We start from the raw sequence: 72,089 nt of genomic DNA, 5'->3' as shown, positions 1-72,089 counted from the left end.
CTGGCTATGCTCTCGGAGTGTAACTCCCATGATTTAGTTAATCGTTATGAAACGAATAACTGTATGTAGAAGAGAGTGCCTGCGTCTGGCTATGCTCTCGGAGTGTAACTCCCATGATTTAGTTAATCGTTATGAAACGAATAACTGTATGTTGAAGAGAGTGCCTGCGTCTGGCTATGCTCTCGGAGTGTAACTCCCATGATTTAGTTAATCGTTATGAAACGAATAACTGTATGTTGAAGAGAGTGCCTGCGTCTGGCTATGCTCTCGGAGTGTAACTCCCATGATTTAGTTAATCGTTATGAAACGAATAACGATTATGTTGAAGAGAGTGCCTGCGTCTGGCTATGCTCTCGGAGTGTAACTCCCATGATTTAGTTAATCGTTATGAAACGAATAACTGTATGTTGAAGAGAGTGCCTGCGTCTGGCTATGCTCTCGGAGTGTAACTCCCATGATTTAGTTAATCGTTATGAAACGAATAACGATTATGTTGAAGAGAGTGCCTGCGTCTGGCTATGCTCTCGGAGTGTAACTCCCATGATTTAGTTAATCGTTATGAAACGAATAACTGTATGTAGAAGAGAGTGCCTACGTCTGGCTATGTATGCTCTCGGAGTGTAACTCCCATGATTTAGTTAATCGTTATGAAACGAATAACTGTATGTTGAAGAGAGTGCCTGCGTCTGGCTATGCTCTCGGAGTGTAACTCCCATGATTTAGTTAATCGTTATGAAACGAATAACTGTATGTTGAAGAGAGTGCCTGCGTCTGGCTATGCTCTCGGAGTTTAACTCCCATGATTTAGTTAATCGTTATGAAACGAATAACTGTATGTAGAAGAGAGTGCCTGCGTCTGGCTATGCTCTCGGAGTGTAACTCCCATGATTTAGTTAATCGTTACGAAACGAATAACTGTATGTTGAAGAGAGTGCCTGCGTCTGGCTATGCTCTCGGAGTGTAACTCCCATGATTTAGTTAATCGTTATGAAACGAATAATTGTATGTAGAAGAGAGTGCCTACGTCTGGCTATGTATGCTCTCGGAGTGTAACTCCCATGATTTAGTTAATCGTTATGAAACGAATAACTGTATGTTGAAGAGAGTGCCTGCGTCTGGCTATGCTCTCGGAGTGTAACTCCCATGATTTAGTTAATCGTTATGAAACGAATAACTGTATGTTGAAGAGAGTGCCTGCGTCTGGCTATGCTCTCGGAGTGTAACTCCCATGATTTAGTTAATCGTTATGAAACGAATAACTGTATGTAGAAGAGAGTGCCTACGTCTGGCTATGTATGCTCTCGGAGTGTAACTCCCATGATTTAGTTAATCGTTATGAAACGAATAACTGTATGTTGAAGAGAGTGCCTGCGTCTGGCTATGCTCTCGGAGTGTAACTCCCATGATTTAGTTAATCGTTATGAAACGAATAACTGTATGTAGAAGAGAGTGCCTACGTCTGGCTATGTATGCTCTCGGAGTGTAACTCCCATGATTTAGTTAATCGTTATGAAACGAATAACTGTATGTTGAAGAGAGTGCCTGCGTCTGGCTATGCTCTCGGAGTGTAACTCCCATGATTTAGTTAATCGTTATGAAACGAATAACTGTATGTAGAAGAGAGTGCCTACGTCTGGCTATGTATGCTCTCGGAGTGTAACTCCCATGATTTAGTTAATCGTTATGAAACGAATAACTGTATGTTGAAGAGAGTGCCTGCGTCTGGCTATGCTCTCGGAGTGTAACTCCCATGATTTAGTTAATCGTTATGAAACGAATAACTGTATGTTGAATAGAGTGCCTGCGTCTGGCTATGCTCTCGGAGTGTAACTCCCATGATTTAGTTAATCGTTATGAAACGAATAACTGTATGTAGAAGAGAGTGCCTACGTCTGGCTATGTATGCTATCGGGGTGTAACTCCCATGATTTAGTTAATCGTTATGAAACGAATAACTGTATGTAGAAGAGAGTGCCTACGTCTGGCTATGTATGCTCTCGGAGTGTAACTCCCATGATTTAGTTAATCGTTATGAAACGAATAACTGTATGTTGAAGAGAGTGCCTGCGTCTGGCTATGCTCTCGGAGTGTAACTCCCATGATTTAGTTAATCGTTATGAAACGAATAACTGTATGGAGAAGAGAGTGCCTACGTCTGGCTATGTATGCTCTCGGAGTGTAACTCCCATGATTTAGTTAATCGTTATGAAACGAATAACTGTATGTAGAAGAGAGTGCCTACGTCTGGCTATGCTCTCGGAGTGTAACTCCCATGATTTAGTTAATCGTTATGAAACGAATAACTGTATGTTGAAGAGAGTGCCTGCGTCTGGCTATGCTCTCGGAGTGTAACTCCCATGATTTAGTTAATCGTTATGAAACGAATAACTGTATGTAGAAGAGAGTGCCTGCGTCTGGCTATGCTCTCGGAGTGTAACTCCCATGATTTAGTTAATCGTTATGAAACGAATAACTGTATGTAGAAGAGAGTGCCTGCGTCTGGCTATGCTCTCGGAGTGTAACTCCCATGATTTAGTTAATCGTTATGAAACGAATAACTGTATGTTGAAGAGAGTGCCTGCGTCTGGCTATGCTCTCGGAGTGTAACTCCCATGATTTAGTTAATCGTTATGAAACGAATAACTGTATGTTGAAGAGAGTGCCTGCGTCTGGCTATGCTCTCGGAGTGTAACTCCCATGATTTAGTTAATCGTTATGAAACGAATAACTGTATGTTGAAGAGAGTGCCTGCGTCTGGCTTTGCTCTCGGAGTGTAACTCCCATGATTTAGTTAATCGTTATGAAACGAATAACTGTATGTAGAAGAGAGTGCCTACGTCTGGCTATGCTCTCGGAGTGTAACTCCCATGATTTAGTTAATCGTTATGAAACGAATAACTATATGTAGAAGAGAGTGTCTACGTCTGGCTATGTATGCTCTCGGGGTGTAACTCCCATGATTTAGTTAATCGTTATGAAACGAATAACTGTATGTTGAAGAGAGTGCCTGCGTCTGGCTATGCTCTCGGAGTGTAACTCCCATGATTTAGTTAATCGTTATGAAACGAATAACTGTATGTAGAAGAGAGTGCCTACGTCTGGCTATGTATGCTCTCGGAGTGTAACTCCCATGATTTAGTTAATCGTTATGAAACGAATAACTGTATGTTGAAGAGAGTGCCTGCGTCTGGCTATGCTCTCGGAGTGTAACTCCCATGATTTAGTTAATCGTTATGAAACGAATAACTGTATGTTGAAGAGAGTGCCTGCGTCTGGCTATGCTCTCGGAGTGTAACTCCCATGATTTAGTTAATCGTTATGAAACGAATAACTGTATGTAGAAGAGAGTGCCTGCGTCTGGCTATGCTCTCGGAGTATAACTCCCATGATTTAGTTAATCGTTATGAAACGAATAACTGTATGTAGAAGAGAGTGCCTGCGTCTGGCTATGCTCTCGGAGTGTAACTCCCATGATTTAGTTAATCGTTATGAAACGAATAACTGTATGTTGAAGAGAGTGCCTGCGTCTGGCTATGCTCTCGGAGTGTAACTCCCATGATTTAGTTAATCGTTATGAAACGAATAACTGTATGTTGAAGAGAGTGCCTGCGTCTGGCTATGCTCTCGGAGTGTAACTCCCATGATTTAGTTAATCGTTATGAAACGAATAACTGTATGTAGAAGAGAGTGCCTGCGTCTGGCTATGCTCTCGGAGTATAACTCCCATGATTTAGTTAATCGTTATGAAACGAATAACTGTATGTAGAAGAGAGTGCCTGCGTCTGGCTATGCTCTCGGAGTGTAACTCCCATGATTTAGTTAATCGTTATGAAACGAATAACTGTATGTTGAAGAGAGTGCCTGCGTCTGGCTATGCTCTCGGAGTGTAACTCCCATGATTTAGTTAATCGTTATGAAACGAATAACTGTATGTTGAAGAGAGTGCCTGCGTCTGGCTATGCTCTCGGAGTGTAACTCCCATGATTTAGTTAATCGTTATGAAACGAATAACTGTATGTTGAAGAGAGTGCCTGCGTCTGGCTATGCTCTCGGAGTGTAACTCCCATGATTTAGTTAATCGTTATGAAACGAATAACTGTATGTAGAAGAGAGTGCCTACGTCTGGCTATGCTCTCATAGTGTAACTCCCATGATTTAGTTAATCGTTATGAAACGAATAACTGTATGTAGAAGAGAGTGTCTGCGTCTGGCTATGTATGCTCTCGGAGTGTAACTCCCATGATTTAGTTAATCGTTATGAAACGAATAACTGTATGTTGAAGAGAGTGCCTGCGTCTGGCTATGCTCTCGGAGTGTAACTCCCATGATTTAGTTAATCGTTATGAAACGAATAACTGTATGTTGAAGAGAGTGCCTGCGTCTGGCTATGCTCTCGGAGTGCAACTCCCATGATTTAGTTAATCGTTATGAAACGAATAACTGTATGTAGAAGAGAGTGCCTACGTCTGGCTATGTATGCTCTCGGAGTGTAACTCCCATGATTTAGTTAATCGTTATGAAACGAATAACTGTATGTTGAAGAGAGTGCCTACGTCTGGCTATGTATGCTCTCGGAGTGTAACTCCCATGATTTAGTTAATCGTTATGAAACGAATAACTGTATGTTGAAGAGAGTGTCTGTGTCTGGCTATGCTCTCGGAGTGTAACTCCCATGATTTAGTTAATCGTTATGAAACGAATAACTGTATGTTGAAGAGAGTGCCTGCGTCTGGCTATGCTCTCGGAGTGTATCTCCCATGATTTAGTTAATCGTTATGAAACGAATAACTGTATGTAGAAGAGAGTGCCTACGTCTGGCTATGCTCTCGGAGTGTAACTCCCATGATTTAGTTAATCGTTATGAAACGAATAACTGTATGTTGAAGAGAGTGCCTGCGTCTGGCTATGCTCTCGGAGTGTAACTCCCATGATTTAGTTAATCGTTATGAAACGAATAACGATTATGTTGAAGAGAGTGCCTGCGTCTGGCTATGCTCTCGGAGTGTAACTCCCATGATTTAGTTAATCGTTATGAAACGAATAACTGTATGTAGAAGAGAGTGCCTACGTCTGGCTATGTATGCTCTCGGAGTGTAACTCCCATGATTTAGTTAATCGTTATGAAACGAATAACTGTATGTTGAAGAGAGTGCCTGCATCTGGCTATGCTCTCGGAGTGTAACTCCCATGATTTAGTTAATCGTTATGAAACGAATAACTGTATGTTGAAGAGAGTGCCTGCATCTGGCTATGCTCTCGGAGTTTAACTCCCATGATTTAGTTAATCGTTATGAAACGAATAACTGTATGTAGAAGAGAGTGCCTGCGTCTGGCTATGCTCTCGGAGTGTAACTCCCATGATTTAGTTAATCGTTACGAAACGAATAACTGTATGTTGAAGAGAGTGCCTGCGTCTGGCTATGCTCTCGGAGTGTAACTCCCATGATTTAGTTAATCGTTATGAAACGAATAATTGTATGTAGAAGAGAGTGCCTACGTCTGGCTATGTATGCTCTCGGAGTGTAACTCCCATGATTTAGTTAATCGTTATGAAACGAATAACTGTATGTTGAAGAGAGTGCCTGCGTCTGGCTATGCTCTCGGAGTGTAACTCCCATGATTTAGTTAATCGTTATGAAACGAATAACTGTATGTTGAAGAGAGTGCCTGCATCTGGCTATGCTCTCGGAGTGTAACTCCCATGATTTAGTTAATCGTTATGAAACGAATAACTGTATGTTGAAGAGAGTGCCTGCGTCTGGCTATGCTCTCGGAGTGTAACTCCCATGATTTAGTTAATCGTTATGAAACGAATAACTGTATGTAGAAGAGAGTGCCTGCGTCTGGCTATGCTCTCGGAGTGTAACTCCCATGATTTAGTTAATCGTTATGAAACGAATAACTGTATGTAGAAGAGAGTGCCTGCGTCTGGCTATGCTCTCGGAGTGTAATTCCCATGATTTAGTTAATCGTTATGAAACGAATAACTGTATGTTGAAGAGAGTGCCTGCGTCTGGCTATGCTCTCGGAGTGTAACTCCCATGATTTAGTTAATCGTTATGAAACGAATAACTGTATGTAGAAGAGAGTGCCTGCGTCTGGCTATGCTCTCGGAGTATAACTCCCATGATTTAGTTAATCGTTATGAAACGAATAACTGTATGTAGAAGAGAGTGCCTGCGTCTGGCTATGCTCTCGGAGTGTAACTCCCATGATTTAGTTAATCGTTATGAAACGAATAACTGTATGTTGAAGAGAGTGCCTGCGTCTGGCTATGCTCTCGGAGTGTAACTCCCATGATTTAGTTAATCGTTATGAAACGAATAACTGTATGTTGAAGAGAGTGCCTGCGTCTGGCTATGCTCTCGGAGTGTAACTCCCATGATTTAGTTAATCGTTATGAAACGAATAACTGTATGTTGAAGAGAGTGCCTGCGTCTGGCTATGCTCTCGGAGTGTAACTCCCATGATTTAGTTAATCGTTATGAAACGAATAACTGTATGTAGAAGAGAGTGCCTACGTCTGGCTATGCTCTCATAGTGTAACTCCCATGATTTAGTTAATCGTTATGAAACGAATAACTGTATGTATAAGAGAGTGTCTGCGTCTGGCTATGTATGCTCTCGGAGTGTAACTCCCATGATTTAGTTAATCGTTATGAAACGAATAACTGTATGTTGAAGAGAGTGCCTGCGTCTGGCTATGCTCTCGGAGTGTAACTCCCATGATTTAGTTAATCGTTATGAAACGAATAACTGTATGTTGAAGAGAGTGCCTGCGTCTGGCTATGCTCTCGGAGTGCAACTCCCATGATTTAGTTAATCGTTATGAAACGAATAACTGTATGTAGAAGAGAGTGCCTACGTCTGGCTATGTATGCTCTCGGAGTGTAACTCCCATGATTTAGTTAATCGTTATGAAACGAATAACTGTATGTTGAAGAGAGTGCCTACGTCTGGCTATGTATGCTCTCGGAGTGTAACTCCCATGATTTAGTTAATCGTTATGAAACGAATAACTGTATGTTGAAGAGAGTGTCTGTGTCTGGCTATGCTCTCGGAGTGTAACTCCCATGATTTAGTTAATCGTTATGAAACGAATAACTGTATGTTGAAGAGAGTGCCTGCGTCTGGCTATGCTCTCGGAGTGTATCTCCCATGATTTAGTTAATCGTTATGAAACGAATAACTGTATGTAGAAGAGAGTGCCTACGTCTGGCTATGCTCTCGGAGTGTAACTCCCATGATTTAGTTAATCGTTATGAAACGAATAACTGTATGTTGAAGAGAGTGCCTGCGTCTGGCTATGCTCTCGGAGTGTAACTCCCATGATTTAGTTAATCGTTATGAAACGAATAACGATTATGTTGAAGAGAGTGCCTGCGTCTGGCTATGCTCTCGGAGTGTAACTCCCATGATTTAGTTAATCGTTATGAAACGAATAACTGTATGTAGAAGAGAGTGCCTGCGTCTGGCTATGCTCTCGGAGTGTAACTCCCATGATTTAGTTAATCGTTACGAAACGAATAACTGTATGTTGAAGAGAGTGCCTGCGTCTGGCTATGCTCTCGGAGTGTAACTCCCATGATTTAGTTAATCGTTATGAAACGAATAACTGTATGTAGAAGAGAGTGCCTACGTCTGGCTATGCTCTCGGAGTGTAACTCCCATGATTTAGTTAATCGTTATGAAACGAATAACTGTATGTTGAAGAGAGTGTCTGCGTCTGGCTATGCTCTCGGAGTGTAACTCCCATGATTTAGTTAATCGTTATGAAACGAATAACTGTATGTAGAAGAGAGTGCCTACGTCTGGCTATGTATGCTCTCGGAGTGTAACTCCCATGATTTAGTTAATCGTTATGAAACGAATAACTGTATGTTGAAGAGAGTGCCTGCGTCTGGCTATGCTCTCGGAGTGTAACTCCCATGATTTAGTTAATCGTTATGAAACGAATAACTGTATGTTGAAGAGAGTGCCTGCGTCTGGCTATGCTCTCGGAGTGCAACTCCCATGATTTAGTTAATCGTTATGAAACGAATAACTGTATGTAGAAGAGAGTGCCTACGTCTGGCTATGTATGCTCTCGGAGTGTAACTCCCATGATTTAGTTAATCGTTATGAAACGAATAACTGTATGTTGAAGAGAGTGCCTACGTCTGGCTATGTATGCTCTCGGAGTGTAACTCCCATGATTTAGTTAATCGTTATGAAACGAATAACTGTATGTAGAAGAGAGTGCCTGCGTCTGGCTATGCTCTCGGAGTGTAACTCCCATGATTTAGTTAATCGTTATGAAACGAATAACTGTATGTAGAAGAGAGTGCCTGCGTGTGGCTATGCTCTCGGAGTGTAACTCCCATGATTTAGTTAATCGTTATGAAACGAATAACTGTATGTAGAAGAGAGTGCCTACGTCTGGCTATGTATGCTCTCGGAGTGTAACTCCCATGATTTAGTTAATCGTTATGAAACGAATAACTGTATGTTGAAGAGAGTGCCTGCGTCTGGCTATGCTCTCGGAGTGTAACTCCCATGATTTAGTTAATCGTTATGAAATGAATAACTGTATGTTGAAGAGAGTGCCTGCGTCTGGCTATGCTCTCGGAGTGTAACTCCCATGATTTAGTTAATCGTTATGAAACGAATAACTGTATGTTGAAGAGAGTGCCTGCATCTGGCTATGCTCTCGGAGTGTAACTCCCATGATTTAGTTAATCGTTATGAAACGAATAACTGTATGTTGAAGAGAGTGCCTGCGTCTGGCTATGCTCTCGGAGTGTAACTCCCATGATTTAGTTAATCGTTATGAAACGAATAACTGTATGTAGAAGAGAGTGCCTGCGTCTGGCTATGCTCTCGGAGTGTAACTCCCATGATTTAGTTAATCATTATGAAACGAATAACTGTATGTTGAAGAGAGTGCCTGCGTCTGGCTATGCTCTCGGAGTGTAACTCCCATGATTTAGTTAATCGTTATGAAACGAATAACTGTATGTTGAAGAGAGTGCCTGCATCTGGCTATGCTCTCGGAGTGTAACTCCCATGATTTAGTTAATCGTTATGAAACGAATAACTGTATGTTGAAGAGAGTGCCTGCGTCTGGCTATGCTCTCGGAGTGTAACTCCCATGATTTAGTTAATCGTTATGAAACGAATAATTGTATGTAGAAGAGAGTGCCTACGTCTGGCTATGTATGCTCTCGGAGTGTAACTCCCATGATTTAGTTAATCGTTATGAAACGAATAACTGTATGTTGAAGAGAGTGCCTGCGTCTGGCTATGCTCTCGGAGTGTAACTCCCATGATTTAGTTAATCGTTATGAAACGAATAACTGTATGTTGAAGAGAGTGCCTGCGTCTGGCTATGCTCTCGGAGTGTAACTCCCATGATTTAGTTAATCGTTATGAAACGAATAACTGTATGTTGAAGAGAGTGCCTGCGTCTGGCTATGCTCTCGGAGTGTAACTCCCATGATTTAGTTAATCGTTATGAAACGAATAACTGTATGTTGAAGAGAGTGCCTGCGTCTGGCTATGCTCTCGGAGTGTAACTCCCATGATTTAGTTAATCGTTATGAAACGAATAACTGTATGTTGAAGAGAGTGCCTGCGTCTGGCTATGCTCTCGGAGTGTAACTCCCATGATTTAGTTAATCGTTATGAAACGAATAACTGTATGTAGAAGAGAGTGCCTGCGTCTGGCTATGCTCTCGGAGTGTAACTCCCATGATTTAGTTAATCGTTATGAAACGAATAACTGTATGTTGAAGAGAGTGCCTGCGTCTGGCTATGCTCTCGGAGTGTAACTCCCATGATTTAGTTAATCGTTATGAAACGAATAACTGTATGTTGAAGAGAGTGCCTGCGTCTGGCTATGCTCTCGGAGTGTAACTCCCATGATTTAGTTAATCGTTATGAAACGAATAACTGTATGTTGAAGAGAGTGCCTGCGTCTGGCTATGCTCTCGGAGTGCAACTCCCATGATTTAGTTAATCGTTATGAAACGAATAACTGTATGTAGAAGAGAGTGCCTACGTCTGGCTATGTATGCTCTCGGAGTGTAACTCCCATGATTTAGTTAATCGTTATGAAACGAATAACTGTATGTTGAAGAGAGTGCCTACGTCTGGCTATGTATGCTCTCGGAGTGTAACTCCCATGATTTAGTTAATCGTTATGAAACGAATAACTGTATGTAGAAGAGAGTGCCTGCGTCTGGCTATGCTCTCGGAGTGTAACTCCCATGATTTAGTTAATCGTTATGAAACGAATAACTGTATGTAGAAGAGAGTGCCTGCGTGTGGCTATGCTCTCGGAGTGTAACTCCCATGATTTAGTTAATCGTTATGAAACGAATAACTGTATGTAGAAGAGAGTGCCTACGTCTGGCTATGTATGCTCTCGGAGTGTAACTCCCATGATTTAGTTAATCGTTATGAAACGAATAACTGTATGTTGAAGAGAGTGCCTGCGTCTGGCTATGCTCTCGGAGTGTAACTCCCATGATTTAGTTAATCGTTATGAAACGAATAACTGTATGTTGAAGAGAGTGCCTGCGTCTGGCTATGCTCTCGGAGTGTAACTCCCATGATTTAGTTAATCGTTATGAAACGAATAACTGTATGTTGAAGAGAGTGCCTGCGTCTGGCTATGCTCTCGGAGTGTAACTCCCATGATTTAGTTAATCGTTATGAAACGAATAACTGTATGTTGAAGAGAGTGCCTGCGTCTGGCTATGCTCTCGGAGTGTAACTCCCATGATTTAGTTAATCGTTATGAAACGAATAACTGTATGTTGAAGAGAGTGCCTGCGTCTGGCTATGCTCTCGGAGTGTAACTCCCATGATTTAGTTAATCGTTATGAAACGAATAACTGTATGTAGAAGAGAGTGCCTGCGTCTGGCTATGCTCTCGGAGTGTAACTCCCATGATTTAGTTAATCGTTATGAAACGAATAACTGTATGTTGAAGAGAGTGCCTGCGTCTGGCTATGCTCTCGGAGTGTAACTCCCATGATTTAGTTAATCGTTATGAAACGAATAACTGTATGTTGAAGAGAGTGCCTGCGTCTGGCTATGCTCTCGGAGTGTAACTCCCATGATTTAGTTAATCGTTATGAAACGAATAACTGTATGTTGAAGAGAGTGCCTGCGTCTGGCTATGCTCTCGGAGTGCAACTCCCATGATTTAGTTAATCGTTATGAAACGAATAACTGTATGTAGAAGAGAGTGCCTACGTCTGGCTATGTATGCTCTCGGAGTGTAACTCCCATGATTTAGTTAATCGTTATGAAACGAATAACTGTATGTTGAAGAGAGTGCCTACGTCTGGCTATGTATGCTCTCGGAGTGTAACTCCCATGATTTAGTTAATCGTTATGAAACGAATAACTGTATGTAGAAGAGAGTGCCTGCGTCTGGCTATGCTCTCGGAGTGTAACTCCCATGATTTAGTTAATCGTTATGAAACGAATAACTGTATGTAGAAGAGAGTGCCTGCGTGTGGCTATGCTCTCGGAGTGTAACTCCCATGATTTAGTTAATCGTTATGAAACGAAAAACTGTATGTAGAAGAGAGTGCCTACGTCTGGCTATGTATGCTCTCGGAGTGTAACTCCCATGATTTAGTTAATCGTTATGAAACGAATAACTGTATGTAGAAGAGAGTGCCTGCGTCTGGCTATGCTCTCGGAGTGTAACTCCCATGATTTAGTTAATCGTTATGAAACGAATAACTGTATGTTGAAGAGAGTGCCTGCGTCTGGCTATGCTCTCGGAGTGTAACTCCCATGATTTAGTTAATCGTTATGAAACGAATAACTGTATGTTGAAGAGAGTGCCTGCGTCTGGCTATGCTCTCGGAGTGTAACTCCCATGATTTAGTTAATCGTTATGAAACGAATAACTGTATGTTGAAGAGAGTGCCTGCGTCTGGCTATGCTCTCGGAGTGTAACTCCCATGATTTAGTTAATCGTTATGAAACGAATAACTGTATGTAGAAGAGAGTGCCTACGTCTGGCTATGCTCTCGGAGTGTAACTCCCATGATTTAGTTAATCGTTATGAAACGAATAACTGTATGTTGAAGAGAGTGTCTGCGTCTGGCTATGCTCTCGGAGTGTAACTCCCATGATTTAGTTAATCGTTATGAAACGAATAACTGTATGTAGAAGAGAGTGCCTACGTCTGGCTATGTATGCTCTCGGAGTGTAACTCCCATGATTTAGTTAATCGTTATGAAACGAATAACTGTATGTTGAAGAGAGTGCCTGCGTCTGGCTATGCTCTCGGAGTGTAACTCCCATGATTTAGTTAATCGTTATGAAACGAATAACTGTATGTTGAAGAGAGTGCCTGCGTCTGGCTATGCTCTCGGAGTGCAACTCCCATGATTTAGTTAATCGTTATGAAACGAATAACTGTATGTAGAAGAGAGTGCCTACGTCTGGCTATGTATGCTCTCGGAGTGTAACTCCCATGATTTAGTTAATCGTTATGAAACGAATAACTGTATGTTGAAGAGAGTGCCTACGTCTGGCTATGTATGCTCTCGGAGTGTAACTCCCATGATTTAGTTAATCGTTATGAAACGAATAACTGTATGTTGAAGAGAGTGCCTGTGTCTGGCTATGCTCTCGGAGTGTAACTCCCATGATTTAGTTAATCGTTATGAAACGAATAACTGTATGTTGAAGAGAGTGCCTGCGTCTGGCTATGCTCTCGGAGTGTAACTCCCATGATTTAGTTAATCGTTATGAAACGAATAACTGTATGTAGAAGAGAGTGCCTACGTCTGGCTATGCTCTCGGAGTGTAACTCCCATGATTTAGTTAATCGTTATGAAACGAATAACTGTATGTTGAAGAGAGTGCCTGCGTCTGGCTATGCTCTCGGAGTGTAACTCCCATGATTTAGTTAATCGTTATGAAACGAATAACGATTATGTTGAAGAGAGTGCCTGCGTCTGGCTATGCTCTCGGAGTGTAACTCCCATGATTTAGTTAATCGTTATGAAACGAATAACTGTATGTAGAAGAGAGTGCCTACGTCTGGCTATGTATGCTCTCGGAGTGTAACTCCCATGATTTAGTTAATCGTTATGAAACGAATAACTGTATGTTGAAGAGAGTGCCTGCATCTGGCTATGCTCTCGGAGTGTAACTCCCATGATTTAGTTAATCGTTATGAAACGAATAACTGTATGTTGAAGAGAGTGCCTGCGTCTGGCTATGCTCTCGGAGTTTAACTCCCATGATTTAGTTAATCGTTATGAAACGAATAACTGTATGTAGAAGAGAGTGCCTGCGTCTGGCTATGCTCTCGGAGTGTAACTCCCATGATTTAGTTAATCGTTACGAAACGAATAACTGTATGTTGAAGAGAGTGCCTGCGTCTGGCTATGCTCTCGGAGTGTAACTCCCATGATTTAGTTAATCGTTATGAAACGAATAATTGTATGTAGAAGAGAGTGCCTACGTCTGGCTATGTATGCTCTCGGAGTGTAACTCCCATGATTTAGTTAATCGTTATGAAACGAATAACTGTATGTTGAAGAGAGTGCCTGCGTCTGGCTATGCTCTCGGAGTGTAACTCCCATGATTTAGTTAATCGTTATGAAACGAATAACTGTATGTTGAAGAGAGTGCCTGCGTCTGGCTATGCTCTCGGAGTGTAACTCCCATGATTTAGTTAATCGTTATGAAACGAATAACTGTATGTAGAAGAGAGTGCCTACGTCTGGCTATGTATGCTCTCGGAGTGTAACTCCCATGATTTAGTTAATCGTTATGAAACGAATAACTGTATGTTGAAGAGAGTGCCTGCGTCTGGCTATGCTCTCGGAGTGTAACTCCCATGATTTAGTTAATCGTTATGAAACGAATAACTGTATGTAGAAGAGAGTGCCTACGTCTGGCTATGTATGCTCTCGGAGTGTAACTCCCATGATTTAGTTAATCGTTATGAAACGAATAACTGTATGTTGAAGAGAGTGCCTGCGTCTGGCTATGCTCTCGGAGTGTAACTCCCATGATTTAGTTAATCGTTATGAAACGAATAACTGTATGTAGAAGAGAGTGCCTACGTCTGGCTATGTATGCTCTCGGAGTGTAACTCCCATGATTTAGTTAATCGTTATGAAACGAATAACAGTATGTTGAAGAGAGTGCCTGCGTCTGGCTATGCTCTCGGAGTGTAACTCCCATGATTTAGTTAATCGTTATGAAACGAATAACTGTATGTTGAATAGAGTGCCTGCGTCTGGCTATGCTCTCGGAGTGTAACTCCCATGATTTAGTTAATCGTTATGAAACGAATAACTGTATGTAGAAGAGAGTGCCTACGTCTGGCTATGTATGCTATCGGGGTGTAACTCCCATGATTTAGTTAATCGTTATGAAACGAATAACTGTATGTAGAAGAGAGTGCCTACGTCTGGCTATGTATGCTCTCGGAGTGTAACTCCCATGATTTAGTTAATCGTTATGAAACGAATAACTGTATGTTGAAGAGAGTGCCTGCGTCTGGCTATGCTCTCGGAGTGTAACTCCCATGATTTAGTTAATCGTTATGAAACGAATAACTGTATGGAGAAGAGAGTGCCTACGTCTGGCTATGTATGCTCTCGGAGTGTAACTCCCATGATTTAGTTAATCGTTATGAAACGAATAACTGTATGTAGAAGAGAGTGCCTACGTCTGGCTATGCTCTCGGAGTGTAACTCCCATGATTTAGTTAATCGTTATGAAACGAATAACTGTATGTTGAAGAGAGTGCCTGCGTCTGGCTATGCTCTCGGAGTGTAACTCCCATGATTTAGTTAATCGTTATGAAACGAATAACTGTATGTAGAAGAGAGTGCCTGCGTCTGGCTATGCTCTCGGAGTGTAACTCCCATGATTTAGTTAATCGTTATGAAACGAATAACTGTATGTAGAAGAAAGTGCCTGCGTCTGGCTATGCTCTCGGAGTGTAACTCCCATGATTTAGTTAATCGTTATGAAACGAATAACTGTATGTTGAAGAGAGTGCCTGCGTCTGGCTATGCTCTCGGAGTGTAACTCCCATGATTTAGTTAATCGTTATGAAACGAATAACTGTATGTTGAAGAGAGTGCCTGCGTCTGGCTATGCTCTCGGAGTGTAACTCCCATGATTTAGTTAATCGTTATGAAACGAATAACTGTATGTTGAAGAGAGTGCCTGCGTCTGGCTTTGCTCTCGGAGTGTAACTCCCATGATTTAGTTAATCGTTATGAAACGAATAACTGTATGTAGAAGAGAGTGCCTACGTCTGGCTATGCTCTCGGAGTGTAACTCCCATGATTTAGTTAATCGTTATGAAACGAATAACTATATGTAGAAGAGAGTGTCTACGTCTGGCTATGTATGCTCTCGGGGTGTAACTCCCATGATTTAGTTAATCGTTATGAAACGAATAACTGTATGTTGAAGAGAGTGCCTGCGTCTGGCTATGCTCTCGGAGTGTAACTCCCATGATTTAGTTAATCGTTATGAAACGAATAACTGTATGTAGAAGAGAGTGCCTACGTCTGGCTATGTATGCTCTCGGAGTGTAACTCCCATGATTTAGTTAATCGTTATGAAACGAATAACTGTATGTTGAAGAGAGTGCCTGCGTCTGGCTATGCTCTCGGAGTGTAACTCCCATGATTTAGTTAATCGTTATGAAACGAATAACTGTATGTTGAAGAGAGTGCCTGCGTCTGGCTATGCTCTCGGAGTGTAACTCCCATGATTTAGTTAATCGTTATGAAACGAATAACTGTATGTAGAAGAGAGTGCCTGCGTCTGGCTATGCTCTCGGAGTATAACTCCCATGATTTAGTTAATCGTTATGAAACGAATAACTGTATGTAGAAGAGAGTGCCTGCGTCTGGCTATGCTCTCGGAGTGTAACTCCCATGATTTAGTTAATCGTTATGAAACGAATAACTGTATGTTGAAGAGAGTGCCTGCGTCTGGCTATGCTCTCGGAGTGTAACTCCCATGATTTAGTTAATCGTTATGAAACGAATAACTGTATGTTGAAGAGAGTGCCTGCGTCTGGCTATGCTCTCGGAGTGTAACTCCCATGATTTAGTTAATCGTTATGAAACGAATAACTGTATGTAGAAGAGAGTGCCTGCGTCTGGCTATGCTCTCGGAGTATAACTCCCATGATTTAGTTAATCGTTATGAAACGAATAACTGTATGTAGAAGAGAGTGCCTGCGTCTGGCTATGCTCTCGGAGTGTAACTCCCATGATTTAGTTAATCGTTATGAAACGAATAACTGTATGTTGAAGAGAGTGCCTGCGTCTGGCTATGCTCTCGGAGTGTAACTCCCATGATTTAGTTAATCGTTATGAAACGAATAACTGTATGTTGAAGAGAGTGCCTGCGTCTGGCTATGCTCTCGGAGTGTAACTCCCATGATTTAGTTAATCGTTATGAAACGAATAACTGTATGTTGAAGAGAGTGCCTGCGTCTGGCTATGCTCTCGGAGTGTAACTCCCATGATTTAGTTAATCGTTATGAAACGAATAACTGTATGTAGAAGAGAGTGCCTACGTCTGGCTATGCTCTCATAGTGTAACTCCCATGATTTAGTTAATCGTTATGAAACGAATAACTGTATGTAGAAGAGAGTGTCTGCGTCTGGCTATGTATGCTCTCGGAGTGTAACTCCCATGATTTAGTTAATCGTTATGAAACGAATAACTGTATGTTGAAGAGAGTGCCTGCGTCTGGCTATGCTCTCGGAGTGTAACTCCCATGATTTAGTTAATCGTTATGAAACGAATAACTGTATGTTGAAGAGAGTGCCTGCGTCTGGCTATGCTCTCGGAGTGCAACTCCCATGATTTAGTTAATCGTTATGAAACGAATAACTGTATGTAGAAGAGAGTGCCTACGTCTGGCTATGTATGCTCTCGGAGTGTAACTCCCATGATTTAGTTAATCGTTATGAAACGAATAACTGTATGTTGAAGAGAGTGCCTACGTCTGGCTATGTATGCTCTCGGAGTGTAACTCCCATGATTTAGTTAATCGTTATGAAACGAATAACTGTATGTTGAAGAGAGTGTCTGTGTCTGGCTATGCTCTCGGAGTGTAACTCCCATGATTTAGTTAATCGTTATGAAACGAATAACTGTATGTTGAAGAGAGTGCCTGCGTCTGGCTATGCTCTCGGAGTGTATCTCCCATGATTTAGTTAATCGTTATGAAACGAATAACTGTATGTAGAAGAGAGTGCCTACGTCTGGCTATGCTCTCGGAGTGTAACTCCCATGATTTAGTTAATCGTTATGAAACGAATAACTGTATGTTGAAGAGAGTGCCTGCGTCTGGCTATGCTCTCGGAGTGTAACTCCCATGATTTAGTTAATCGTTATGAAACGAATAACGATTATGTTGAAGAGAGTGCCTGCGTCTGGCTATGCTCTCGGAGTGTAACTCCCATGATTTAGTTAATCGTTATGAAACGAATAACTGTATGTAGAAGAGAGTGCCTACGTCTGGCTATGTATGCTCTCGGAGTGTAACTCCCATGATTTAGTTAATCGTTATGAAACGAATAACTGTATGTTGAAGAGAGTGCCTGCATCTGGCTATGCTCTCGGAGTGTAACTCCCATGATTTAGTTAATCGTTATGAAACGAATAACTGTATGTTGAAGAGAGTGCCTGCGTCTGGCTATGCTCTCGGAGTGTAACTCCCATGATTTAGTTAATCGTTATGAAACGAATAACTGTATGTAGAAGAGAGTGCCTGCGTCTGGCTATGCTCTCGGAGTGTAACTCCCATGATTTAGTTAATCGTTACGAAACGAATAACTGTATGTTGAAGAGAGTGCCTGCGTCTGGCTATGCTCTCGGAGTGTAACTCCCATGATTTAGTTAATCGTTATGAAACGAATAATTGTATGTAGAAGAGAGTGCCTACGTCTGGCTATGTATGCTCTCGGAGTGTAACTCCCATGATTTAGTTAATCGTTATGAAACGAATAACTGTATGTTGAAGAGAGTGCCTGCGTCTGGCTATGCTCTCGGAGTGTAACTCCCATGATTTAGTTAATCGTTATGAAACGAATAACTGTATGTTGAAGAGAGGGCCTGCATCTGGCTATGCTCTCGGAGTGTAACTCCCATGATTTAGTTAATCGTTATGAAACGAATAACTGTATGTTGAAGAGAGTGCCTGCGTCTGGCTATGCTCTCGGAGTGTAACTCCCATGATTTAGTTAATCGTTATGAAACGAATAACTGTATGTAGAAGAGAGTGCCTGCGTCTGGCTATGCTCTCGGAGTGTAACTCCCATGATTTAGTTAATCGTTATGAAACGAATAACTGTATGTAGAAGAGAGTGCCTGCGTCTGGCTATGCTCTCGGAGTGTAATTCCCATGATTTAGTTAATCGTTATGAAACGAATAACTGTATGTTGAAGAGAGTGCCTGCGTCTGGCTATGCTCTCGGAGTGTAACTCCCATGATTTAGTTAATCGTTATGAAACGAATAACTGTATGTAGAAGAGAGTGCCTGCGTCTGGCTATGCTCTCGGAGTATAACTCCCATGATTTAGTTAATCGTTATGAAACGAATAACTGTATGTAGAAGAGAGTGCCTGCGTCTGGCTATGCTCTCGGAGTGTAACTCCCATGATTTAGTTAATCGTTATGAAACGAATAACTGTATGTTGAAGAGAGTGCCTGCGTCTGGCTATGCTCTCGGAGTGTAACTCCCATGATTTAGTTAATCGTTATGAAACGAATAACTGTATGTTGAAGAGAGTGCCTGCGTCTGGCTATGCTCTCGGAGTGTAACTCCCATGATTTAGTTAATCGTTATGAAACGAATAACTGTATGTTGAAGAGAGTGCCTGCGTCTGGCTATGCTCTCGGAGTGTAACTCCCATGATTTAGTTAATCGTTATGAAACGAATAACTGTATGTAGAAGAGAGTGCCTACGTCTGGCTATGCTCTCATAGTGTAACTCCCATGATTTAGTTAATCGTTATGAAACGAATAACTGTATGTAGAAGAGAGTGTCTGCGTCTGGCTATGTATGCTCTCGGAGTGTAACTCCCATGATTTAGTTAATCGTTATGAAACGAATAACTGTATGTTGAAGAGAGTGCCTGCGTCTGGCTATGCTCTCGGAGTGTAACTCCCATGATTTAGTTAATCGTTATGAAACGAATAACTGTATGTTGAAGAGAGTGCCTGCGTCTGGCTATGCTCTCGGAGTGCAACTCCCATGATTTAGTTAATCGTTATGAAACGAATAACTGTATGTAGAAGAGAGTGCCTACGTCTGGCTATGTATGCTCTCGGAGTGTAACTCCCATGATTTAGTTAATCGTTATGAAACGAATAACTGTATGTTGAAGAGAGTGCCTACGTCTGGCTATGTATGCTCTCGGAGTGTAACTCCCATGATTTAGTTAATCGTTATGAAACGAATAACTGTATGTTGAAGAGAGTGTCTGTGTCTGGCTATGCTCTCGGAGTGTAACTCCCATGATTTAGTTAATCGTTATGAAACGAATAACTGTATGTTGAAGAGAGTGCCTGCGTCTGGCTATGCTCTCGGAGTGTATCTCCCATGATTTAGTTAATCGTTATGAAACGAATAACTGTATGTAGAAGAGAGTGCCTACGTCTGGCTATGCTCTCGGAGTGTAACTCCCATGATTTAGTTAATCGTTATGAAACGAATAACTGTATGTTGAAGAGAGTGCCTGCGTCTGGCTATGCTCTCGGAGTGTAACTCCCATGATTTAGTTAATCGTTATGAAACGAATAACGATTTTGTTGAAGAGAGTGCCTGCGTCTGGCTATGCTCTCGGAGTGTAACTCCCATGATTTAGTTAATCGTTATGAAACGAATAACTGTATGTAGAAGAGAGTGCCTACGTCTGGCTATGTATGCTCTCGGAGTGTAACTCCCATGATTTAGTTAATCGTTATGAAACGAATAACTGTATGTTGAAGAGAGTGCCTGCATCTGGCTATGCTCTCGGAGTGTAACTCCCATGATTTAGTTAATCGTTATGAAACGAATAACTGTATGTTGAAGAGAGTGCCTGCGTCTGGCTATGCTCTCGGAGTTTAACTCCCATGATTTAGTTAATCGTTATGAAACGAATAACTGTATGTAGAAGAGAGTGCCTGCGTCTGGCTATGCTCTCGGAGTGTAACTCCCATGATTTAGTTAATCGTTACGAAACGAATAACTGTATGTTGAAGAGAGTGCCTGCGTCTGGCTATGCTCTCGGAGTGTAACTCCCATGATTTAGTTAATCGTTATGAAACGAATAATTGTATGTAGAAGAGAGTGCCTACGTCTGGCTATGTATGCTCTCGGAGTGTAACTCCCATGATTTAGTTAATCGTTATGAAACGAATAACTGTATGTTGAAGAGAGTGCCTGCGTCTGGCTATGCTCTCGGAGTGTAACTCCCATGATTTAGTTAATCGTTATGAAACGAATAACTGTATGTTGAAGAGAGTGCCTGCATCTGGCTATGCTCTCGGAGTGTAACTCCCATGATTTAGTTAATCGTTATGAAACGAATAACTGTATGTTGAAGAGAGTGCCTGCGTCTGGCTATGCTCTCGGAGTGTAACTCCCATGATTTAGTTAATCGTTATGAAACGAATAACTGTATGTAGAAGAGAGTGCCTACGTCTGGCTATGCTCTCGGAGTGTAACTCCCATGATTTAGTTAATCGTTATGAAACGAATAACTGTATGTTGAAGAGAGTGTCTGCGTCTGGCTATGCTCTCGGAGTGTAACTCCCATGATTTAGTTAATCGTTATGAAACGAATAACTGTATGTAGAAGAGAGTGCCTACGTCTGGCTATGTATGCTCTCGGAGTGTAACTCCCATGATTTAGTTAATCGTTATGAAACGAATAACTGTATGTTGAAGAGAGTGCCTGCGTCTGGCTATGCTCTCGGAGTGTAACTCCCATGATTTAGTTAATCGTTATGAAACGAATAACTGTATGTAGAAGAGAGTGCCTACGTCTGGCTATGTATGCTCTCGGGGTGTAACTCCCATGATTTAGTTAATCGTTATGAAACGAATAACTGTACGTAGAAGAGAGTGCCTGCGTCTGGCTATGCTCTCGGAGTGTAACTCCCATGATTTAGTTAATCGTTATGAAACGAATAACTGTATGTAGAAGAGAGTGCCTACGTCTGGCTATGTATGCTCTCGGAGTGTAACTCCCATGATTTAGTTAATCGTTATGAAACGAATAACTGTACGTAGAAGAGAGTGCCTGCGTCTGGCTATGCTCTCGGAGTGTAACTCCCATGATTTAGTTAATCGTTATGAAACGAATAACTGTATGTACAAGAGAGTGCCTGCGTCTGGCTATGCTCTCGGAGTGTAACTCCCATGATTTAGTTAATCATTATGAAACGAATAACTGTATGTAGAAGAGAGTGCCTGCGTCTGGCTATGCTCTCGGAGTGTAACTCCCATGATTTAGTTAGTCGTTATGAAACGAATAACTGTATGTAGAAGAGAGTGCCTGCGTCTGGCTATGCTCTCGGAGTGTAACTCCCATGATTTAGTTAATCGTTATGAAACGAATAACTGTATGTAGAAGAGAGTGCCTACGTCTGGCTATGTATGCTCTCGGGGTGTAACTCCCATGATTTAGTTAATCGTTATGAAACGAATAACTGTATGTTGAAGAGAGTGCCTGCGTCTGGCTATGCTCTCGGAGTGTAACCCCCATGATTTAGTTAATCGTTATGAAACGAATAACTGTATGTAGAAGAGAGTGCCTACGTCTGGCTATGTATGCTCTCGGGGTGTAACTCCCATGATTTAGTTAATCGTTATGAAACGAATAACTGTATGTAGAAGAGAGTGCCTACGTCTGGCTATGTATGCTCTCGGAGTGTAACTCCCATGATTTAGTTAATCGTTATGAAACGAATAACTGTATGTTGAAGAGAGTGCCTGCGTCTGGCTATGCTCTCGGAGTGTAACTCCCATGATTTAGTTAATCGTTATGAAACGAATAACTGTATGTAGAAGAGAGTGCCTACGTCTGGCTATGTATGCTCTCGGGGTGTAACTCCCATGATTTAGTTAATCGTTATGAAACGAATAACTGTATGTAGAAGAGAGTGCCTACGTCTTGCTATGTATGCTCTCGGAGTGTAACTCCCATGATTTAGTTAATCGTTATGAAACGAATAACTGTATGATGAAGAGAGTGCCTGCGTCTGGCTATGCTCTCGGAGTGTAACTCCCATGATTTAGTTAATCGTTATGAAACGAATAACTGTATGTTGAAGAGAGTGCCTGCGTCTGGCTATGCTCTCGGAGTGTAACTCCCATGATTTAGTTAATCGTTATGAAACGAATAACTGTATGTTGAAGAGAGTGCCTGCGTCTGGCTATGCTCTCGGAGTGTAACTCCCATGATTTAGTTAATCGTTATGAAACGAATAACTGTATGTAGAAGAGAGTGCCTACGTCTGGTTATGTATGCTCTCGGAGTGTAACTCCCATGATTTAGTTAATCGTTATGAAACGAATAACTGTATGTAGAAGAGAGTGCCTACGTCTGGCTATGTATGCTCTCGGAGTGTAACTCCCATGATTTAGTTAATCGTTATGAAACGAATAACTGTATGTTGAAGAGAGTGCCTGCGTCTGGCTATGCTCTCGGAGTGTAACTCCCATGATTTAGTTAATCGTTATGAAACGAATAACTGTATGTAGAAGAGAGTGCCTGCGTCTGGCTATGTATGCTCTCGGAGTGTAACTCCCATGATTTAGTTAATCGTTATGAAACGAATAACTGTATGTAGAAGAGAGTGCCTGCGTCTGGCTATTCTCTCGGAGTGTAACTCCCATGATTTAGTTAATCGTTATGAAACGAATAACTGTATGTAGAAGAGAGTGCCTGCGTCTGGCTATGCTCTCGGAGTGTAACTCCCATGATTTAGTTAATCGTTATGAAACGAATAACTGTATGTAGAAGAGAGTGCCTGCGTCTGGCTATGCTCTCGGAGTGTAACTCCCATGATTTAGTTAATCGTTATGAAACGAATAACTGTATGTAGAAGAGAGTGCCTGCGTCTGGCTATGCTCTCGGAGTGTAACTCCCATGATTTAGTTAAACGTTATGAAACGAATAACTGTATGTAGAAGAGAGTGCCTGCGTCTGGCTATGCTCTCGGAGTGTAACTCCCATGATTTAGTTAATCGTTATGAAACGAATAACTGTATGTAGAAGAGAGTGCCTACGTCTGGCTATGTATGCTCTCGGAGTGTAACTCCCATGATTTAGTTAATCGTTATGAAACGAATAACTGTATGTTGAAGAGAGTGCCTGCGTCTGGCTATGCTCTCGGAGTGTAACTCCCATGATTTAGTTAATCGTTATGAAACGAATAACTGTATGTAGAAGAGAGTGCCTGCGTCTGGCTATGTATGCTCTCGGAGTGTAACTCCCATGATTTAGTTAATCGTTATGAAACGAATAACTGTATGTAGAAGAGAGTGCCTGCGTCTGGCTATGCTCTCGGAGTGTAACTCCCATGATTTAGTTAATCGTTATGAAACGAATAACTGTATGTAGAAGAGAGTGCCTGCGTCTGGCTATGTATGCTCTCGGAGTGTAACTCCCATGATTTAGTTAATCATTATGAAACGAATAACTGTATGTAGAAGAGAGTGCCTGCGTCTGGCTCTGCTCTCGGGGTGTAACTCCCATCATTTAGTTCGCTATGATCGAATGTAGAAGAGAGTGCCTGCGTCTGGCTCTGCTCTCGGGGTGTAACTCCCATGATTTAATTCGCTATGATCGAATGTAGAAGAGAGTGCCTGCGTCTGGCTCTGCTCTCGGGGTGTAACTCCCATGATTTAGTTAATCGTTATGAAACGAATAACTGTATGTAGAAGAGAGTGCCAACGTCTGGCTATGCTCTCGGAGTGTAACTCCCATGATTTAGTTAATCGTTATGAAACGAATAACTGTATGTAGAATAGAGTGCCTGCGTCTGGCTATGCTCTCGGAGTGTAACTCCCATGATTTAGTTAATCGTTATGAAACGAATAACTGTATGTAGAAGAGAGTGCCTGCGTCTGGCTATGTATGCTCTCGGAGTGTAACTCCCATGATTTAGTTAATCGTTATGAAACGAATAACTGTATGTAGAAGAGAGTGCCTGCGTCTGGCTATGCTCTCGGAGTGTAACTCCCATGATTTAGTTAATCGTTATGAAACGAATAACTGTATGTAGAAGAGAGTGCCTGCGTCTGGCTATGCTCTCGGAGTGTAACTCCCATGATTTAGTTAGTCGTTATGAAACGAATAACTGTATGTAGAAGAGAGTGCCTGCGTCTGGCTATGCTCTCGGAGTGTAACTCCCATGATTTAGTTAATCGTTATGAAACGAATAACTGTATGTAGAAGAGAGTGCCTACGTCTGGCTATGTATGCTCTCGGGGTGTAACTCCCATGATTTAGTTAATCGTTATGAAACGAATAACTGTATGTTGAAGAGAGTGCCTGCGTCTGGCTATGCTCTCGGAGTGTAACCCCCATGATTTAGTTAATCGTTATGAAACGAATAACTGTATGTAGAAGAGAGTGCCTACGTCTGGCTATGTATGCTCTCGGGGTGTAACTCCCATGATTTAGTTAATCGTTATGAAACGAATAACTGTATGTAGAAGAGAGTGCCTACGTCTGGCTATGTATGCTCTCGGAGTGTAACTCCCATGATTTAGTTAATCGTTATGAAACGAATAACTGTATGTTGAAGAGAGTGCCTGCGTCTGGCTATGCTCTCGGAGTGTAACTCCCATGATTTAGTTAATCGTTATGAAACGAATAACTGTATGTAGAAGAGAGTGCCTACGTCTGGCTATGTATGCTCTCGGGGTGTAACTCCCATGATTTAGTTAATCGTTATGAAACGAATAACTGTATGTAGAAGAGAGTGCCTACGTCTTGCTATGTATGCTCTCGGAGTGTAACTCCCATGATTTAGTTAATCGTTATGAAACGAATAACTGTATGATGAAGAGAGTGCCTGCGTCTGGCTATGCTCTCGGAGTGTAACTCCCATGATTTAGTTAATCGTTATGAAACGAATAACTGTATGTTGAAGAGAGTGCCTGCGTCTGGCTATGCTCTCGGAGTGTAACTCCCATGATTTAGTTAATCGTTATGAAACGAATAACTGTATGTTGAAGAGAGTGCCTGCGTCTGGCTATGCTCTCGGAGTGTAACTCCCATGATTTAGTTAATCGTTATGAAACGAATAACTGTATGTAGAAGAGAGTGCCTACGTCTGGTTATGTATGCTCTCGGAGTGTAACTCCCATGATTTAGTTAATCGTTATGAAACGAATAACTGTATGTAGAAGAGAGTGCCTACGTCTGGCTATGTATGCTCTCGGAGTGTAACTCCCATGATTTAGTTAATCGTTATGAAACGAATAACTGTATGTTGAAGAGAGTGCCTGCGTCTGGCTATGCTCTCGGAGTGTAACTCCCATGATTTAGTTAATCGTTATGAAACGAATAACTGTATGTAGAAGAGAGTGCCTGCGTCTGGCTATGTATGCTCTCGGAGTGTAACTCCCATGATTTAGTTAATCGTTATGAAACGAATAACTGTATGTAGAAGAGAGTGCCTGCGTCTGGCTATTCTCTCGGAGTGTAACTCCCATGATTTAGTTAATCGTTATGAAACGAATAACTGTATGTAGAAGAGAGTGCCTGCGTCTGGCTATGCTCTCGGAGTGTAACTCCCATGATTTAGTTAATCGTTATGAAACGAATAACTGTATGTAGAAGAGAGTGCCTACGTCTGGCTATGTATGCTCTCGGAGTGTAACTCCCATGATTTAGTTAATCGTTATGAAACGAATAACTGTATGTTGAAGAGAGTGCCTGCGTCTGGCTATGTATGCTCTCGGAGTATAACTCCCATGATTTAGTTAATCGTTATGAAACGAATAACTGTATGTAGAAGAGAGTGCCTGCGTCTGGCTATGCTCTCGGAGTGTAACTCCCATGATTTAGTTAATCGTTATGAAACGAATAACTGTATGTAGAAGAGAGTGCCTGCGTCTGGCTATGCTCTCGGAGTGTAACTCCCATGATTTAGTTAATCGTTATGAAACGAATAACTGTATGTAGAAGAGAGTGCCTGCGTCTGGCTATGCTCTCGGAGTATAACTCCCATGATTTAGTTAATCGTTATGAAACGAATAACTGTATGTAGAAGAGAGTGCCTGCGTCTGGCTATGCTCTCGGAGTGTAACTCCCATGATTTAGTTAATCGTTATGAAACGAATAACTGTATGTTGAAGAGAGTGCCTGCGTCTGGCTATGCTCTCGGAGTGTAACTCCCATGATTTAGTTAATCGTTATGAAACGAATAACTGTATGTTGAAGAGAGTGCCTGCGTCTGGCTATGCTCTCGGAGTGTAACTCCCATGATTTAGTTAATCGTTATGAAACGAATAACTGTATGTTGAAGAGAGTGCCTGCGTCTGGCTATGCTCTCGGAGTGTAACTCCCATGATTTAGTTAATCGTTATGAAACGAATAACTGTATGTAGAAGAGAGTGCCTACGTCTGGTTATGTATGCTCTCGGAGTGTAACTCCCATGATTTAGTTAATCGTTATGAAACGAATAACTGTATGTAGAAGAGAGTGCCTACGTCTGGCTATGTATGCTCTCGGAGTGTAACTCCCATGATTTAGTTAATCGTTATGAAACGAATAACTGTATGTTGAAGAGAGTGCCTGCGTCTGGCTATGCTCTCGGAGTGTAACTCCCATGATTTAGTTAATCGTTATGAAACGAATAACTGTATGTAGAAGAGAGTGCCTGCGTCTGGCTATGTATGCTCTCGGAGTGTAACTCCCATGATTTAGTTAATCGTTATGAAACGAATAACTGTATGTAGAAGAGAGTGCCTGCGTCTGGCTATTCTCTCGGAGTGTAACTCCCATGATTTAGTTAATCGTTATGAAACGAATAACTGTATGTAGAAGAGAGTGCCTGCGTCTGGCTATGCTCTCGGAGTGTAACTCCCATGATTTAGTTAATCGTTATGAAACGAATAACAGTATGTAGAAGAGAGTGCCTGCGTCTGGCTATGCTCTCGGAGTGTAACTCCCATGATTTAGTTAATCGTTATGAAACGAATAACTGTATGTAGAAGAGAGTGCCTGCGTCTGGCTATGCTCTCGGAGTGTAACTCCCATGATTTAGTTAATCGTTATGAAACGAATAACTGTATGTAGAAGAGAGTGCCTGCGTCTGGCTATGCTCTCGGAGTGTAACTCCCATGATTTAGTTAATCGTTATGAAACGAATAACTGTATGTAGAAGAGAGTGCCTACGTCTGGCTATGTATGCTCTCGGAGTGTAACTCCCATGATTTAGTTAATCGTTATGAAACGAATAACTGTATGTTGAAGAGAGTGCCTGCGTCTGGCTATGTATGCTCTCGGAGTATAACTCCCATGATTTAGTTAATCGTTATGAAACGAATAACTGTATGTAGAAGAGAGTGCCTGCGTCTGGCTATGCTCTCGGAGTGTAACTCCCATGATTTAGTTAATCGTTATGAAACGAATAACTGTATGTAGAAGAGAGTGCCTGCGTCTGGCTATGCTCTCGGAGTGTAACTCCCATGATTTAGTTAATCGTTATGAAACGAATAACTGTATGTAGAAGAGAGTGCCTGCGTCTGGCTATGCTCTCGGAGTGTAACTCCCATGATTTAGTTAATCGTTATGAAACGAATAACTGTATGTAGAAGAGAGTGCCTGCGTCTGGCTATGCTCTCGGAGTGTAACTCCCATGATTTAGTTAATCGTTATGAAACGAATAACTGTATGTAGAAGAGAGTGCCTGCGTCTGGCTATGTATGCTCTCGGAGTGTAACTCCCATGATTTAGTTAATCGTTATGAAACGAATAACTGTATGTAGAAGAGAGTGCCTGCGTCTGGCTATGCTCTCGGAGTGTAACTCCCATGATTTAGTTAATCGTTATGAAACGAATAACTGTATGTAGAAGAGAGTGCCTGCGTCTGGCTATGCTCTCGGAGTGTAACTCCCATGATTTAGTTAATCGTTATGAAACGAATAACTGTATGTAGAAGAGAGTGCCTACGTCTGGCTATGTATGCTCTCGGGGTGTAACTCCCATGATTTAGTTAATCGTTATGAAACGAATAACTGTATGTTGAAGAGAGTGCCTGCGTCTGGCTATGCTCTCGGAGTGTAACCCCCATGATTTAGTTAATCGTTATGAAACGAATAACTGTATGTAGAAGAGAGTGCCTACGTCTGGCTATGTATGCTCTCGGGGTGTAACTCCCATGATTTAGTTAATCGTTATGAAACGAATAACTGTATGTAGAAGAGAGTGCCTACGTCTGGCTATGTATGCTCTCGGAGTGTAACTCCCATGATTTAGTTAATCGTTATGAAACGAATAACTGTATGTTGAAGAGAGTGCCTGCGTCTGGCTATGCTCTCGGAGTGTAACTCCCATGATTTAGTTAATCGTTATGAAACGAATAACTGTATGTAGAAGAGAGTGCCTACGTCTGGCTATGTATGCTCTCGGGGTGTAACTCCCATGATTTAGTTAATCGTTATGAAACGAATAACTGTATGTAGAAGAGAGTGCCTACGTCTTGCTATGTATGCTCTCGGAGTGTAACTCCCATGATTTAGTTAATCGTTATGAAACGAATAACTGTATGATGAAGAGAGTGCCTGCGTCTGGCTATGCTCTCGGAGTGTAACTCCCATGATTTAGTTAATCGTTATGAAACGAATAACTGTATGTTGAAGAGAGTGCCTGCGTCTGGCTATGCTCTCGGAGTGTAACTCCCATGATTTAGTTAATCGTTATGAAACGAATAACTGTATGTTGAAGAGAGTGCCTGCGTCTGGCTATGCTCTCGGAGTGTAACTCCCATGATTTAGTTAATCGTTATGAAACGAATAACTGTATGTAGAAGAGAGTGCCTACGTCTGGTTATGTATGCTCTCGGAGTGTAACTCCCATGATTTAGTTAATCGTTATGAAACGAATAACTGTATGTAGAAGAGAGTGCCTACGTCTGGCTATGTATGCTCTCGGAGTGTAACTCCCATGATTTAGTTAATCGTTATGAAACGAATAACTGTATGTTGAAGAGAGTGCCTGCGTCTGGCTATGCTCTCGGAGTGTAACTCCCATGATTTAGTTAATCGTTATGAAACGAATAACTGTATGTAGAAGAGAGTGCCTGCGTCTGGCTATGTATGCTCTCGGAGTGTAACTCCCATGATTTAGTTAATCGTTATGAAACGAATAACTGTATGTAGAAGAGAGTGCCTGCGTCTGGCTATTCTCTCGGAGTGTAACTCCCATGATTTAGTTAATCGTTATGAAACGAATAACTGTATGTAGAAGAGAGTGCCTGCGTCTGGCTATGCTCTCGGAGTGTAACTCCCATGATTTAGTTAATCGTTATGAAACGAATAACTGTATGTAGAAGAGAGTGCCTGCGTCTGGCTATGCTCTCGGAGTGTAACTCCCATGATTTAGTTAATCGTTATGAAACGAATAACTGTATGTAGAAGAGAGTGCCTGCGTCTGGCTATGCTCTCGGAGTGTAACTCCCATGATTTAGTTAATCGTTATGAAACGAATAACTGTATGTAGAAGAGAGTGCCTGCGTCTGGCTATGCTCTCGGAGTGTAACTCCCATGATTTAGTTAATCGTTATGAAACGAATAACTGTATGTAGAAGAGAGTGCCTACGTCTGGCTATGTATGCTCTCGGAGTGTAACTCCCATGATTTAGTTAATCGTTATGAAACGAATAACTGTATGTTGAAGAGAGTGCCTGCGTCTGGCTATGTATGCTCTCGGAGTATAACTCCCATGATTTAGTTAATCGTTATGAAACGAATAACTGTATGTAGAAGAGAGTGCCTGCGTCTGGCTATGCTCTCGGAGTGTAACTCCCATGATTTAGTTAATCGTTATGAAACGAATAACTGTATGTAGAAGAGAGTGCCTGCGTCTGGCTATGCTCTCGGAGTGTAACTCCCATGATTTAGTTAATCGTTATGAAACGAATAACTGTATGTAGAAGAGAGTGCCTGCGTCTGGCTATGCTCTCGGAGTGTAACTCCCATGATTTAGTTAATCGTTATGAAACGAATAACTGTATGTAGAAGAGAGTGCCTGCGTCTGGCTATGCTCTCGGAGTGTAACTCCCATGATTTAGTTAATCGTTATGAAACGAATAACTGTATGTAGAAGAGAGTGCCTGCGTCTGGCTATGTATGCTCTCGGAGTGTAACTCCCATGATTTAGTTAATCGTTATGAAACGAATAACTGTATGTAGAAGAGAGTGCCTGCGTCTGGCTATGCTCTCGGAGTGTAACTCCCATGATTTAGTTAATCGTTATGAAACGAATAACTGTATGTAGAAGAGAGTGCCTGCGTCTGGCTATGCTCTCGGAGTGTAACTCCCATGATTTAGTTAATCGTTATGAAACGAATAACTGTATGTAGAAGAGAGTGCCTGCGTCTGGCTATGTATGCTCTCGGAGTGTAACTCCCATGATTTAGTTAATCGTTATGAAACGAATAACTGTATGTAGAAGAGAGTGCCTGCGTCTGGCTATTCTCTCGGAGTGTAACTTCCATGATTTAGTTAATCGTTATGAAACGAATAACTGTATGTAGAAGAGAGTGCCTGCGTCTGGCTATGCTCTCGGAGTGTAACTCCCATGATTTAGTTAATCGTTATGAAACGAATAACTGTATGTAGAAGAGAGTGCCTGCGTCTGGCTATGCTCTCGGAGTGTAACTCCCATGATTTAGTTAATCGTTATGAAACGAATAACTGTATGTAGAAGAGAGTGCCTGCGTCTGGCTCTGCTCTCGGGGTGTAACTCCCATCATTTAGTTCGCTATGATCGAATGTAGAAGAGAGTGCCTGCGTCTGGCTCTGCTCTCGGGGTGTAACTCCCATGATTTAATTCGCTATGATCGAATGTAGAAGAGAGTGCCTGCGTCTGGCTCTGCTCTCGGGGTGTAACTCCCATGATTTAGTTAATCGTTATGAAACGAATAACTGTATGTAGAAGAGAGTGCCAACGTCTGGCTATGCTCTCGGAGTGTAACTCCCATGATTTAGTTAATCGTTATGAAACGAATAACTGTATGTAGAAGAGAGTGCCTGCGTCTGGCTATGCTCTCGGAGTGTAACTCCCATGATTTAGTTAATCGTTATGAAACGAATAACTGTATGTAGAAGAGAGTGCCTGCGTCTGGCTATGTATGCTCTCGGAGTGTAACTCCCATGATTTAGTTAATCGTTATGAAACGAATAACTGTATGTAGAAGAGAGTGCCTGCGTCTGGCTATGCTCTCGGAGTGTAACTCCCATGATTTAGTTAATCGTTATGAAACGAATAACTGTATGTAGAAGAGAGTGCCTGCGTCTGGCTATGCTCTCGGAGTGTAACTCCCATGATTTAGTTAATCGTTATGAAACGAATAACTGTATGTAGAAGAGAGTGCCTGCGTCTGGCTATGCTCTCGGAGTGTAACTCCCATGATTTAGTTAATCGTTATGAAACGAATAACTGTATGTAGAAGAGAGTGCCTGCGTCTGGCTATGCTCTCGGAGTGTAACTCCCATGATTTAGTTAATCGTTATGAAACGAATAACTGTATGTAGAAGAGAGTGCCTGCGTCTGGCTATGTATGCTCTCGGAGTGTAACTCCCATGATTTAGTTAATCATTATGAAACGAATAACTGTATGTAGAAGAGAGTGCCTGCGTCTGGCTATGTATGCTCTCGGAGTGTAACTCCCATGATTTAGTTAATCGTTATGAAACGAATAACTGTATGTAGAAGAGAGTGCCTGCGTCTGGCTATGCTCTCGGAGTGTAACTCCCATGATTTAGTTAATCGTTATGAAACGAATAACTGTATGTAGAAGAGAGTGCCTGCGTCTGGCTATGTATGCTCTCGGAGTGTAACTCCCATGATTTAGTTAATCATTATGAAACGAATAACTGTATGTAGAAGAGAGTGCCTGCGTCTGGCTCTGCTCTCGGGGTGTAACTCCCATCATTTAGTTCGCTATGATCGAATGTAGAAGAGAGTGCCTGCGTCTGGCTCTGCTCTCGGGGTGTAACTCCCATGATTTAATTCGCTATGATCGAATGTAGAAGAGAGTGCCTGCGTCTGGCTCTGCTCTCGGGGTGTAACTCCCATGATTTAGTTAATCGTTATGAAACGAATAACTGTATGTAGAAGAGAGTGCCTACGTCTGGCTATGCTCTCGGAGTGTATCTCCCATGATTTAGTTAATCGTTATGAAACGAATAACTGTATGTAGAAGAGAGTGCCTACGTCTGGCTATGCTCTCGGAGTGTAACTCCCATGATTTAGTTAATCGTTATGAAACGAATAACTGTATGTAGAAGAGAGTGCTTACGTCTGGCTCTGCTCTCGGGGTGTAACTCCCATGATTTAGTTCGCTATGATCGAATGTAGAAGAGAGTGCCTGCGTCTGGCTCTGCTCTCGGGGTGTAACTCCCATGATTTAGTTCGCTATGATCGAATGTAGAAGAGAGTGCCTGCGTCTGGCTCTGCTCTCGGGGTGTAACTCCCATGATTTAGTTCGCTATGATCGAATGTAGAAGAGAGTGCCTGCGTCTGGCTCTGCTCTCGGGGTGTAACTCCGACGATTTGGGAAATCGTACATAGGGATCATCACGCTTTTAATTCTAAGATAGCCTGAGTGAGCAAAATGCACAGCTTTGGCTCGTACAAATACATAGCTTCAATCCAATTTCGGCCGTTCGGCTTGGTGCAGCATAATTTTCAGCGCTTTGCTGGCTCGCAAACCGTACCGGCCGATACACCAGCCGCGCTCAATCGCGCTACTATCAAAAAGTCTGATGTTAATTCGGAAATTTCATCACCAAAGCTTATTCATATTTTATCTGAAAGGAAAGCAGAGCTGGAGATGTGCCTCCTCAGCGTTCCAGTGAAATCCAAGCATGTGTTTATGTTTGCGGGTTTATTGTGAAAAAGATGGCACCGAATTGTTATATTATAAAAGATCGCAGTCACACCGAACTGAAATTAACTGATGATTGGGACAAAGATTGGCTAAAGGAATGTAAAGAACATTCCGTAGTCAATATTGAAACAATTATTAAAAGCACAATTGCTATCAGTTTGAAAAGATTTTCTAAAATAAAAAATCATGAAAGAGAAAAATTAAATTACAAATAGAATTAATTTATTTTTTATGTTATAGCAGGCAAACGTGCAAGAGGCTCACCTGATGTGAAGCGATACCGCCGCCCATGGACACTCACATTGCCAGAAGGCTCGCAAGTGCGTTGCCGGCCTTTCAAGAATTGGTACGCTCTTTTCTTGAAGGACCCTAAGTCGAATTGGTTCGGAAATACTTCAGTGGGCAGCTGGTTCCACATAGTGGTGGTGCGCGGCAAAAACTGCCTCAGGAAACGCTCAGTTGTGGAACGGCGGACATCGAGGTGATACGGATGGAATTTTATTAGACCGAACAACTCTTCTGAACACTCCCCATGGTAAATCCAGAGGGACCCAACATCTCTACGCAACGCCAAGGGATCGAGCCGCACGGAAAGTGATTGGTCGTCGACGATTAACTATTATTCTTTGCATTAACTTGTCATTCAATAAGGATAATAATTTTACCACAATAAATATTTTATATGCAGCGGTCGAAGTCTGTGGTAAACCTTTTACAAATAACGTAGATTTTCTCATTAATCCTAAAGTTGACTTATTTTATATCTTTCAAAATTATTCTGCCGCCACGCCCCGTGCTTTATATAATAAGTACTTGTTAATAAGCCTATACAATGACACTTTTTTTATTAATTATTGTGGTTTAATAAATGTTACCCATGTACACTTGTTTTATTTCCCTACATGAAATTATTCATAAAAATTCTTTACTTGCACACGATTTTAAATACTCGCGCCATGCCGAGTACCGGTGGCATCAACTGAAGCGTTGGTGTAAGCATTTTTTTACTATGAAGTTGTTTTTTTTATATATGCCAAATGGGTACTTCGCCAGTGTCGTGTGGATGGAGAAGACAGGAAGGAGATTGATCGGTAAAAATAATAATGGAGTTAATTTTGAATATGCACCTAAAAAAATTGTTAAAATTCGATTGTTCGTTTTAAGACAGCACAGATAATGAGTAACAATATTATTAAATACTATTTCCTATTTATGAATAATTTATCTACTACACTTTAGTTTTATTGCTTTTTATATATTTACATAAAAATTTACAATATGGACTAAACACAAACATGTGAAGTTGTTGTTCTTCGATAGAAGTAATAGTGTTCTGTGCCTTTAACTCACCGTCATGATTCGACTTTCGAGCAATGTATCAATTTGAATTCTGAAAACATCTACGTTTTCTGCCAGTGTCAATGTCATTTCATTTCAAATGCGTACTATTGGCAAATAATAAAGGCGAGTATAATTAACAGAATCTCTTAAATCGTTTTAATCACATCATAACATTTATTATTTATACTTTTTCACTAGATGACTGATTACTACAATTAATTATGTAATAGGTTTTAAATTACTGATTTTTTAACAGTTTGGTATTAAGGAAACTGATAAACAGAGAGTTAAATTATTGTTAAAAGCTGTCATTTTCTTGCATATTTAAATGGATTTGCCAACGAATTAAGATGTCCTACATCTCGATTCGGAGGAGAAAGGAGAGGAGTGTAATAACTACATAGTATTACATAATACAGAATATATTACCTACCAAGGAGATCTTGAGTAAACAAACAAAACTTAATTGTATTTTATAAAGTCGCGGCGAGATGTTACCACTGAGTTCCCACCCCAAATACAAAAGCTCATTTCTGCTCACATCAAATAGTGACAAGCAACGATCGCTAAGACACGCAATTTAGGAGCGCGTGATTGGAAACGTTTGCTCAATGAATCAGAATATTTTATTCGTATACAATAACCTTACGCACAACTAACAAAATTGTGTGGCCAATGTATTACATTATCAATAAGTGTATCTATATAGTTATAATTACATTGACCTATGACGTTGACGTTGCAGTACGTCTACAATGTGTGGTTGTGCAGGTGTGGACTCCAGCCCTGAAGGCATGCTGGCGGTTATAGTGGAAAGGCTGCATTGTCCATGAGACATTGCAATGGTCTGCATGTGGCTTTTTTTAATTTTGATAAACGCATTATAATTATTATATGTCTCGACAATGGTCTATCCGATCAACCAAAACATAAACTTTAGTGTTGTACATGAAGACGCACTTTGTTTGTTAATATTGACAGAGGAAACAAAATGTAAGAAAAAACGATCAAGGGCTGATCTAATAACTTTGGAAATGGACAAAAATGCATGAAATGGTGAAATTAGGTCGACTTTCGACATCAAAAGACAATTTAAATGTCCCGGGAGAAATGACATTTTATAATATAAACAGACAGAAAAAAATAAAATATTTATCGTAAATGTAAATTTTGTCATATTAGTCTTAAGTAAATAGTTTTTGATCACTTTGCCGTGGTGGTTAATGGCGTGGTATGGCGTATAATGGGGGTCCTAGGTTCTTATTCCAACTATTCTTTTCTCAATTCCCCAAAGAAAATCAACCATGTTTCGTGTCTTTATAAACATGAAAGTGGTCAGAAATCTTGCTTAACGCCCTACCCATATCAAGACCGAAGACCTAATAAATAATTGCGAAGAAAGATAAAAATCATTGCCGGCGCAGCTCGCTGAAGATAATTCTGAGTCAAGGCATTTGATACGGAAATTATAGTTCATGAACTTTGAACTTTACTGTGGAACTTAAGCATGCTGCCATGATTGTTTATTAATAACAGCACAAAATTATTATAATTAAAATACATCACACGATCTGCGAGCGTATGCTTTTGATTTACGTGAGACATGGAGTCAAATAAAGTGCGCGCCATAAACCCACAGAATAAATAATCGTACTTAAAAGCCTCAAGCCGAGTTTACCGAGCCTTTCTGATTTTTTTATTTCAATTTTCGCATGAAAACTTGACAAATGTTGTGTGCAATTCATTTAGTTGATTGCATTTAATATTAACAAGGTTTCGCGGATTTTGGCCTGTTGCCGATTATTCGTGGGTCCCAGTTCGTAGTCAGAGGTTTTTTTTTTTTTTTTTTTTTGAGAATGGAATCTCGCTGTTGGCCTTAAGGGCCTTTACAGCTCAGCTCGGGCTGTTTTGGCGAGCGTAGCTCGGCCAGAATGGCGTTTTATCCCGCGGCTAGCGCAAGGGCGTCTCCTGTGAGACTCGAACCTCGGCTTGGGCCGTCGCGGGGCGGTCAATCGCCTGAAGGGCAGGACGGAAGCTCACTGTAGTGAGCGAAGTGCGAAGTAAAGGTCCTCGCCTTCCCCGGTGAAGGCGGTTTTTTACCCTAATCTTTGATTGGCTATTTTTATTATTGGCCGCGCGGGCGGCATTTAATTTATTGTTTGCTACAGTAATTGGATCGTCCGGATCCGTTAGTATGTGTCGGGGCCTCCTACGAGCCGTTTTTGTCGGGAAGGGGTAATAGTTGATGCTATTACGCACCAGCGGATTGGGATGGTGTTTAGCCTTGTCATGTTTAGGCGTGTGGACGCCAACTTCATCCATTGGGCTATGGTAGGGAGCTCCAGGTCGTGGTGGAGATCGACGTTTCTCACATAGAAGGGCGCACCGGTCGCGATTCTCATGAATCGCGACTGAAGCACCTGTAGCCGGTGTATATAGGAGGGGGCACAATGCGCAAAGACTACGCTAGCGTATGTCATGCACGGTCGGATGCAGGCCTTGTACAGGGTGACCTTGTGTCTGAGAGACATTTGACTCCTTTTATTTAGGAGGAAATGAAGGCGAGAGAGGACAAAATGGGCCTTCTTGCGAACGGCGGCTATGTGCTTTCGGAAAGACATACCGCTATCGAGCGTGACTCCTAGATATTTAACGGACTTTTGCCATGGAATGGCTTGCCCGTATAGGGTTACCTCTGTCTTGAGGTGAAATTTATCCCTAGCGATAGCACCGGGGTTGCCCCTGGCAAAGAGAACTGCTACGCTTTTCTCGGGATTTATTTGGAAGCCCCATTTCCGAAACCATTCGCCTAACGACGTGGTAGCGGTCTGGAGTCTGTCCACAATGACACCTCTATCTTTATGGGTGGTATAGAGAGCGGTGTCATCGGCATAGAGGGCTAGCTCCACATTGGGAGCCCTAGGGATGTCGCCGGTATACAGCGTGAACAGAAGGGGCGAGAGGACCGAGCCCTGAGGGACTCCGGCCATGATGGGGCGAGGAGACGATAACGTTCCTTCTACGCGATAGCGCATTGAGCGGTCGGACAAGAAGTCGTGTACGATACGCACGAGTCTTAGTGGCACATTAAGGTGGTAGAGCTTGTAAACCAAGCCGTTGTGCCAGACCTTGTCGAAAGCTTTCGCTATGTCGAAGAAGAGCGCACCCGTGGCTCTCGGTTTCAGGGAGCTATTCATCCCGGAGAGGATGTGCTCCGTGATTCGATGGACTTGATGAACGCACGAGTGGGCCGGCCTGAAGCCAAACTGCTCATCGGGAATGAGCCCCTTATCTAGGGCAAAGTCTAGGAGGCGCTTTTTAAGTACCTTCTCGTAAAGCTTGCTAAGCGTATTGAGAAGGCTGCTGCTCCACTGCTCCTCTAGGTTGACGGCTAAGCACTCGGCTTTTTCGTCGTCGTCGAATGCGTCAGGCAGATTTGGACGCTTGAGAGGGGGCATGGACGCCACCGTGTCGGTTTTAAGGGAACGCGCGAGAGACCAATAGGCCGTGTGCGAAGGTGACAATTCGCTGGTAAGACGGTCCCAGCGTTCGTTTCTAATTTCCCGCATGCGCTCTTTGACTCGGCGCTGCGAGGCGCGGAGTGCTCTGCGGTTTTCGTCGGTCGGTGCTCTGGCGAAGGCGCGAGTCGCCGCGTTCTTCTCGGTCAATAGACGCCTCGCGTCCGGGGGAAGCTCCCAGCGTTGAGCGAACTCATCTGGGACCTTCCGGGACGACTCGGCGACCTTGGTCTGAATGTGATTAGTGACCGAGGAGATCGCGTCTAACGCGTGAGCGGACGAGACTAAATTGTCGGGGACATTTGGGAGGGCAGAGGTGTCGGCGGGCTTGAGGGCCTCGTCTAACTTCTGCCAGTCGACAATGGACTTGAACCTCTTCTCTCGAGTGTTAGGAGGGCCGAATTCAAAGTGAACCGGGAAGTGGTCCGAGTCTAACTCGTGTAACGTCTCTACGCTTCGCGGCTGTAGTGCCACGTTACGTAAAACCGCTACGTCTATGACGTCCGTTGAGAGAAGGCCGTTGCCTGTTATGCCACGGCGAGTCGGTTGTATGGGGGCAATGACGTTGAAATTGAGCACGTCTATAAGCCTATTGAGGGCTAACCCATTAGGGTTTTGTTTTGAACTATTCCAGTCCCCGTATTTGCTATTGAGATCCCCGACTAATAAGACCGAGGGGCCCATCGCAAACAGGGTTCTGAGATCGCTCTCTAGTATGTCCTTGGCGGGAGGGAGGTACACCGACGCGATAATAATCGGCTGATGGCCGGTCATGGCTACGCGCAACACAGAGCACTCTATGTTGGTAAGGGAGGGCGGGTCTAACGGCGAGCAGTGAAGCGCTCGTCTATAATAAATGAGCGTACCGCCTTTCGCCGTAGGTCGGTCGTTTCGCACTACGTTGTAATTTGCGAATCTGGGAGCGCGAACGCTGGGCTTGAGGAAAGATTCCTGTACTAGGAAAATATCTATTTGGTGGCGAACGAGGAAATCTCGAACCAAATCTGCCTGCGGCTTGAAACCGTTTGCATTGAAAGTCACCACGGACAGTGATCGAGCCTTGATCCTAGACGTGGTCGTAGCTATTGCGGTGTGGTGGAGTCTGCAAATTGTCGCACGGACTTAAGGAGCTGGACGTGCTCGATTACAAGTTGCTTCTTGTCTTCCGCGTTGTTGGCGGATTTGAAAGCCTCGGAGAAGGCGACAAGAGCGTCTATGTCTAGCGCGTCTACGATACTAAACGCGAGATTTAAGGCGTCGCGGACCTTTTCTGATTCCGCGGCGGCCTCCGCCGTGTGGCTGAGGGCTTTAGCCGGAGGGCTCACCTTGCGTGTGGGCCTCTCCGTTATGACGGGAGTCGGCGCCGGCGCCTGGGAAGGCTTTACGGCTGCCGATTTTGTTGGCAGAGGCGGGAAGGCCTCTGACGTGAGCTGGGGAGGGCCCTCCGTAACGGGGGGCTTGGTCCAGGCACTATTCCTAGGAGGTGGGGCCGGCGCGTACGTGGGCTTTGCTCCCGCGCCGCGACGGACCGCATCGCGCCCCGCCGTGCGCTGAGCCGCCGGCGTGCGTGCTTTGCGGGCGTTCTTTTGCAGTCCGCCGTGCCGTGGTCACCTAGGCACTTTACGCACCGTGCCCTAGCGAAACAGTTACGGGCCGCATGCCCGTAGAGTTGACAGCGGTGACACTGTCGTGTGAAGGAGTGTTTGAGGGGGGTTTCAACCCTCAGCCCCGAGAGCTTGCAACACTCTCTCAGGCTAAATATCTTTTTCCCACTCGGGGTGGGATCGAGGACAACGAGTACCATGTCGTACTCTTCTTTGGTTGTTCTCTTGAGCATGCGGAATACATCCCTTACGGGGTATCCCTGCTCAGTGAGGTCCGATTGGACTATCCCGGAGTCTATCTCCTTTGGGATGCCCTTAATGACTACCCTTAGGACGCGCTCCTCGGGTAGGGGGAAGGTGTGGCCACCGATACCTTCAGAGCGAAGGTATGAAGTAAGAAAGCGGTGGTGATCAGATGAAAAGACCTGAACGCAAAGGTTATCCCTTAGCGTTCGGGCCTTGTAATTTATCGACTTTGTGTCGAGAATTTTTGATAGGGCCGGCCAGGCGCCCTTGTCCCTAACGTATACGGGCGGGGGGGTTTTAATGCGGTCCGCGGGGGCGGGGGGCGCAGGTTTTCCCGATAAAAGGGAACTAAGATCCCTCTTCGGAGGGTTGGCGGCTTGAGTGGGCCTTTTGGCGGGGGGACCGCCGTTGGCCGAACGCTTCTTCTTCCGGCCGACGGTTTGAAAGCCGTCGCTCTCGGAAGATGAATTTTGTGCGGCTTCGTCGGCCGCTAACGCCGGAGTGGATTGGGTCGACATGACCGATGACGGGCGTGAATTTAAACCCGTCTCCTCATCGCTGGCGCTTCCCACTTCAGGGAGTGGTGAGCGCGAGCGCGAGCGAGGGCGGGTAACGAGTATTGATGCCTTCGCGGAGGCATTTTTCTTCGCCTTACGCGACGGCGGCGACGGCGATGGGGAACGCGGCGAATCCGCGGTTTCGGACTCGTTAAAAGCCCGCAAAGCGTCGGGGAAGCGCTCTTTGAGAAAGAGCAGTATTTTTCTCAAGTCAGGGGGTGGATCCCCGGACGCCATTCTGTTGGCGGGAAGCCAACAGTTTGACGGCGGGTGTGTACCTAGTTGCCTAAGTGTGGTGAGTACCTAAGCTAATGGTTTGCCCTAATATGTGGTGTGTCTCCGCTGGTGATAGCGGAGGTGAGGTTTGTCACCGACCTAACCAGCCCGTAGGAGATTGGGTATAAGAGCCCCTACGGATGTGACAGGACCCGTCCAACAGTGGACCTGTGTTTAGCCGGTTGCTAGAGAGTAGTTGGCGTACCTACTCCCCAATACGTGCCTACTAGGAGGCCCGGCCGTGCACAGGACTTGGAGGAAGCGGAGGGGCTGTTACGCGCCTTGAAAAAGGCACGGTGTATGCACCCCGGACAAAAACACTCCCGCACAAGGCGTTAACCCACAGATAACCGTTTGGCACCGTTAGGTGGCTATCTGAGGGCCGCAGGTAAACCCGCGTTCATAAAATGCAGCCTTCAACCCGATGTCCAAACACCGAAGACGCGAAGCGACCAATGAGAGGGCGGCAGGCAGCAAGGCAGCGATCGGGCTGACCAATGAGAGGGCAGCAGGCAGCAAGCAGCAAGGCAGCGGTCGGACAGCGCGTGCGCACTGTACAGCGGCAAGCGGCGATGACTCACACGGAGCGAGCGAGATGGCACTACAGCACTGATGACTCACACGGAGAGAGCACTGGAGCAGACGTCCGCACGGGTCGGCGGTCGGAAACGAAGTCCCGTAGTCAGAGGAAAGAGGAAAGAGAATTTTGCGTAGACCTCGCCGAGCTTAAGTACTCGAACAGTATACCGCGACGAGAGCTGCGCTTACAAACATCTGCGCCGGTATACCGCGACGAGAGCTATGCGACCCTTTTGTTCGGCGAAGCATTTTATTCGTTTATTTATTAACCATTTTTCATTCTTAAATTATTTACATATTTTAATTAACTTATAACTCATACTAAATTTTTACTTATGAGCTATCAACAATATTCTCATCAAACATAACTCATAGTTAATTTCTACTTATGAGCTGCCAAAAATATTCTTATTTATCTTATAATTATAGAGTCGCTAAAATTAACGTATAATCTATCTCTATTTATATTTACGAGTCGCCAACAGATACGGTGTTAGTAAATTTGTATAGAAATATAATGGACATATAAATAAAAGAATAATACCTGGAATAAAAATATTTTATTTAAATATGTAACCCTTACATCTAATTTTATTATAGATAATGGTGTTAATGTAGGTTAGGTATGTTTATTGTTGTTTGCTTAGACCCGTAGATTAGGTTAGGTTAGACATAGTTTATTCTATTTTTCTTTTAGAGCCATAGATCGGGTTAGTGAATGTAGGAAAGTAGATAACGACGCATTCGTAGCTGATAAGGTGGTGATTAGTAAGTAATTAGCAAGGGTTTTGGGAAAGCTATCTCTGGAACGGTTAGAGCTATCACTTCAGGAGTGAGTGCATTCGACTCCACACGGCCTGTTTAGTGGGGGTAGAGTACAACCCTTTTTTTTTTAGGTTTGGCCAACCATGATTTTTACGTTTTTGGGGAACTTTGACGTGAGGCAGTCGCCGGGAATCCCTACTACTACCGTTCTTTGTGGTACACAAGTATATTAAGGAAGGAAATTATTTTCGTATTTTAGGTTTTCTCTATACATTTGTTATGCTATTAAAAAGTAGCTTACGGGTATAAAGTTCTGTTCCTTTATTAACGGAAGACTGTGCTATTGCGTAGGAAGCGTGGAACTGTGCTATGTTTTAGGATTTCTAAACCTTTTCCTATTATAACCTCTCGGCCCTGTCTTGTCGTATTAGTTATATCGATAAAAATCAAAGCTTCCCAACTGCAGGCCTTGATGCCTACCTAACAAATATGAAAGAAAAGAAGTCATATACTAGTACAATTTCTTGTTTAATTGTAGATATGATCTTGAATTGTCCGATTTCCTTTTAACGCTAAGAACATTTTACGTTATTTTTTATTTTTAACAGCTGTTAGATATTTTTATACATTATATATTTTTACAATACTTACCATTTGTATGAAGTTGAAATAAATTTAATAAGTATATAGGAAAGTTTATAATCTTTATTTATAAGAGGTTACTAGGGTAGTGAAGCGTTTATTTAGCTAGATATATAGGCTTTATGTGAACTAATATATAGTATTTTTCACGCCTTGGGTGTGAACTGAATGCCATAGTAATTTGGAAAAATATTATTTAGCCCATGTTCATCCGAGATAACGTAGGGTTCTAATTCTAATTGATCCTGTCAATCCATCCAGTTTCGGGGCCTATTCAAAAAGCAAACAATCAAATCTTGTTTTATAGTATTCGTATCTTTTTATAATTTTCACAATTTTTAGAGATTCTAAGGGTGAATTCATTTTTATAAAGTTTTTTTTATTTTTCAGAAATAATGGATTTTAATTTATTATTAATTTTAACCATTATTTTAAAATTTAGCTTAATTAAATCTATAATATTTTTATTATTTTAGAAGTCCTAAGTCAGTTTAATATTATAAAAAGGTTCTTACAGGACTTATTTCTTCTAATTTTTTTTTATAATAATAATTTTTAGAACTTCTTAAGTGAGTTGAATATTTTTATAAAGTTTTTTTTTCTACAGAAATAATTGATTTTAATTTATTAATGTTTTTAACGATTCTTTTAAACTGACTTTAATTAAATGTATAATAATTTTATTATTTTTAGAAGTCCTAAGTCAGTTTAATATTATAATAAGGTTCTTACAGGACTTATTTTTTTAAATAATAATTTTACCATTTTAGAGCCTTTTAGGTGAGTTAAATAAATAAATATATATATATATATATTTAATTTTATAAAGTTTATTTTTTTTACAGAATTAATTTATTATTAATTTTAACCATTATTGTATACTCCACAAAAGCCGCAGTAGATCGAATAATTACGCAGGCGTTGCCTCACGGCACTACCATCACAGGACTACGCAGTCCCAGCATTTAGCCACAAAAGTAAGGCACGCGAACGACGATTGCATGAATAATGCAAGCCGTGAAAATACAGCAAACGGCTGATTCATTTTTTTTTAAATATTACAATTACTTTATTAGACAAAAAAAAACATTACACTTTGTACTTACATTTTAAAGGTTGTAAACATACAATATGCGACGAAACGTTGAGCTACAATATTCATTTTGGTTAACCTTACACATAATATACTTCTATGAGCACTATCGTTTAAACTAGGCCTAGCCTGTATCTTAAACGCTAGTTCCTTCCAGTGTCAAAACAAAATTGGTTAAGTAGTTTGTCATTAGATATTTATTAATTTTATTGTTTATTAAACAAAATGAAGGTAGAATCTATTTAAGTTGTTGCAATGTAGAAAGTGTGAACTTCGATTAAGATTTTTAAGTCTTGTGGATGAGAAATTGTTATTTCGGCAAGTATAGATGGAAACTAATATTTATTGTTAAGATTTTCTATTTAAATTAAATTTTAAACAATATAACAGATTGAAGTTAGAAGTTTTAAAATATGATCTTGGTCCCAGAATTCAATCCGGACAAAATTATGACAATTTGTCAAAGAATGTGAAAGAATTACGACTCTACGACATTATACGACATACGCATATCACGATTATTTTCATACACGCAAAATAGCATCGGTGTACGGTCTAAATTATTGTTTACGTATATCTCACGAAGAGGCTACAAATTTAAATCCGTGGCGAGACAACTAGCAGATCGTTAGTCAAAACGTAAAACATATTTCTTAAAATCGATTGGTCAAATGTAACGTTCCTTTGAAGAAAGATTCCGATCAAAGTTGATGTCTAGAACCTCGAAAGGAAAATGAAAATATTTTAAGTGTCTCAAAGATTTTTCTGGTTTTGAAAGTTAAGAGGAGTTATTTTCATTATTGGCAACCGTTAATAGAACTTGTTATTACACGTCCAATTAAAGATTAACATTAATAAGGAAATGGAATGAAAATATAGATACTTATTTGTAGCTGGGTTCTTCAAATAAGTTTAGCGATTGGTTTTAAAACATGTACAGAAATTAAGATAGAGCTAAGCGACAGGTTTTTACCCGTAATACGGCCTGAAAGAAGATCAAACTGGGAACGGTAAAACAAAAACCAAAAAAAAAATCCAGAACTGATGGCCTGGTAATTTGTGCACTGTCCTACTGTCTTAGGCTGTGCACTTTGCCCTCTACCGCGAATTAATAAGTGGACAATACTTCAGTCAAGGGTGTTGCATTACACTGGACCTTGCAAGAGGGTACTATTAGAAAGCTGATGCTATTTGTGGTTTTAAGTGAGCAAGGGTTGCAAAGGTGATGAATGGGAAATTAGTAAACGAAGTCTAATTTTACATACATATTGCTCCCAGCACTTAAAGTTGGCACTGCTGATAAACAAACTTGATTTACTTCAGATGAATTGGACTCTGCAGTATGTTAACATTCAGCAGAGCCTAGTCGTTCATGGCTTGTTTTTTGTGGGGGTCGTATTTGACTGTAATTCACTTTGGGTTTATTATATTACAAATGACAACAAAATTGCGTTTTGGCACAGCATATACCGGAATCGGAACGGAAAAAAGTCTCAATTTAAGTAACAAATCTAAAACTTTGATGTTATTTCATGTCGACAATTTAGCTTGCTTGTTAAGACTGTTATAATTTTTATATTAAAACTAGTATGTTTATAGTAAAATTACATATGACTTTTCTACATATATATATTCCCTGTGCATAATCAATACTTGACTTACACTAACAATAGTTTTCTTTTTATTATTTGTCTTAGTAGTGGATATGAAATACTTTTATTTGTGTCTGATGATAAAAATATCGTTCAACAGAATTGATAAGATATTGTAATGAAATTGAATGTAAGGAAATTATTGTATCAATTTGATCGGTTACCAATGAGTTTGTATTTGACAAATTATTTGATAAAGTAATGTCAAATTTACGTCATCTCCAGACGTAATAGTATCCTAATAAAAGCGATGGCTGAATATAATAAGTAAGTTTTGAGTGAATTGAAATATGTTGTTGAAACATAATACTGAGAACAAGTAGGGTTGTAGTAGTAGTTGGTGTTATTCATATAATTAGGTATTTTGTGAGAAATGAAAGTGCTTCAAGTAATTGTTGTGCTTACGATAAGATTTTTTTTATGATTTTAATATATATTTTTGTTAAATTTATGTTTTGAACACGAGACTAGAATATCAATTTTACATGATAAAATCACTTTTGTATAAAGGATCATAAAGGGATCACAATAGATTTAGTTATGTAAACTTTATTGTGAATCTGCTGTGAATATGAAGAGGTTACAGCAGATTTTGTTATTTAAAACTATTGTGAATGTGAAGAGGTCACAATAGATTTGATTATGTAACACTATTGTGACTATGAAGAGGTCACAATAGATTTGGTTATGTAAGACTATTGTGAATGTGAAGAGGTCACAATAGATTTGGTTATGTAAGATTATTGTGAATGTGAAGAGGTCACAATAGATTTGGTTATGTAAGACTATTGTGAATGTGAAGAGGTCACAATAGATTTGGTTATGTAAGACTATTGTGAATGTAAAGAGGTCACAATAGATTTGGTTATGTAAGACTATTGTGAATGTAAAGAGGTCACAATAGATTTGGTTATGTAAAACTATTGTGAATATTAAGAGGTCACAAGAGATTTGGTTATGTAAGACTATTGTGAATGTAAAGAGGTCACAAGAGATTTGGTTATGTAACACTATTGTGAATGTGAAGAGGTCACAATAGATTTGGTTATGTAAAACTATTGTGAATATTAAGAGGTCACAATAGATTTGGTTATGTAAGACTATTGTGAATGTAAAGAGGTCACAAGAGATTTGGTTATGTAACACTATTGTGAATGTGAAGAGGTCACAATAGATTTGGTTATGTAAAACTATTGTGAATATTAAGAGGTCACAAGAGATTTGGTTATGTAACACTATTGTGAATGTGAAGAGGTCACAATAGATTTGGTTATGTAAAACTATTGTGAATATTAAGAGGTCACAATAGATTTAGTTAGTAAGACTATTGTAAATTATTGATAAGATTGATGACTTGATATTTTAAAAGAGTACCGAGAGTTTTTTACGCCGGCTTTTTCTCTCGGCCTACACCCTGTGTCTTCTTTGCCGATGAGTAGGGATGTCTACCGAGACAAATTCATATATTCCTTAATAAATGAACATAAATAATTAGTAACGTCACAATGGATTAAATTTAACTCTCTGTAGTTATAGATGTAATTCAAAAGTTAAAGTTAAAATTTCGTTTCTAATTTGAGTTGTATGTTACAAAGCATTCTTTTTTTTGCGAGACGCAAACATTGTCAGGAAAGGCCGACTGTTAGCTTCTAATATTAATTTAATTAAATTCTAAACATTTTTATAAAACATATTCTTAAGAATCTTGCTACAAGTGCGCATGTGCAATAGTTACTCATTTCATTCGTTCGGTTGTTTACGAGTTGTTACGAATTGACTCGACCATTTTCGCGAAGTGGGATGGTCGCGTCGGAGGAGGGAGTTGTGATGATAAAAGAGGTTGTGACACATGCGCACGGGCCTTTTCTTCGTACAAGTTTGAAGTTATACAGTTCACGTAAAATCAGTGAAGTAAATTATAGTGAATTAGGTCATCATTGAAGTGTTTAATTTCCTACCCTAAGAACTAAATCAACTACCGCTAACACTTGTTAATATTTCAGTTTTCTATAAATTAAATTTTAATTTCAAAAATTCTTAAAAGGCCGGCAACACACTCGCGAACATTGAGTTCTATAAAAAATACTTATAAATAATATTCTTGTTTGTATTTAACTTCAACAAAGTCATAAAAATTCTTAATAGGCCGGCAACGCACTCGCAAAGCTGACATTGAGATTGTCCATGGACAATCTGTTCGTTTACCACCTATTCCATAAAAAACAGTAATTGGTAATAATCTTGTTTGTATTTAAATTTTCTTAAAATTTCAATACATAAGTCATAAAAATTCTTAAAAGGCCGGCAACACACTCGCGAACACTTCGACATTAAGCGTGTACGTTAACGGGGGTATCAGTTAACATCAGATAAGGCTCCTGCCCGTTAACACCTGTTCTATAAGAAATACTAATAAATAATATTCTTGTTTGTATTTAACTTCAAATAAGTCATACAAATTCTTAATAGGCCGGCAACGCACTCGCGAACTTGACATTGAGATTGTCCACGGAAAATCCGTTCGTTAACCACCTGTTCCATGAAAAACAGTAATAATCTTGTCAATATTTCAGTTTTCTATAAATTACAATTTTTAATTTCAAAAATTCTTAAAAGGCCTGCAACACACTCGCGAACATTGAGAGTGTGCATTAACGGCGGTATCAGTTAAAAACATATAAGGCTCGTGTCCGTTACTCCTGTTCCAAAAAAAACAGTAATTGGTATCTTGTTTGTATTTAAATTTTCTTAAAATTTCAATACATAAGTCATAAAAATTCTTAAAAGGCCGGCAACACACTCACGAATACTTCGACATTAAGCGTGTACGTTAACGGGGGTATCAGTTAACATCAGATAAGGCTCCTGCCCGTTAACACCTGTTCTATAAGAAATACTAATAAATAATATTCTTATTTGTATTTATTGTAATAAAACAACGTGACTGAGCGAGTACCGGAAAAGAACTGAACTTTATTTTCTAAAGACAAAAGTAAAGAATCTCATAGACAACATTTGATGACACTCTGGTACAAGATGTCGCTAGTAGTAGGTACATCTATATTTTGCTATTTATAATACTCCCACTCAAAATATAGATACTATATAAACAAAAGAAACAATTACACTTTAACAATACCTAAAGTATTCAAATGTTTATAATGTTTTACAGCAGCGAGACTTTTTGTAAACAAATCTGCAGGCATATTTGATGTACATAGATAATTAACACTTATAATGTTTTCATTAATTAATTCTCTACAATAATGATATCTGACATCAATATGCTTCGTTTTATTATGGAATACAGGGTTTAACAACAATTTCTGTGCGCTCATACTATCATTATATAAAATGATCTTATACATCCTTTTAGTAAGTTCAAATTGTAAATTTCTCAAATAAACTGCCTCTTTGCAGGCTTCTGATATGGATACATATTCAGATTCGGTACTAGAAAGTGTAATACATTTTTGCTTACTACAACTCCAAGATATAACAGACCCAGACAAAGTATAACAAAATCCTGAATATGATTTCCTATCATTAACATCACTGCACCAGTCTGCATCAACATAACCTTCAATGTTTGCATTTTTGCCCTTACTATATTTTAAACCTAAATCTTTTGTCCCTTTCAAATACCTTAAAATTCTTTTGGCATAAACCCATTGTTGTTCAGTATTACAATTATTGAATTGACTTAAATATGACACTGCATAAGCTATATCGGGTCGTGTGAGCACAACCAAATACATTAGGCTCCCGATAAGCTGCTGATAGGGATTTTGATTACTACAATCATTTTCCTTCTTACATTTTAAGTTGACCTCCATTGGAGTATTCACAGTGTTACAATCAACCATATTGAACTTAGTCAACAATCTATCAATATATTTTTCTTGACTTAAAGTCACAGTACAATTATTATTTTGTTTATCAAATACAACTGACATGCCAAGACATTCCTTTACAATTCCCAAGTCTTTTAATACAAAAATCTTATTCAACATATCCTTAAGATTACTAGTTTCATTTCTATCATTTGAGAATACAAAGAAATCATCGACATATAATGTCACGATGGTTTTACTGCTGCCAGCAAATTTTGTATATAAACATGACTCTATTTGGGACTTAATATAACCATTAGCTAACATGCAACCATCCACTTTCTTATGCCATGCACGAGATGCCTGTTTGAGACCATATATAGATTTGGTCAATTTTAAAACTTTATTATTTGGACAGACATAACCTAAAGGCTTTTGCATATATATTGTCTCAGACAGATCTCCATTTAAGAAAGCAGTTTTCACATCAAGATGTGTTACTTCTAGGTTGAACTGCACTGATAATGCGAATAATAACCTAAGTGTTGTATGCCGTACTACTGGAGAAAATGTTTCACTATAGTCCACACCATATTTTTGACTACACCCTTTAGCCACAAGTCTGGCTCGATAGCGGACATTATTTTCACTATGACACTTTTTTTTTAGAACCCACTTGCACTTAACTATATTGCCACTTGCAGGAATATCAACAACTTCCCATGCTTTGTTGTCTTCAAAGCTTTTCAGCTCTTCTTTCACTGCCTGTTCCCATTGCTCCTTCTCTGGTCCCCTTTGTGCTTCTTCTAATGTCAGTTCATCACTAAAATATTCATTACACTGTTCTGTGCACATATATCCAAACCTTTCTGGTTTTTGTCTCACCCGTTGTGACTTTGATGTGGTTTCTGGTTGCTGTTCTTCCTCAGATGTCATGGACTCCTCCTCTGGTACATAGGTTTCATCCATGTCATTCGTTAAAATGAATGAATCCTCTCCATCATGGTCTGACACCTCTCCCACTGAAGATGTATGTGGACTATTTTCTGTTGGTTTGTCTTCTACCACTTCCATTTCAATCATATTTTCTTGATGAGATAACTTTTCATTTATGAAGACAACATCTCGACTGGTTATAATAGCCTTTGTTGAAGGATTGTATAACCTATACCCTTTGACATCCTCAGGGTAACCAACCAGTATGCATTGTTCTGATTTCTTGTCCCACTTACGTCTTCTCTCCTTGGGTATATGTCTCATGACAGTACTACCAAAAATCCTTAAATGACTGAGGTTGGGTTTGCCTCCTGTCCACAACTCGTACGGTGTACAGTGGTTCAATCCACCTTTTACAATTCTATTTTGTAAATAGACTGCTGTGTTAATGGCTTCAGCCCAAAATTCCTTGCCTAATCTTGCATCAAATAAAAGGCATCTTGCTTTCTCGATCAGAGTCCTATTCATACATTCACAAAGCCCGTTTTGCTCAGGAGTATAGGGATTGGTTCTTTGATGAATTATACCCAGTTTCTTCAAATAATTATCAAAATCTCTGTTACAGAACTCTGTGCCATTATCACTTTTTATTTTACAAGTATTTTTATTTTATTTGACGTTGAATTCTCAACTCTTGCTTTATATTCTTTAAAATATTGTAAAGTCTCATTTTTACCTTTTAAAAAATAAACATATGTCATGCTGCTGTGATCATCAACAAAAATGAGAAAGTACCTTGATCCTCCTAGCGATACATTCTCCATTGGGCCACATATATCACTGTGTACTATTTCCAATAGCTTAGTACTCCTGTTCCCTTTATTATCGAAGGGCAACCGACTTTGCTTTCCTTCACAGCACACTATACAGTTGGACTTGTTGATGTCGGCCTTCTCAGTTAATTTGACCCCCTCCACAGCATCCTGCATTTTATTCATGTTATCACTGTTGACATGTCCCAATCTACGATGCCAAACTTCTGGAGACTGCTGTTGCTGCCACCAAACAAGATGAAGTATTTAGTTTATAAACTCCATTTATAAGTGATACAGTCGCTACTAGAGTGTCCTGTTTATTAAATATCTCGCATCCATCGCTTGTAAAATACACCTTGTTACCCTGCCTTATCAGTTGGCTTACTGACAATAAGTTGGTAGATAATTTGGGCACACACAACACTTTTTCAACAGTTATGTTAAAGTCACATCCTTCAGTTGATGTTGTTATGTTTACTTTTCCACAACACAACACTGGGATTTTATTCTGGTTAGCAACCATGATTTCCTTGGTGAACCCAGAATAACATTCGTCGACCATCCAATCTTTATTGCTTGTCAAATGCGAACTTGACCCAGAGTCGACATACCAGTCACTCTTGTCAAATATTCTGCTAAAAAACACGGCACTGAATGCATTACTTGTTTTTGACGATTTATTTTCAGAATTCTTATAAGATTTATCTTTTTTTTTTTTTTTTTTCCCCTTTCTTGGCCTGCACGGTTTGTGCGTCAGCCATGCAAAAAAGTTAGGAAGTGTGTTATTAGATTTATTTTATTGGTTTGGAAATTGGATCGGAATTTTGAAAAGGATCAGATAAATTAGGTATATAATAAGTACATAAATGATTATAATTTTATATTGTTATGAAAAATGAAACTGGCTAAAATTCTATATACATCAATATTTATATTAGATAGAAGGATAGAGATTGAAGTAGGAAAAGGAATTTTAATGGACAAAAGCGAGGAAATAAAAGCGGAACGGTCATGTTGAGGACAGGCAAAAGATTTATCTTTATAAGTGCATTGATTACGGTAGTGGCCATGTTGTTTACAATTATAACATTTGACGTGTTGTTTTTCTTTGACAGATGTCGACATTCGTTCATTCTCACCATCTTTCTTGTACATAGACTGTGTACTCTTTACACTCTTTGATTTTTGATTCTTGCGGAAACAAGCAAACGCATTGTTGGCATCACTGTCTTCCGGTTCAATGTCCATCAATTTCCCTTTAATGGCGTCGGTTGTGATTATCAAGCCCGAATGCTCGATTGCCATTATCATGGGCATATATTTTTCAGATAATCCAGCCAACATGATAGATCCGATCCACTCATCACTTATGCCAAAACCCGTACCTTGTAATTTCTGACCAGCTTCAACAATTTGTGTTACATATGACGTCATCGAAGTGCAATTTTCTAATCGAATAGAAATTAAATTCCTCAGAAGACTTATTTTTCTTGTAAATCCCGAGTCATCGAATAACATCTTCAATTTATCCCACAATTCTTTCGATGTTGCTACATTCTTTATATGAACATAAAGAGCCGGGTCAATTGTTAGAATCAACTTCGCTTTTGTTCTCGCATCGTCTGCAGCTGCTGGAGCAACGTTGGGCTCAGGTTTGATACACCCAACCATTCCCTCTAAGACAAGGAAATTTTCTGCTGCGAAACACCATTCACTGTAATTTTCACGCCCTTTCAGTTTCGGCACACTAATGTGATAGTTCGAACTGGACGCCATTACTGATGCCTGACGCGACACAATAAATCTGCACAACTCAACACACTTAGTCCTATTCTGCCACGAATTATTATTATCGATAATGTCCTGATAATCAATAATTATACTGTCGCGAGAACTAAGTACTTTTTATGAGCCAGGAGCGGCCTGGGCCCATAACCTGTAATAAAACAATGTGACTGAGCGAGTACCGGAAAAGAACTGAACTTTATTTTCTAAATACAAAAGTAAAGAATCTCATAGACAACATTTGATGACACTCTGGTACAAGATGTCGCTAGTAGTAGGTACATCTATATTTTGCTATTTATAATATTTATCTTCAAATAAGTCATACAAATTCTTAATAGGCCGGCAACGCACTCGCGAACTTGACATTAAGATTGTCCACGGACAATCTGTTCGTTTACCACCTGTTCCTAGAAAAACAGTAATAAGTAATAATCTTTTTAATATTTCAGTTTACTATAAATTACAATTTTTAAGTTTAAAAATTCTTAAAAGGCCTGCAACATACTCGCGAACATTGCGAGTGTGCAGTAACGGCGGTATCAGTTAAGATCATATAAGGCTCGTGTCCGTTACCCCTGTTCCATAAAAAATGTAATTGGTTATAATCTTGTTTGTATTTAAATTTTCTTAAAATTTCAATACATAAGTCATAAAAATTCTTAAAAGGCCGGCAACACACTCGCGAACCCTTCGACATTAAGCGTGTACGTTAACGGGGGGTATCGGTTAACATCAGATAAGGCTCCTGCCCGTTAACCCCTGTTCTATAAGAAATACTAATAAATAATATTCTTGTTTGTATTTAACTTCAAATAAGTCATACAAATTCTTAATAGGCCGGCAACGCACTCGCGAACTTGACATTGAGATTGTCCACGGAAAATCCGTTCGTTAACCACCTGTTCCATGAAAAACAGTAATAATCTTGTTAATATTTCAGTTTTCTATAAATTACAATTTTCAATTTCAAAAAATCTTAAAAGGCCTGCAACACACTCGCAAACATTGAGAGTGTGCATTAACGGCGGTATCAGTTAAGAACTGTTGTAATTCTTGTTAGGGCACGATAATTATACACACAGTATCCGTAATAAAGAAATATATTTACTGTTTAACTTGGAAGTGATATGTCTGCTTCCACTGCTGCTGCTGCTACCACGATACACATTGGAATGAAACAGAAATGACCTGGAGCAGAGTGAGGTAAAGACAATTTGGCGCCTCGACAAGATGGCGGCTCGATCGCTCATTCAAATGACAGGAAAAAGTCAATACAATGATTAATTTTTGCAATATTACTCAAATAAATCAACATGCCCCCTCAAAAATTAATTCTTGTACAAATCAAATGCCTAAACAGAACTATATAACTTCCAAGCGAGTCTGGGAAAATACAAAAATAATGATCCAACATTTGTTGCTCGGATAAGGGAAAACCCAGAAAAACCTTATCAGATCATTTCATCATCTTAAATTCGATACATTATATACATTACATATAATTATCAGAACACAATGAATATAACAGAATAATTAAATTAATAACAAATAATAGCCAACTCATTAAATATTATAATTGTAAACCCATGTTTCTCCTCATTTCATGAAACGTAACCGCTGGTAATGGTTTTGTTAACGCATCTGCAAGTTGTTGACCTGTGTGAATGTTTTTTAGCTTTATCACATTTTTCTCTATTTGTTCCCTAGAAAAATGATATTTAATATCTATATGTTTTGTCCGCTTATGATTAGTCGGATTATTTGCTATGCTTATACAGCTGTTATTGTCTTCATATATTACAATAGGAGTGGATACATCAATATGAATACTCCTTACCAAAGATTTAAGCCATAAAGGCTTCATATAAGGCCATATACTCAGCCGCTGTGGAGGAGGCTGCTACTGACTATTGTTTCTTTGTTGTCCAGGTTATTGAACAATGTTGAAACAATTTAAATATATACCCGGTTGTACTCTTTCTATCATTTACATCATTACCTCCCCAATCGGAGTCCACATACCCAGTTAAGATGTTATTATATTCACACCTTTTATAACATAATTTAAAATCAGTTGTGCCTTTTAAATATCTAAGCACTTTTTTGAGGCATTGCCACAATTCTTTATTATTTTAATTTGTGTACCTACTTAATATATTAACGCTAGTGCTTAAGTCAGGTCGAGTACATAACATTATATACATTAGACAACCAATTAAATTGCGACATGGAGCAGTGTAATTTTTTTCTGAGTTTAGTGCTTCATAATTGAGTTTACTATCCATAGGAGTAGTTGCAGGTTTTTGTTGCAATCCTGCATGCAAAATTTATTTAAAACTGTTTTAATATAAGCACTTTGATCTAACATTATCATATCATCGCAACGAGTTATTTTAATTCCAAGAAATAATTTAATTTCATGTAAATCTGTCATTTTAAATTTACTCATTAAATATATTTTAAAACTGTTTATTGTATTTACATTAGCACTCACTATTACCAAATCATCAACATAAAGTACCACATATATATTTTTCTGTATATCTCCTTTATTTAGTATATAAATACATCTATCTACTGATGAATTCTGAAAACCCTCCCGCCTAAGAGACTGTTCAAAAATTTCAAACCAGTATCTAGCGGCTTGCTTTAGCCCATATAATGCTTTATTTAATTTACACACATAACCATTTTTGCAAGACACCCCTTCTGGAACTTTCATATATATTTCTTCCTGTAGTACCCCCTTTAGAAATGCAGTTTTTACGTCCATGTGATGTACAAGTAAATTATATTGATTAGCAAAAGCAATAATAAATCTAAAACTAGCTATTCTTGCAACAGGTGCAAAAGTCTCATTATAGTCTATGAGATATTCCTGGCTAAAAGCCCTAGCAACGAGTCGAGCTTTATAGCGTAAAGGCTTTCCGAATTCATCATTTTTTATATTAAACATCCATTTGCAATCTATAATATTTTTGTTATCTGGCCGTGGTACTAAAGTCCAATTTTTTATTTAAAAATAGAGAATTTAATTGCACCTTCCCAATGAACTCTATCGTCTCGTGTTTTAAACTGAAAGATCATCAGAATGTGCATTTGGTTGTTCAAATTCGACGATGTCATGGTTAGTTTTGCGAATTTTCTGAGGAACTTCATAATCATCAGATTTACAGGTATCTGATTTATATCTGTCAGTTTTTTGAGACTTTATTGACTTTGAAATGTTGTCAATGTTAACATTATCATGAGAATTTACTATATTCTCTTCAGGTCGCAACGCAGGCCTGGATTGAAGTAATTTGTCTCATCTACTATGACATCTCTGACAGTAATAAATATTTCGCATTTAGGATTCCAAACTTTATAACCGTTTGGTTCGTATCCCACAAGAATACCTTTCCATGACTTAACATCGAATTTTGTCTTATATAACTTATCATGCACATAAACTGTTGAACCAAAAAAATTAAAATATTTTATTTGTGGTTTTTTGTTATGCCACATTTACGAATTCAATCATCATGTAAGTAATTTATATATTATTTAACATTGTACATTATAGTATGAAGTTGTAATAATTTTAAGCAGCATTATTTTCTTTAGGTGACGTAATTGGTGAATAATATCGTAATTGAAAAGGATATTTCTCTTTAAATGTACAAGCTGTGTGTGATGCAGAAATAAAATATATTAATGTTGTTCCCCATGGCCTGGTGCCGCTCATGATGCAACAACTTTTGTAAACTCAGTTCTACAAGTTAATTCAAATTTATTGATAAGAAGGTAGAACTTGATAAATGTGCCAACTAAATTAACAGGTATATTTGTTTATAGCTTAATATCGTACAGGTCTACTGAGAAATCACTGGATGGTTGTTAATAGTGCTTACTCAAATATACCTTATTCATTAACACCATTTCTCTGACTGACCAGAGATATGATGAAGTACACATTAAGAATAGGAATACTATAGAGAGGTAAATATATAGTATAATTTAGAGTATTAATAATTATACTATGTCAAAAAGTTGCAAGATATGTGACCCAAATGAAACATGATGTAAGGTTAAAATATTTGTCTTTTTCGGAGAATTTGGAGTATGGAAATGTCGCTTTAACATTGTATTTATTACTAGCTTAAGTTCAAGCTATTGTTATTGCCACAGCTGTTATGCAAAATATTTGTAAGGATTATAATTTGTAGATATACCGGCAGAAGTTTTAGTTCCAACACTTGATACAGTTTCAAGTCAAGAAGTTAATGAAGGAAATCAAGACATAACTGAAAGAACAAGCTTTATTTATTATTTTGGAAAATTAATATATTCTTCTTAATTCTAGCAGAAACAAACATGTTGTATTTAAATGTCCTTTTGTACATATAAAATACTAGTACTTATTTTTCTTAGAAGAAAGTTAGTTAAAATTTTAATAAGTTATGTCGTTAATCTACCTATAAAATTAAATTATTATTTATCATAACCATGTAATGTAATGAAATATTAGGAAAAATAAATAAAACATAACATAATATAAAATTTATTTCATTATACTCTTATATATTACTAATATGTAATCCAATGTTATAAACAAATGTTATAAATGTAAACCAATGAAAATGTTAAAACCATCAACTTCAACTTCAACGAACATTAAAAAAACAGAACTGGTACAATTGGTTCAGGCTTTGTATAGTTATGCGCTTACCTATACATTCTGCGATTCATTTTTTATATTATAGATGACACTGATGACAAAGGCACTCTTCTCGGTTGCTGGAATGAGAGATAAGTTTCATTAGGTTAGAAAATTATGGTTCCCGAAACTAAGAGCCTTCTGAAAAGCGGTCACCACGTTCGAGTAGTCCACAGGAAAACAAATATGATGCCAAACTCATTGCCGTTAATAATTTTTCCTAACGTTTTAAATATGATAGCAAACGATGGAAAGCCATTAAATAAATTGACCAGGAAACCGTGTAAGCCTTCGCCCCATCGCCAAAGTTCTTTAGTAATTTTAGTAAGATGAGGAAATTGAATTGAATCACTATACATTTCTTAACAAAAGTCAACCGATTTAATTTAATTTATAGGTTGGTCTGACGCACGATACCATTGTAAGTCCGGTAAAACTATCGATGGTTAAAATATTTACGCTCTAGACCCTTCGTGTAAAACCAGCCATATTCTGCTGCTGGACAGGCAGAGGTAGGCACGTAAGCCATCTAATTGTGCGAGATTTTGAAAAATTTGTTTATTATTATCATATTAACAGATTTAAGTTCTACATTTTATTATATACCCAAGAATTTACAAGAATTTCATTACTCTTTTCAGTATTTACAATAAATCCTTTAGCTTCAAGAAGTGTTCTAGCGTCCTGAATATTTTGTAAACATTCAGTGTAGCTGGAGGACATAAACTTAATATTTCTTGTGTTAGCTTCTAATATTAATTTAATTATTCTAAATTCTAAACATTTTTATGAAACATATTCTTAAGAATCTTGCTACAAGTGCGCATGTGCAATAGTTACTCATTTGACTCGTTCGGTTGTTTACGAGTTGTTACGAATGGACTCGACCATTTTCCCGAAGTGGGATGGTCGAGTCGGAGGAGGGAGTTGTGATTATAAAAGAGGTTGTGACACATGCGCAGGGGCCACTTTCGCTTCCGACCGCCGACCCGTGCGGATGTCTGCTCCAGTGCTCTCTCCGTGTGAGTCATCAGTGCTGTAGTGCCATCTCGCTCGCTCCGTGTGAGTCATCGCCGCTTGCCAGTGCGCACGCGCTGTCCGACCGCTGCCTTGCTGCCCTCTCATTGGTCAGTCCGATCGCTGCCTTGCTGCCTGCCGCCCTCTCATTGGTCGCTTCGCTTCAATTTATGAACGCGGGTTTACCTGCGGCCCTCAGATAGCCACCTAACGGTGCCAAACGGTTATCTGTCGGTTAACGCCTTGTGCGGGAGTTTTTTTGTTGTAATTTATAGATTGTTCGAATTTGCTTTGTTCAGTCTCTGAATATAGTTTACTTTTAGGAACATCGCTGACCAAGAAAAAGGTATTTTATAACCTTTTATCCACGATAATAGAGTTGTATCACAAGTAATAAGTGAATAACATTCTTTGATAAACTACCAGTGAGCGCGAGGTGGCGCGCGCGGCGCTGGACGCGACTGCCTATAGTAGGCTGTGAGCAAGCTCCTTCATCCTGGATTCCCCTTTTGCCTATGATTAAATTCTTTTTTACCTTCTTTGTCCTTTTCTGATTTTGATGCGAGCTTGTAGTCAACTAATCGCTTACTGAATAGGTACTTGTATACCTATGTTCCTTGAAGTTGTTCTTTTAGATCTTTTAAGGCTATATAGAATAAAGTTGTGTCGTGTGACTGAGTCTTGGTATTGTGTGTCACATTGGAATCCGCATCCATAAGTAATTTTAATAGGTACATATTTCTTGTTTCCGCAGACAAGAACACTGTGAGTGGCCTCTGCTAAACAAGAAGTAGCTGTAGCATTTGGTTTCATTTGAAACCTGCGTCCTATATTAATCCTGTTTGAGATTGCGGTCTTTTCCTCTGGGTTCAAATTGGGTGCATTGATTAGAATATTTAGATAAAAGTTGTAAAGTGTAAGCTTACTGCAAGATCAAACTGTATGTCTTCACCTGGAGTATTAGACTTTGATGGATCTTCTCCCGATACCTGCAGCAGTTCATTGTCTCATCCAGCGACAAGTGGTCGTTAGGGCGGCGGCCGTGCGTTACCTGTTACGCGACGCTTTTGGTTATGTACGCCTTCGTTCGAGGATACTGGCTTGGATGGGTACTTTTTTGATATTAAAAAAGTACAGGATAATACAGAATTAGATAATACAGAAAGTTACAAACAATGAAAAAAAAATTTTCAGCTATAAATTTCATTTTAAAATCCACAACAGACCTTATGCAATCCAACTTTTTCAAAATTCCAGTAAGCAAATTTTTTTTTTTTACTAATGATTTATTATTTTATAACCTGACCTGAAATAACATAAATCAAAACTTACTTTAACTCATCCGAGTAAGGATTAAGCCTTCTGCCAGATGACCTAGTAAGTCTGGGCATCGCAGCAAATTCCTCGCCAGGACTAGTCAGCCCACTAGGACCAGCAACCGGTTCGTCAAGGATCGGCGCAGAAGAGGAGGCCGTGACAAGCGGCTAATTTGAGTCCAACACTTGCACTTCACTTAACTCTTCAAACAATGGGCTTCGGAGACGCCATGGTAGTCAAACGTTGTAAGTTTATAGGAGTACGTAAAACGATTTCTACTGCAAGGGTGACAAACGATGACTGGACGCCATTAAACAAAATGAATGGCTTAAAACAAATTTAGTGATCACCAAAAAGTATCGATACCCGAGTAGTATCGATATTTTCAATAACTTTTGTACTATCTACAAAACAAATATGGGCATTTAAACCGATGATCCATATTAGAAAGTTTAATGTCGATACCAGAGTAGTATCGATACTTTGAAAATTTTCGGAACCCTACACTAAGTGATTGACGTTTGACATCAATTATTTGTCAAATATATTTTGTAATTGCGTGTTACTTACCAATTTGTGTGAAAAGTTTTAATAAATGTATCTCATGAACCGTAAGTTTGCGCAACCTAAATCTTTGCAAAACTCTTTCTTTTAGTGAGTACTATCTACAAAAAAATGGGCATTTAAATCGACGGTCCATATTGGAAAGATTATCCAAAACAGCTTCACTATTAACTATGTCTATTGAATACTTTATTTTTAGTGTTAAAGTTTGGGCTAAATTTTGTTTTCCTAATGGTGATGGGACATCCATTGAATCATTAAAAACAGTGAATGCCCAGAATAGGATACTATGTGAAAATCATTTGAATGAATCTTCATTTACCAGCAGCGATAGGAAAAGACTTAACAAGTTAGATTAAGAGTGAATAGAGGAGGATATAGACCAATTAAAAAACAAACATTGTAGTCCATATAGAGCAAGTTATGACATCCAAGTGAGTATTTACATTCATATTCTACCTAAGTCAAATAGACAAATTTTTATAGTCATGCTTTTTTACATAGAGGTAGGTAGGCAGTACATTTCTGACACACATCTAGGTGATATATGGATGATTAAAAGTTTTCTATTTTCTCCATCCACTTATTGGATTTGTTATCTTTTTCGAATTTTTTATTCAATTATTTTTGTATATTTTCCAGGAACCATCAACTAGCAAAGGTATTTTGTAGGACTTGGACGTGAAAAAGTTCAGTGAACTTACACCTCAAAAGCAAACACTGTCTAAGAGATGCAGAAAAAATCTATCTGAAATAGTGAGGCTCTGAAAAAAGTTTCAAGGTGATAAAAACTCCAAAAGATCTATATTAAGTGTACTAACATCAAACGAACCTAGCAATGAAATATTAAAAAGCACATTAAATAATTCATTTTCTTTACTATTACAAAGCCAACTGAAAAACTTTATAAGAAAATTAACTGGAATGAGATGGACACTGGATGATAAAGTGAACGTCTTGAGCATCTATAAGAAATCAAACTTTTGTTTTATATTATTGATTAGGTTATTTTGAAAGAAAATATTTTTTTAACTGGATTATTATACATAATTATAAGTTTATAATAATACAAATAGTTTTAATCCGGTATAAAAAATTGGTTTCTTTCAATGTGTAAAAGCTATGTTAACCAAAGACAATACTAGGTTATTTTGTCAGCTCTCACAAAAGCTCTCACGAAATCACAAAAGACCAAGATGTCAATGATAATTTATGTAAAATGGCTTTTGATGAAATGTCAATAAGAAAAAATCTGACATATAACGTAAAACTCAATGCTAAGGCCGTACTAGTGTGATAGCAAACCATAGTCGAACTTTCATGGTTATCGGTGTTCGAAAATGCTGGAAACAGCCAATAGCATTTTACTTCTCAGGAGATTGTGACACAGCAGACAAGTCAGCAGCTCTTGTCGAGGAGGTAACCACTTCTTTAGAATATTATACAAAATGTGGTTGAATATTAATTTTTACAAATTTACATTGGCTTGTTTGCTTCTGTGCATGTTTAAAGATTTAATTTTTTTTAAACGGTATTTCCAATTTACACTAGATATACAAATAAACAGAAAACTAAACATAGGTTGGTGTAATAATTTAATTAATTGAACAGCGGAAAGATATTAAAACTTTTTTATGACTTATTTATCCATTGAACCATGACCATCCATTGACATATTTCCCTGCATCGAGTAGTTGTTAGTATTGCCTTATTGCCTAATTAAAATAACTAATAATTGATGTACCTCTGCTGTACCATATTTATTTTCTTATTGCCGCTTGACCTGTGATTGGTTAAAATAATGCATTAATTGTTTTGAGAATAAGATCATAACCTTCCATTGCAGGTACAGTAAAGTGGAGCCACATAGAGGAGTTTTATAATAAAGATCGCGAGAATCCCAACCGTGTTTGCTCCAGCTTTAACCCAGCACCACTTACAACCAGTACAGAATGGCAAAAAGAAAATCAAAGAGCGCCTAGCAGATCAAATTTTAAGCCATTCGGTTGCAGTTGGAATATTTGCCAAAGTAAGTTTCAAAATTTTATTGAAAAGTACTTCCGTCCGCGATGGCCTCCTAAACTACTGAACCGATTTTAAATTAAATTGGCACACCGTGAGCGGTCTGGTCCAACTTAAGAGATAGGGTAGCTTAGATCTTTAATTATAGTCGCAATTTTATTTTATTGCAAATTATTTGTCTATAATTAATTGACAGTCACAATTATTCGACTGAATTGAGTAAGTGATCAATAGATGGCACTGCTATGGTAAACCGACAAACGTGTCATATAAGCTACAATTCAATATCATGATTACCACGTGTTATTGAGGCTAAAGTATGAACTTTTTTAATTTTTGGTGTTAGCCAACCACGTGTTACTTAGACCGAAGTGTAAATCAAATTCAAATTATAATACAGTGAAATTATTCTTTCGTGTCACGGTATTAAGGCTAACTAAAACCACATTCTATGGCAGCTAGTAATTATATAATTTATTTTACCTTCAGATGAATGATGACAAGACGCCCCTGGAACAACTGTCGCTGGACAAGCTTTTCGACTGAACGGAGATTCGACCGACAGGAAAGAGGTATAAACACTTATTATAATAATACTTGACATCTGTAATTGTGGATGAGATCCAAACCCCACGTCGGTCCAATTAAAAACTAGCTTAGGCAATTAGTAGCAGCGTTTTTAATACGCTGAAATTATTATTCTTCGAAGACACTAAACCTAGCTGCGCAACTGAATATCCCTGTAACAGCCAGGTGGAACCTCCAACCTCCCAGGGAAATTAAGTGGCATCGCCGACTCAGCTACGCCTACGTCTGGCTATGCTCTCGGGGTGTAACTCCCATGATTTAGTTAATCGTTATGAAACGAATAACTGTATGAAGAAGAGAGTGCCTGCGTCTGGCTATGCTCTCGGAGTGTAACTCCCATGATTTAGTTAATCGTTATGAAACGAATAACTGTATGAAGAAGAGAGTGCCTGCGTCTGGCTATGCTCTCGGGGTGTAACTCCCATGATTTAGTTAATCGTTATGAAACGAATAACTGTATGAAGAAGAGAGTGCCTGCGTCTGGCTATGCTCTCGGAGTGTAACTCCCATGATTTAGTTAATCGTTATGAAACGAATAACTGTATGAAGAAGAGAGTGCCTGCGTCTGGCTATGCTCTCGGGGTGTAACTCCCATGATTTAGTTAATCGTTATGAAACGAATAACTGTATGAAGAAGAGAGTGCCTGCGTCTGGCTATGCTCTCGGAGTGTAACTCCCATGATTTAGTTAATCGTTATGAAACGAATAACTGTATGAAGAAGAGAGTGCCTGCGTCTGGCTATGCTCTCGGGGTGTAACTCCCATGATTTCATAACGATTATGTAGAAGAGAGTGCCTGCGTCTGGCTATGCTCTCGGGGTGTAACTCCCATGATTTAGTTAATCGTTATGAAACGAATAACTGTATGTAGAAGAGAGTGCCTGCGTCTGGCTATGCTCTCGGAGTGTAACTCCCATGATTTAGTTAATCGTTATGAAACGAATAACTGTATGTAGAAGAGAGTGCCTGCGTCTGGCTATGCTCTCGGAGTGTAACTCCCATGATTTAGTTAATCGTTATGAAACGAATAACTGTATGTAGAAGAGAGTGCTTGCGTCTGGCTATGCTCTCGGAGTGTAACTCCCATGATTTAGTTAATCGTTATGAAACGAATAACTGTATGTAGAAGAGAGTGCCTGCGTCTGGCTATGCTCTCGGAGTGTAACTCCCATGATTTAGTTAATCGTTATGAAACGAATAACTGTATGTAGAAGAGAGTGCCTGCGTCTGGCTATGTATGCTCTCGGAGTGTAACTCCCATGATTTAGTTAATCGTTATGAAACGAATAACTGTATGTTGAAGAGAGTGCCTGCGTCTGGCTATGCTCTCGGAGTGTAACTCCCATGATTTAGTTAATCGTTATGAAACGAATAACTGTATGTTGAAGAGAGTGCCTGCGTCTGGCTATGCTCTCGGAGTGTAACTCCCATGATTTAGTTAATCGTTATGAAACGAATAACTGTATGAAGAAGAGAGTGCCTGCGTCTGGCTATGCTCTCGGGGTGTAACTCCCATGATTTAGTTAATCGTTATGAAACGAATAACTGTATGTAGAAGAGAGTGCCTGCGTCTGGCTATGCTCTCGGGGTGTAACTCCCATGATTTAGTTAATCGTTATGAAACGAATAACTGTATGTAGAAGAGAGTGCCTGCGTCTGGCTATGCTCTCGGAGTGTAACTCCCATGATTTAGTTAATCGTTATGAAACGAATAACTGTATGTAGAAGAGAGTGCCTGCGTCTGGCTATGCTCTCGGAGTGTAACTCCCATGATTTAGTTAATCGTTATGAAACGAATAACTGTATGTAGAAGAGAGTGCCTGCGTCTGGCTATGCTCTCGGAGTGTAACTCCCATGATTTAGTTAATCGTTATGAAACGAATAACTGTATGTAGAAGAGAGTGCCTGCGTCTGGCTATGCTCTCGGAGTGTAACTCCCATGATTTAGTTAATCGTTATGAAACGAATAACTGTATGTAGAAGAGAGTGCCTGCGTCTGGCTATGTATGCTCTCGGAGTGTAACTCCCATGATTTAGTTAATCGTTATGAAACGAATAACTGTATGTTGAAGAGAGTGCCTGCGTCTGGCTATGCTCTCGGAGTGTAACTCCCATGATTTAGTTAATCGTTATGAAACGAATAACTGTATGTTGAAGAGAGTGCCTGCGTCTGGCTATGCTCTCGGAGTGTAACTCCCATGATTTAGTTAATCGTTATGAAACGAATAACTGTATGTAGAAGAGAGTGCCTGCGTCTGGCTATGCTCTCGGAGTGTAACTCCCATGATTTAGTTAATCGTTATGAAACGAATAACTGTATGTAGAAGAGAGTGCCTACGTCTGGCTATGTATGCTCTCGGAGTGTAACTCCCATGATTTAGTTAATCGTTATGAAACGAATAACTGTATGTTGAAGAGAGTGCCTGCGTCTGGCTATGCTCTCGGAGTGTAACTCCCATGATTTAGTTAATCGTTATGAAACGAATAACTGTATGTTGAAGAGAGTGCCTGCGTCTGGCTATGCTCTCGGAGTGTAACTCCCATGATTTAGTTAATCGTTATGAAACGAATAACTGTATGTAGAAGAGAGTGCCTACGTCTGGCTATGTATGCTCTCGGAGTGTAACTCCCATGATTTAGTTAATCGTTATGAAACGAATAACTGTATGTTGAAGAGAGTGCCTGCGTCTGGCTATGCTCTCGGAGTGTAACTCCCATGATTTAGTTAATCGTTATGAAACGAATAACTGTATGTAGAAGAGAGTGCCTGCGTCTGGCTATGCTCTCGGAGTGTAACTCCCATGATTTAGTTAATCGTTATGAAACGAATAACTGTATGTAGAAGAGAGTGCCTGCGTCTGGCTATGCTCTCGGAGTGTAACTCCCATGATTTAGTTAATCTTTATGAAACGAATAACTGTATGTAGAAGAGAGTGCCTACGTCTGGCTATGTATGCTCTCGGAGTGTAACTCCCATGATTTAGTTAATCGTTATGAAACGAATAACTGTATGTTGAAGAGAGTGCCTGCGTCTGGCTATGCTCTCGGAGTGTAACTCCCATGATTTAGTTAATCGTTATGAAACGAATAACTGTATGTAGAAGAGAGTGCCTGCGTCTGGCTATGCTCTCGGAGTGTAACTCCCATGATTTAGTTAATCGTTATGAAACGAATAACTGTATGTAGAAGAGAGTGCCTGCGTCTGGCTATGTATGCTCTCGGAGTGTAACTCCCATGATTTAGTTAATCGTTATGAAACGAATAACTGTATGTTGAAGAGAGTGCCTGCGTCTGGCTATGCTCTCGGAGTGTAACTCCCATGATTAAGTTAATCGTTATGAAACGAATAACTGTATGTTGAAGAGAGTGACTGCGTCTGGCTATGCTCTCGGAGTGTAACTCCCATGATTTAGTTAATCGTTATGAAACGAATAACTGTATGTAGAAGAGAGTGCCTGCGTCTGGCTATGCTCTCGGAGTGTAACTCCCATGATTTAGTTAATCGTTATGAAACGAATAACTGTATGTAGAAGAGAGTGCCTACGTCTGGCTATGTATGCTCTCGGAGTGTAACTCCCATGATTTAGTTAATCGTTATGAAACGAATAACTGTATGTTGAAGAGAGTGCCTGCGTCTGGCTATGCTCTCGGAGTGTAACTCCCATGATTTAGTTAATCGTTATGAAACGAATAACTGTATGTAGAAGAGAGTGCCTACGTCTGGCTATGTATGCTCTCGGAGTGTAACTCCCATGATTTAGTTAATCGTTATGAAACGAATAACTGTATGTTGAAGAGAGTGCCTGCGTCTGGCTATGCTCTCGGAGTGTAACTCCCATGATTTAGTTAATCGTTATGAAACGAATAACTGTATGTAGAAGAGAGTGCCTACGTCTGGCTATGTATGCTCTCGGAGTGTAACTCCCATGATTTAGTTAATCGTTATGAAACGAATAACTGTATGTTGAAGAGAGTGCCTGCGTCTGGCTATGCTCTCGGAGTGTAACTCCCATGATTTAGTTAATCGTTATGAAACGAATAACTGTATGTTGTAGAGAGTGCCTGCGTCTGGCTATGCTCTCGGAGTGTAACTCCCATGATTTAGTTAATCGTTATGAAACGAATAACTGTATGTAGAAGAGAGTGCCTGCGTCTGGCTATGCTCTCGGAGTGTAACTCCCATGATTTAGTTAATCGTTATGAAACGAATAACTGTATGAAGAAGAGAGTGCCTGCGTCTGGCTATGCTCTCGGAGTGTAACTCCCATGATTTAGTTAATCGTTATGAAACGAATAACTGTATGTTGAAGAGAGTGCCTGCGTCTGGCTATGCTCTCGGAGTGTAACTCCCATGATTTAGTTAATCGTTATGAAACGAATAACTGTATGTAGAAGAGAGTGCCTACGTCTGGCTATGTATGCTCTCGGAGTGTAACTCCCATGATTTAGGTGATCGTTATGAAACGAATAACTGTATGTTGAAGAGAGTGCCTGCGTCTGGCTATGCTCTCGGAGTGTAACTCCCATGATTTAGTTAATCGTTATGAAACGAATAACTGTATGTAGAAGAGAGTGCCTGCGTCTGGCTATGCTCTCGGAGTGTAACTCCCATGATTTAGTTAATCGTTATGAAACGAATAACTGTATGTAGAAGAGAGTGCCTGCGTCTGGCTATGCTCTCGGAGTGTAACTCCCATGATTTAGTTAATCGTTATGAAACGAATAACTGTATGTAGAAGAGAGTGCCTGCGTCTGGCTATGCTCTCGGAGTGTAACTCCCATGATTTAGTTAATCGTTATGAAACGAATAACTGTATGTTGAAGAGAGTGCCTGCGTCTGGCTATGCTCTCGGAGTATAACTCCCATGATTTAGTTAATCGTTATGAAACGAATAACTGTATGTTGAAGAGAGTGCCTGCGTCTGGCTATGCTCTCGGAGTGTAACTCCCATGATTTAGTTAATCGTTATGAAACGAATAACTGTATGTAGAAGAGAGTGCCTACGTCTGGCTATGTATGCTCTCGGGGTGTAACTCCCATGATTTAGTTAATCGTTATGAAACGAATAACTGTATGTTGAAGAGAGTGCCTGCGTCTGGCTATGCTCTCGGAGTGTAACTCCCATGATTTAGTTAATCGTTATGAAACGAATAACTGTATGTAGAAGAGAGTGCCTACGTCTGGCTATGTATGCTCTCGGAGTGTAACTCCCATGATTTAGTTAATCGTTATGAAACGAATAACTGTATGTTGAAGAGAGTGCCTGCGTCTGGCTATGCTCTCGGAGTGTAACTCCCATGATTTAGTTAATCGTTATGAAACGAATAACTGTATGTTGAAGAGAGTGCCTGCGTCTGGCTATGCTCTCGGAGTGTAACTCCCATGATTTAGTTAATCGTTATGAAACGAATAACTGTATGTAGAAGAGAGTGCCTGCGTCTGGCTATGCTCTCGGAGTGTAACTCCCATGATTTAGTTAATCGTTATGAAACGAATAACTGTATGTTGAAGAGAGTGCCTGCGTCTGGCTATGCTCTCGGAGTGTAACTCCCATGATTTAGTTAATCGTTATGAAACGAATAACTGTATGTAGAAGAGAGTGCCTACGTCTGGCTATGTATGCTCTCGGAGTGTAACTCCCATGATTTAGTTAATCGTTATGAAACGAATAACTGTATGTTGAAGAGAGTGCCTGCGTTTGGCTATGCTCTCGGAGTGTAACTCCCATGATTTAGTTAATCGTTATGAAACGAATAACTGTATGTAGAAGAGAGTGCCTGCGTCTGGCTATGCTCTCGGAGTGTAACTCCCATGATTTAGTTAATCGTTATGAAACGAATAACTGTATGTAGAAGAGAGTGCCTGCGTCTGGCTATGCTCTCGGAGTGTAACTCCCATGATTTAGTTAATCGTTATGAAACGAATAACTGTATGTAGAAGAGAGTGCCTGCGTCTGGCTATGCTCTCGGAGTGTAACTCCCATGATTTAGTTAATCGTTATGAAACGAATAACTGTATGTTGAAGAGAGTGCCTGCGTCTGGCTATGCTCTCGGAGTATAACTCCCATGATTTAGTTAATCGTTATGAAACGAATAACTGTATGTTGAAGAGAGTGCCTGCGTCTGGCTATGCTCTCGGAGTGTAACTCCCATGATTTAGTTAATCGTTATGAAACGAATAACTGTATGTAGAAGAGAGTGCCTACGTCTGGCTATGTATGCTCTCGGGGTGTAACTCCCATGATTTAGTTAATCGTTATGAAACGAATAACTGTATGTTGAAGAGAGTGCCTGCGTCTGGCTATGCTCTCGGAGTGTAACTCCCATGATTTAGTTAATCGTTATGAAACGAATAACTGTATGTAGAAGAGAGTGCCTACGTCTGGCTATGTATGCTCTCGGAGTATAACTCCCATGATTTAGTTAATCGTTATGAAACGAATAACTGTATGTTGAAGAGAGTGCCTGCGTCTGGCTATGCTCTCGGAGTGTAACTCCCATGATTTAGTTAATCGTTATGAAACGAATAACTGTATGTTGAAGAGAGTGCCTGCGTCTGGCTATGCTCTCGGAGTGTAACTCCCATGATTTAGTTAATCGTTATGAAACGAATAACTGTATGTAGAAGAGAGTGCCTGCGTCTGGCTATGCTCTCGGAGTGTAACTCCCATGATTTAGTTAATCGTTATGAAACGAATAACTGTATGTTGAAGAGAGTGCCTGCGTCTGGCTATGCTCTCGGAGTGTAACTCCCATGATTTAGTTAATCGTTATGAAACGAATAACTGTATGTAGAAGAGAGTGCCTACGTCTGGCTATGTATGCTCTCGGAGTGTAACTCCCATGATTTAGTTAATCGTTATGAAACGAATAACTGTATGTTGAAGAGAGTGCCTGCGTTTGGCTATGCTCTCGGAGTGTAACTCCCATGATTTAGTTAATCGTTATGAAACGAATAACTGTATGTAGAAGAGAGTGCCTACGTCTGGCTATGTATGCTCTCGGGGTGTAACTCCCATGATTTAGTTAATCGTTATGAAACGAATAACTGTATGTTGAAGAGAGTGCCTGCGTCTGGCTATGCTCTCGGAGTGTAACTCCCATGATTTAGTTAATCGTTATGAAACGAATAACTGTATGTTGAAGAGAGTGCCTGCGTCTGGCTATGCTCTCGGAGTGTAACTCCCATGATTTAGTTAATCGTTATGAAACGAATAACTGTATGTAGAAGAGAGTGCCTACGTCTGGCTATGTATGCTCTCGGGGTGTAACTCCCATGATTTAGTTAATCGTTATGAAACGAATAACTGTATGTTGAAGAGAGTGCCTGCGTCTGGCTATGCTCTCGGAGTGTAACTCCCATGATTTAGTTAATCGTTATGAAACGAATAACTGTATGTAGAAGAGAGTGCCTACGTCTGGCTATGTATGCTCTCGGAGTGTAACTCCCATGATTTAGTTAATCGTTATGAAACGAATAACTGTATGTTGAAGAGAGTGCCTGCGTCTGGCTATGCTCTCGGAGTGTAACTCCCATGATTTAGTTAATCGTTATGAAACGAATAACTGTATGTTGAAGAGAGTGCCTGCGTCTGGCTATGCTCTCGGAGTGTAACTCCCATGATTTAGTTAATCGTTATGAAACGAATAACTGTATGTAGAAGAGAGTGCCTGCGTCTGGCTATGCTCTCGGAGTGTAACTCCCATGATTTAGTTAATCGTTATGAAACGAATAACTGTATGTAGAAGAGAGTGCCTACGTCTGGCTATGTATGCTCTCGGAGTGTAACTCCCATGATTTAGTTAATCGTTATGAAACGAATAACTGTATGTTGAAGAGAGTGCCTGCGTCTGGCTATGCTCTCGGAGTGTAACTCCCATGATTTAGTTAATCGTTATGAAACGAATAACTGTATGTAGAAGAGAGTGCCTACGTCTGGCTATGTATGCTCTCGGAGTGTAACTCCCATGATTTAGTTAATCGTTATGAAACGAATAACTGTATGTTGAAGAGAGTGCCTGCGTCTGGCTATGCTCTCGGAGTGTAACTCCCATGATTTAGTTAATCGTTATGAAACGAATAACTGTATGTAGAAGAGAGTGCCTACGTCTGGCTATGTATGCTCTCGGAGTGTAACTCCCATGATTTAGTTAATCGTTATGAAACGAATAACTGTATGTTGAAGAGAGTGCCTGCGTCTGGCTATGCTCTCGGAGTGTAACTCCCATGATTTAGTTAATCGTTATGAAACGAATAACTGTATGTTGTAGAGAGTGCCTGCGTCTGGCTATGCTCTCGGAGTGTAACTCCCATGATTTAGTTAATCGTTATGAAACGAATAACTGTATGTAGAAGAGAGTGCCTGCGTCTGGCTATGCTCTCGGAGTGTAACTCCCATGATTTAGTTAATCGTTATGAAACGAATAACTGTATGAAGAAGAGAGTGCCTGCGTCTGGCTATGCTCTCGGAGTGTAACTCCCATGATTTAGTTAATCGTTATGAAACGAATAACTGTATGTTGAAGAGAGTGCCTGCGTCTGGCTATGCTCTCGGAGTGTAACTCCCATGATTTAGTTAATCGTTATGAAACGAATAACTGTATGTAGAAGAGAGTGCCTACGTCTGGCTATGTATGCTCTCGGAGTGTAACTCCCATGATTTAGGTGATCGTTATGAAACGAATAACTGTATGTTGAAGAGAGTGCCTGCGTCTGGCTATGCTCTCGGAGTGTAACTCCCATGATTTAGTTAATCGTTATGAAACGAATAACTGTATGTAGAAGAGAGTGCCTGCGTCTGGCTATGCTCTCGGAGTGTAACTCCCATGATTTAGTTAATCGTTATGAAACGAATAACTGTATGTAGAAGAGAGTGCCTGCGTCTGGCTATGCTCTCGGAGTGTAACTCCCATGATTTAGTTAATCGTTATGAAACGAATAACTGTATGTAGAAGAGAGTGCCTGCGTCTGGCTATGCTCTCGGAGTGTAACTCCCATGATTTAGTTAATCGTTATGAAACGAATAACTGTATGTTGAAGAGAGTGCCTGCGTCTGGCTATGCTCTCGGAGTATAACTCCCATGATTTAGTTAATCGTTAT

The 72,089-nt window shown here is 40.0% G+C and overlaps 3 long non-coding RNA genes across 5 annotated transcripts; 2 read left to right on the top strand and 1 right to left on the bottom strand.

Annotated features, from left to right (window-relative positions):
* The first annotated feature begins 55,728 nt into the window (after positions 1 to 55,728).
* On the top strand, positions 55,729 to 57,048 carry LOC123719739. Its single transcript, XR_006755809.1, has 3 exons — positions 55,729 to 56,306; positions 56,387 to 56,761; positions 56,989 to 57,048. It is a non-coding gene; the product is annotated as an uncharacterized LOC123719739 (long non-coding RNA).
* Positions 57,049 to 57,519: 471 nt separating this feature from the next.
* On the bottom strand, positions 57,520 to 59,709 carry LOC123719738. Its single transcript, XR_006755808.1, has 2 exons — positions 59,423 to 59,709; positions 57,520 to 57,559 (listed from the first exon to the last, which is right to left on the bottom strand). It is a non-coding gene; the product is annotated as an uncharacterized LOC123719738 (long non-coding RNA).
* Positions 59,710 to 60,343: 634 nt separating this feature from the next.
* Positions 60,344 to 63,003, top strand: LOC123719737. Of its 3 annotated transcripts, none has more exons than XR_006755805.1 (6): positions 60,344 to 60,467; positions 60,577 to 60,811; positions 61,020 to 61,158; positions 61,753 to 61,796; positions 62,224 to 62,406; positions 62,889 to 63,003. It is a non-coding gene; the product is annotated as an uncharacterized LOC123719737 (long non-coding RNA). The 3 variants fall into 3 exon arrangements; XR_006755806.1 differs by having other exon boundaries at positions 60,368 to 60,424; XR_006755807.1 differs by lacking the exon at positions 61,753 to 61,796.
* Positions 63,004 to 72,089: the final 9,086 nt, after the last annotated feature.

Source organism: Pieris brassicae, unplaced genomic scaffold, assembly GCF_905147105.1.
Source record: "Pieris brassicae unplaced genomic scaffold, ilPieBrab1.1, whole genome shotgun sequence".
Lineage (NCBI taxonomy): Eukaryota > Metazoa > Arthropoda > Insecta > Lepidoptera > Pieridae > Pieris > Pieris brassicae.
This window is presented reverse-complemented; position numbering and strand designations above follow the sequence as displayed.